General features: G+C 45.0%; 1 long non-coding RNA gene, 1 other non-coding gene and 1 pseudogene across 2 annotated transcripts; 2 read left to right on the forward strand and 1 right to left on the reverse strand.

Moving 5' to 3' along the window:
• The first annotated feature begins 12,209 nt into the window (after positions 1 to 12,209).
• On the forward strand, positions 12,210 to 12,395 carry LOC111753748 (small nucleolar RNA SNORA2/SNORA34 family; annotated as a pseudogene).
• Positions 12,396 to 17,983: 5,588 nt separating this feature from the next.
• On the reverse strand, positions 17,984 to 27,386 carry LOC106025081 (uncharacterized). Its single transcript, XR_001198672.3, has 3 exons — positions 26,454 to 27,386; positions 24,278 to 24,581; positions 17,984 to 18,878 (listed from the first exon to the last, which is right to left on the reverse strand). It is a non-coding gene; the product is annotated as an uncharacterized LOC106025081 (long non-coding RNA).
• A 33,997-nt stretch (positions 27,387 to 61,383) lies between these two features.
• LOC111753721 (small nucleolar RNA SNORA2/SNORA34 family) lies at positions 61,384 to 61,520 on the forward strand. The gene has a single exon (XR_002788515.1). It is a non-coding gene; the product is annotated as a small nucleolar RNA SNORA2/SNORA34 family (small nucleolar RNA).
• Positions 61,521 to 72,089: the final 10,569 nt, after the last annotated feature.

A 72,089-nucleotide genomic window follows, 5' to 3' on the forward strand; every position in this document is an offset into this window, starting at 1 on the left:
ATTCCAGATGTGGGCCTTCTCCATCAGACTCCCGGCCTTGACCAGGCTGGCACCACTGTACTATGAACTTGGTCCCCATGAGGCTGGATTTTGATTTTGCTTATGTTACGTTTCCCTTCTTGAGATAGGTAAATCTTTTGGGTCAGTAGAAATCAAGTAATTGGATATTTTGTTCTCTTTTTTTCCTGTTATCTACCAGTAAGAAAAAATACCTTTTGATTTTCATCTTTTTCTAAGCATATAAAGTATACGGGGAGGAGACCACATCCATGCCTTTTTAATGCCTGGTTATCTGACAGTACTGCGATACCTAGGCGAGGCAGGACTATAAGCAAAGGAAGTTCTTATAAGTCCTCCACTTCTCACACTAGTTCTGTCTGTGTCTGCCTCAGTCTGCCTCGGCATCTGTCTCTTCCTCCCCCCCCCATCCTTTTCCCTCTCCCCCTCTCCCTCCCCTCTCCCTTTCTCCTCTCATCCCTCCCCTAACTGGTTCTCGCCCTGCTGGGCACAGTGCCAGCAGCTCCTGTGCCTGTGGTTGATTTTTGGCTGGATACAGAATTAGGTCTCTATGTTTCTGAATATGGTAATTGAAAATTTAATTTTTTTCTTCCTCATTATCAGTTTTCATCAGAGTTCAAACTACCTAAGATACCATGTTTTTAGAGAGTTTCCTAAAGGTTGACTTGTAAGCGAATTGAAAGTGCCTTCTCAGTCAGTGCTATATTCAGTATCATCCTCCGCAGAAGAGCCAACTGAGAGAACATGAAGTTTGGTTTCTAGATTATGAGCGTCTCGCTTTAGGAAGGCAGCTGGACTCCCAGTGCCATGTAGGATGGAGTCTGAGGTTCACCAAAGACGTATGTTTCTCATTACCTGTTGAGTTTAGCTGATGTGGTCTGACTTCTGGGTTTCACTGGATTATGAATATCCCAAAGTGCTTCTCTCCTCTGGTGTTATCTGATTATCCATTTTGAGTTGTTGAAGTCTCATGCATTCCTGTTCAAGTGCACTGTCCCTGTAAGTTCCAAGTCACAGTGAAATGGCCCCATACCCCAGTGAAGCAAGCAGTCTCCAGGTCCAGACTCCCAGACCTAATGAGATTTCTGTCCCAGGTTCATATTTGACAGCTTCTTAGTTACTTTTCTCATTGCTGAGACAGAATACCAGGTACCCAGTGTGAAGGAAGGAGAGGTTTATTTAGCTAACAGTTTGTAGAACTTTCTGTCCATAATCAGCTGGCTCCAAGGCTGGGTGGCATGGCAGACAAGTATTGTAGAAGAGTAACATTCATGGTGGACAGAAGATAGCAAAACAAGCAAGAAACAAGAGAAGCCTCTTTTTTTGTCCCTTTAGGTTATATCCAGGCTACCAGGATTAGGGCAGAGCCAAACCAGTCAGTGGACTGATTTAATGATTACCCTCACGTCATTCCTCAATCCTAGCATGGCACCATGAATCAGTCACACAGTGGATTTCACTGCATCTGAAAAAGTCCTAGCTGTGACTACATGAGATTTGGGAAGACAGCTAGACACAAGCCATAACACTAGCTCATGGCAGCTCGGTGACTACACAGCTAAGGAAGCTCTGATTTGAAATTTAGGTCTTGTTATGGTTTGTATTCAGAGGCACCCCACCAGCCTCACGCAGTCATGGACATGGCTGAATCTAGTGTTTATGACCGGCTCATTAATGTGCTGGGTTTGGAAGTATGAGTGCTGTACTTGCCGAGGGGCAGGTAGCTGACATACAATGTAAGGGCAGGAAGGAAGCATCTCCCCATCCTTTTGCCCTGCTTGCTTTTTCCATTTGCAGCCACCATGAATGGGTGCCCCTCAGCCAGGTGAGTATAGACTGAAACCTCCAAAAAACTGTAAGCAATAAACCTCTTCTTCCCTAATTTTGAGAATTAGGTGTTTTGTTTCAGCAATGAGAGAAAAGTAACAAATACAGAATTGGTACCAGAGGAGTGGGGTCATTGCTGTGACTATACCTGATCATTTGGTTCAAAACCCTTTGGGACTGGCTCATGCAAAGAGTTTGGAAACATTCAGAGGTGTCGCCTGAATGCATAGAGTTGGCACAATTGAGGTTTGTTTTGCATGGGAGATTCTGGTCAGAGCTCAGGAGACCAAAACCTGCAGATAAAGACCAGGCTCAGGAGATTTTTGCTGGGCAGGACTGCACTGGTGGTTGAACTCCACAGATATGTGTTACAGTTTGACAGAAATCTGTCTGCATTTTTTTTTTTTTTTGTCTTTTTCATTTTTATCAGTACTGGGGATCAAACCCACAACTGCCTGCTTGCAAGGCAGGTACTTATGCCGCTGAGCTAAATCCCCAGCCCCAATTTGTCTGCATTTTGCTTGTGTCCAGAGACACTGCCTGACACTAAAATTAAAGGCAGCACACTGATTAAGGTGGTGGCATGATATTGTTGGGGGCTTTTAACCAGATTTATGTTGCAAATCAAGAGCAAAGAGCCCACCAGGATGATTCAAAAAGTTGTGAGTTTGACCAGAAAGCTGTGGACTACAAAGATAGAGCTGAGACCTCAATTGCTGAGAAGGAACAGAGAAACTGCAGGTATCATGGGAAGAGGTATCGAGTCTCCATCCTTTAGAGCCTCAGAATTGCAAAAGTAGAAGACTTTGTGTTGGGAGCCGCGTCTGTGATAGCTCGCCTTGCGCGGCGGACGTGCGGCCTGTGGTAAAGAGCAAAGCCTGAGGTAGATTACCCCTCCCATCGAGCACGTTAGTTTCCTGCTTACCACGTAAGCAACCCGCTCAACAATATAGTCTGCCTGGCAACTGATGATGTTAGCCAATCAGCTTGCCTTGCTTACTTTAACATGATTGGACACTGTACCCGTATATATACCGGTGCCACCCCTGGGCGGAAGAAGAAGCCAGGTAGAAGCCCGGAAGTAGAAGCCCAGAAGGAGCCGCGGAGAGCGGACCGGTAGAGGCTTCGGAGCGAAGCCCGGAAGGAGCCGCGGGGAGCGGACCAGAGGAGGCTTCGGCTGGGAGCGATCCCAGGGCAGGCTGTACGGAGAAGGAAAATAAAAAAAAAGGTTGTCCACTGCCAGACTTTGTCGTGTGTCCTTCCTGCCGGCCGGGAGCGGACATCGACATTTGGAGGCCCGCACGGGGACTGATCACCCCCGAGACGTGGAAGTGGACAACGCTCCAGTACAGAGCTGCGAGACAGGTGAGTTGGGGATAAGCCTGGGCTCTGGGTGGCGCGCACCTACAGGGCTTTTAGACTCCCCTCAGGCTCACGAGTAAGTGGCGGATTCCTTGGGCCTCACGCGGTGAGTAACATATTAAAAAATGGGAAACATGCTAGGTAGTAATATTAAGAGCGAGGGTGGTTGTGGAGAAAGCTCTCAAGAGCTTACAAAAGTACGCAGGGTATTTGAGCAGGCCCAGTCGGGGAGCTCCCGAGAGGGGCCCGTCAAGGGGAACAAAGATGCTAAGGAGGAGGACGGGGCTCTAGCCTCGGAGTCGTCTGACTCCGAGGACGAGGGAAAGTTGAATGGCAAGGAGGCCAAAGAGACCAGCTGTCAGGAGCCTAAGTCGCTCGATAAGGAGTCGTAGGGTTCTTTACCTTGGGGGCTGTTCCCGGAGGCGATCCCTCGCCACGAGGCGGCCGCCTGGGAGCTCCCTCCCCTTTCGCCAGAACAGGAAGTGATGCACGGGCCCCCATTTTCCGCCCAATCACGGCCGCTGTCTTATGCTCCGCCACCGGCGGGTCGGTATTTTTACAGGCGGCTTTGGCAGGGGGGACGCTTGTCTCATGAGGTACATCCACCTGGGATAGATAGTGGCCCCTACGGGATATTTCCTGTACAAGTAGCTATGGGCCAGGGACGCAATGCATGGGAGCCTTTTGAGATAAAGCAGATTAGAGAACTTAAAAATGCAGTTACAACCTTTGGGCCGACTGCGCCTTACACCATTGCCATGCTGGAGAACCTGTCTTCTGGGCCCCTCACCCCCGCGGACTGGATTCAGCTGGCAAAGGCGTGTCTGCCCTCGGGCAGTTACCTGGATTGGCGAGCCTGGTACGCAGAGTTCTCTGCAGAGCAGGCTGAGAGAAACGCCAATCGGGGAAACCGGGGGTGGAACAAGGAAATGCTTATGGGAGAAGGTCGGCACGCTGATGACCAGACCCAGTTCCCCGGCGCTGTCTATGAACAAATCAATGCCATAGGGCTCCGCGCCTGGAAACAGGTAAGTGGTGCCGGAACTGCCTCCTTGTGTCTTTCAAAAATAATTCAGGGTACCACAGAGCCATTTGTTGACTTTGTGGCCCGAATGCAAGATGCTGCCGATAAGATATTTCCTGATCCGGGAGTGGCTCAACCGCTGGTAAGACAGCTGATTTTTGAGCAATGTACAAAGGAGTGCAAGGCAGCGATAGCTCCTCATAAGAACAAGGACCTCAACGCCTGGATTAGGATATGCAGAGAGATAGGGGGGCCGCTCTCCAACTCGGGAGTGGCTGCTCTCCTGGCCGCGGCTGTACAGCAGAGGGGACCTCGCGGGTTAGAAGGGGAATGTAAGGCTAAAGGGTGTTTTGCCTGCGGGGAGCCAGGACACATTAAACGTCATTGCCCAAACAATGCAGATGCTAGGCCTCGCCCTAGGAATGAAGAACCATATGTTTGTGGGCGATGCAAAAAGGGATCACACAAAGCTGAGGAGTGTAGGTCGGTCTTTGATGCTCAGGGCAACCGTATTTGTGGACAAGATGCTAGAGAGCCAAAAAACGGCCAGAGGGGGCCCCCTTCACAGGCGGGCCCCCGCCCCAGAGACAGGACAGCTCAGGGTGGCAGCCTTCAACAAGGGCCACCCCTGGATCAGCAGGTGTGGACCTCAGTGTCGCCTCCAGACTTATACAGAAGGTCACCATTAGGACGGATGGCGTTAGGACCCTAAATGACATGCAAAAACTATTGGGAGACATTAATTGGATTAGGCCATATTTACATATACCAAATTCAGATCTCAAACCCCTGTTCGACCTTCTGAAGGGAGACCCAGATATAGCCTCCCACAGGAGGCTCACTCCTGAGGCAAGAGCTGCCTTACAGAGAGTGGAAAAAGCCTTAGGTGGGGCTACCTTACACAGAATTGAACCAGGGCGACCCTTTGATGTCTGTTTGCTACAGACTAGTCTACAGCCTACAGCGGTGATTTGGCAGAAAGGACCACTACTGTGGATACACCCTAAGGTCTCACCTGCAAAAGTCATAGAGCATTACCCGGAGGCAGTCGCTTCATTGGCTCTTGAAGCGCATGATAGAGCTGTCCAACATTTTGGCTCAGGACCACAAGCCATCCGAGTACCCTATACCGCCAGCCAGATCAAGACCCTGGCTGCCTGCATAGATACCTGGGCCATTCTGAGATGTGTTTTCCATGGGGATATAAACAATCAATACCCTAAAGACCCTATCTTGTCATTTGTCACTCAGCACCCTATAATTTTTCCAAAGGTTACTGCCTCTGAGCCATTAGTCCCAGCAACTACAATATACACAGATGGCTCCAAGACGGGGATAGGCGCCTATGTGATCCTAGGCAAGCCCCCGGTTACCATACAATTTAAACCAGATCAGCCTCAGGTGGTAGAACTGCAGATCGTTAAAATGATTCTTGAACGGTTCTCAGAAGCCATTAACATTGTCTCCGATTCTAGGTATGTGGTCAGTGCTATGCAAGTGCTTGAGACTGCCAATTTAATTAGATCCACTTCCACAGTGGCTGGACTGTTCCTGTCTATCCAGACATTGCTTCAGAACAGACACCATAAGGTCTTCACCACCCACATAAGAACACATACATCCCTGCCGGGGCCCATGGCACAGGGGAATGCGGCTGCTGACACTGCCACTCGCCCGTTATGGATTTTTACCTTACTAACACCAATCGAGCGAGCCCGTGCCTTCCATGATAAGTTTCATGTTAATGCCAGGACACTAGCAAACCATTTCCATGTTTCTAGAGCAGATGCACGAGATATCGTGCGACTATGTGACTCCTGTGCCACATACAAACCTGCCATACCGATGGGAGTAAACCCTCGAGGTTTGATCCCTGGTGATGTTTGGCAGATGGACATCACACATATACAGGAGTTTGGGACTCTTAAATATGTTCATGTTTCCACAGACACCTGTTCTCACGTCATATTTGCAACAGCAGAAACAGGTAAAAAAGTGTCTAATGTGATCAATCATTGCCTGGCAGCTTGGGCCGCATGGGGCAAACCAAAAATATTAAAAACTGATAATGGACCAGCCTATATAGGCAAAGCCTTCAATGAGTTCTGCAAAATGATGGAGGTTCAATTAAAACATGGTATCCCATACAATCCCCAAGGTCAAGGAATCATTGAGAGGGCTCATAGAAGCCTCAAAGAAATTTTACAAAAACAAAAAGGGGGAGTAGGCCAAGGCCTGGCCCCAAAGGCACGATTATCCATGGCACTATTCACACACAATTTTTTAAATTTAAATAATGATAATCGCTCCCCAGCTGTGGAGCACTGCAACCCTTCCCCCAACCATAAAGGGTGGGTGAAGTGGAAAGATGTCCTGACAGGACAATGGATGGGCCCGGATCCAGTGGTCAGCTGGAACCGAGGCGCGGTTTGTGTTTTCCCACAGGAACCGGGACGAGAACCACTGTGGGTACCGGAGAGACTGACACGGGCGACAAAGCCCTCGACTGAAGATCAGACCTGCCCTACCGGAGATCCATCACAGACCAACCAACAAGATGAATAGAAATAGCGGTAGCCCGAAATGGACAAGAAGATCCTCAGGCATATGCATGGCTCGCTCGCCTAGCCTACGACCGAGTCTAGGGACGGTGAGCTTCCCACACTCCTCCTCTAAAAAATTATGACATAGCTGGGTAGGAGAGTCAATGACGGGTAAGAGCGTACTCCCCCGGTGCGACTCAACCTAAGCCAGGCCCTACCCCATCCTGCACGTAAGCCGCTGGACTGTTAGATGCTGCCCAGGTCTAAATTTCTCTCCGAGGGGATTTCTTTACGGAGAGGAAATGAGTGCAAGCTTGTGTGCATCCAGGTTCCGTCCAGTTTGTGCCTGGCCCTAGAAAAAGGACGAGGGCCTCAGGGCCTTGGCAGACCATGGCATGGCCAACCAGGGTCTAAGCCAAGGACCTACGGTGGGCCTACACATAGGGCATAAGCCTCTGCACCCAGTCCAGGAAGGGCTACGATGCGCACATTCATAAAAAATAAAATAGGGGGAGATGTTGGGAGCCGCGTCTGTGATAGCTCGCCTTGCGCGGCGGACGTGCGGCCTGTGGTAAAGAGCAAAGCCTGAGGTAGATTACCCCTCCCATCGAGCACGTTAGTTTCCTGCTTACCGCGTAAGCAACCCGCTCAACAATATAGTCTGCCTGGCAACTGATGATGTTAGCCAATCAGCTTGCCTTGCTTACTTTAACATGATTGGACACTGTACCCGTATATATACCGGTGCCACCCCTGGGCGGAAGAAGAAGCCAGGTAGAAGCCCGGAAGTAGAAGCCCAGAAGGAGCCGCGGAGAGCGGACCGGTAGAGGCTTCGGAGCGAAGCCCGGAAGGAGCCGCGGGGAGCGGACCAGAGGAGGCTTCGGCTGGGAGCGATCCCAGGGCAGGCTGTACGGAGAAGGAAAATTAAAAAAAAGGTTGTCCACTGCCAGACTTTGTCGTGTGTCCTTCCTGCCGGCCGGGAGCGGACATCGACAACTTTGGTTGGTGAAGAAAGCTGTAGAGTATCATGTTCCAGTGTGGCGGTGGAGGCCCCACAAGGTTCCAGAATGACGGCAGCATAGAGAATGTATTCCTTACAATCAGCTTCAGAGTGCCCAGTGATGTAGGCACATGACCCCTACAGCCAAGAGAGAAGAAAGTCTGGTTAGTGCTCCAGCTGGCAGCAGACCTTGGCAGCATCCATGTGGCACTGGTTTTTAGGCACATGGAGAATGCATGAGTTCTGAGGTTGAAAAGGCTTCCACCCCAATTTCAGAGGGCCTGAGCAGCCAGGCAGTGTGCCTCTGAGAGGGCAGGGAATGAAGCTATGAGTGTGAAGTCAAACGTACAGTGGAGAACACAGAAGTTTTAAGAAAACAAGTACTGTGGCTCATCTAAGGAAACCTGCAAGAACTAGCAGAGTGGGCCTAAACAGAGAAGCCCTGAGACCTAAAACCACCAGAAGTGCCATGGGGGTAGAGTCACCCAAGCTCTTTGGAGCTTACGATTTGCCACAGATTGCTTCAGATGCTGGATGTGCAACTACAGGGCTTAACATTTGTCATGCTGGATTTTGGGCTTGCTTTGGTTCCAATGCTTTGTATCCCCCTGTTTGTATTTTTTGGAATGGGAATGTTTATCTTGTGCCATTGCATGTTGGAATTGTTTAATTTTATTTTCATTTATTTAGGGAATGGCAGCTAAGAGTTTGTTTTACATCCAGGAGGAGACGTGGGACTTAGACTTTTCAGTAGTGCTGACACTGTTAGGACTTTGGCAACTCTTGGAGATAGACTGAATATCTTTTGTATAAAGTATGTACATGAGTCTTTGGGGTCAGAAGTGGAATGTTGTGGTTTGTGTTTGGATGGCCACCCAAGCCTCATGTAGTCATGGATGTGGCTGAATCTAGTGTTTATGACTGGCTCATTGTCTAGCACTGGGATGGGTGATATGAGTGCTGCACCTGCCCAGGGGTAGGTAGCCAATGTACAATGTAAGGGGTAGGAAGGAGGCATGCTTCCACCCCCTTGCCTTTTTTTTTTTTTGCCCTGTTTGCTTTTTCCATTTGGAACTACCGTGAAAAGTTGCCCCTCAGCCATGCCACCCTGCTTTAGAGCCAGCTGATTATGAACTGAAACCTCCAAAAAACTGTAAGAAGTAAACCTATTCTTCCCTAATTCTGGGCATCAGATATTTTATCTCAGCAACAAGAGAAAAATAACTGAGAGAGATCTTTTATAAGTATGCTGGGCCTAGAAAAATCTGTGCTATAGTTTGAAAATATCTACTTGAATAGCAGGACTACAACTGGTTAGGGTGAAATTAGTCATTAATTGCAAGCCACTAACAAAATATCAAGGATTTGCCCTTTATCTGGACTTTATTTAGGTATGATTAAAAACCTTTTGGGGTTGGAGGCATAGTTCAGTGATAGGGCACTTGGCTGGAATATACAGTGCCCAACATCAAAAAGCAACAAACTTAAAAAATTATTCCTTACAAAGATTTAAGCAGTAAATTCTAATAAAACCTAAGATTGTTCTAAATTTTACATGATGATTTGGCATCTCTTGCCATTAAAGAGACTTCAAAGAGAATGTCTTAAACTCTTCACACAAATTTTCACTTGAAAAAAGCCCCTTACCATTTCATCAGTTAGAGACTGATGGTGGTGGCTTAAACACATAGGGGTTTAGTCTCATATGTAAAGATTCAGTTACTGGGCATGGTCCTGCATACTTATAATCCCGTCATTGAGAAGCTAAGGCAGGAGGATCACAAGTTTGAGCTCAGCTTGGGCAATTTCATAACTTATCAAGATCTTGTCTTAGAAAATAGAAGTGTAGCTCTGTGTAAAGGCCCTGGGTTCATCTCAGTACCAAAAAAAGAAATCAAGGCTATGGCGTCTCTGTGTACAATAGGAACCCCTTCTCTTCTTGTCCTCCCCATTCTCCATGTGTGTGACAGAGGCTAGCACTCTAGCCCATCCTTCCAATAGGTAGCAAGAAGCAAAGGACCAAAATGCGCTGTTCCAGCTGTGTTTCTCCCTTCTGAGGAACTCTGTTAGGGCTCCCACTGAATAATTACAAGGAGGCATGTGGTTCCATAGAAGGCAGCAAACTATAGTCTTCTAGTTCATTATCATTAGTTCATTGCCACACTAAGTAAAAACAAAATTTTCTCATCAAGGAAGAACATAGGCAGCTGGCAGTCCCTGCTAAGTCCACAGTGCAAAGGACCTGTGGTTCTCACCTTGCAGGTGATCACTTTGGGAAACTGATTTATTTTTACTAAATTCATAAGAGACTTATTTGCAAATGAGAATGTCATCCATTTATTATGAGAAATTCCTGGATGCTTTGCTACAGTGTAGAAAGTGAAGTTAATTCAGACTGTGGAATTAGGCAGAGGGGTTGGGGATGCTTTCTATGATTGTGACAAAAGATGGTTAGGAATAAACCCTCCAAGCTGTATTATTCCTGATGTGTAATCTAAAATCCCTTTACATTAAAAAAAATTCTTACCACTTTTTTCCTAGACTTTATGTACTGTTAATGAATCATTACTATAGTCAAGTTAAAAGGTATTATTCTGGGGGCTGGGGATTTAGCTCAGCGGCATAAGTGCCTGCCTTGGAAGCGCGCGGTCATGAGTTCGATCCCTGGTACCAATTAAAAAAAAAAAAAAAAAAGGGATTATTCCTTCCCATACAGTAGAACTTCCCAAAATAATTTTCTATGGAGATAGAAATGTCCCATATCTGTTCTGTCTAGTCCAGTAGCCACTTGCTTGAGTGGCTACAAAATATGTGAACTGAGGTTAGTCTGACTATGGAAATGAATGTTTAATTATTTTAAATTTAAATATGCATGTCGAGTAGCAGTGTTGGATAGCACAACTCTATAATGTAAACTCAATGAAATCGCTCACTTCAGGGGTTTTGTTTGATTTTTTAGTAGTAGTGCTGGGGAATGAACCTAGGGCCTTTGCCCTGAGCTACATGCCCAGGCATCACCCTGCACCTTTTTTCAGATAGTGTCTTGCTAAGTCACCAACTTGCAAAGGCCGGGCTCAAACTTGAGATCCACCTGCTTCAGTCTCCCCGACTCTGGGAGTCACAGGAGTGGACAACCACACTCAGCCAGAGATGTTAATTTGCTAATTCTAATATAATTTAGCAGGGAGGCACAACTCACTAGTTGTTTTGAGACAGCCTAAGGTGACCTTGAACTCAAGACCCTCTTGTATCAACTTACTGAATGCTGGAATGGTGGGTATGTGCCACCATACCCACCTATCTAATGCCTTCTTAATTAATTGATTCAGTTTATATCCAAATCTGGTATCACCATGCTTTTCAGTTGAGGGTTAAGAGAACAGCCTTATTAAAAATGAAATATCAGACAGGCAATACCAGGTACACGCCTGTAACATAAGCACTGAGGAGGCTGAAGCAGGAGTACTGACAGTACAAGAGTACCAGGTAAGCTTGAGCTACACAAGCTTGAGATGCTGTCTCAAGAACAAACAAACGAACAAAACCTTGGGCTGAGAATAGTGTACATGCCCGTAACCCCAGGACTCTGCTAGGCTGAGGCAAGAGGATCCCAGGTTCAGAGGGCTGGGGATATGGTCCAGAGTGAAGACCTTGGGTCCATTTCCTTGCAAAACACACACACTTCTAGTAAATGATTGTTAAGGTGATCAGTGTGTATAGACTGCCAGAAATGTGATCATCCTGACCCTTTCTGAATAGGAAATTATTCACTAGCCAGGTTTTAGAGGCTGAGCAAACTGAGGGCTGAAACAGATGCTACTGATTAATTTAGTATGGAAATAAAAGGCATAGAGATGGTTCAAATTGTCACCTTCTCCATAGACCATCTATAATCACCATTTAAAGCTACATTCTGGGGCTGGGGATTTAGCTCAGCGGCATAAGCGCCTGCCTTGCAGGCAGTGTGAATTCGATCCCCGGTACCAGGTAAAAAGGAAAAAGACAAAAAAAGAAAGAAAAACGAAAACAGAAAATTATATTCTCTGGCCTTCTCTACTCTCCTTTTTTCTAATTTTTCTTTGCACCATGTATCATCAAACAACACGCTTCCCCTTAGGTTTTATTGAGTCTCCCTTCAAGACAACATGAGTACTGTGGAAATAGAGATTGTCTTTTTGTTCACAGCTGTGTCCCTGGGGGCTGGAACAGTGGCTGGTATGCAGCCAGTAAATAACTATGAGTGAGTAAACTTCAGACCAAAACCAAGAACAGCAATATTGGGTGAGCACTGTATTATAGCACAGAAACCCTCTGAAGTAGTCATATTTGTATAACTAGAATTCTTTCAGGACCTGTAACTTAGGGTTTTTTTGCAATGCTTTGTCTGAAAAATAAAGATGGAAGAACATTAGCTTGTGTCCAGAGATGCTGTCTACTGGCCCTGAATCAAGGCTGGCAGCTTCCTGATGCTGTTGGTTTCAAGCAAGAGCCTAAAGAGATGTTTTTCTTTTCTTTTCTTTTAACCTCAAGATGAGGATTAAAAAGAGATGTTTTTCTATGGTCTAGTGGCCATTTCAGAACTTGGGCAGTGAAATCGTCAATTCATTAGAAAGAAACAGCTTTTAGGCTTGGTGGCTCATGCCTGGAATCCCAGGACTTAGGAGGCTGAGGCAGGAGGATTGTTGCGAGTTTGAGACCAGCCTGGTCTACAAAGTGAGCTCAAGGCAGCCTGAACTGCATAGCAAGACACTGCCTCAAAAAGACAAAAGAAACAAAAAGAAAAAGAAAAGAAAGAAACAGCTTAAAGCAACCTCTCCTCACCCTGTTGAGTAGCTGTGAGCATGGCAGGCTCCAGTAGCCCAGGATGGGAGCCAGTGTCATTTACTGGGACCTGCGCCATGCTGAGACCTGGAGTGCTGGGAAACGAAGCAGTCTCTCACCCCTGCCTGTTTTGTTTTGTTTAACTTCAATATACATGAAAGTATGGACAGCTATTTTGAAGAGAACAAGAGACTCTACGACAGCCATTAGTGACTTCCCTATTGTCTGGTTTTGAAGACCTAAAACACCTCCCTCATTCAGTTCGGATCAGTTTTATGTTGTTTTGTATGAATTCTCTGTATGCGAAGACATGGACAACTATTTGGAAGAACACAAGAGACAATATGATAGACAGTGAAGATCTCAGGTCATTTAGCTTTGAAATTTGTGTCTCTTACATTGCTTTCTTATGTCCTATTTTGTTTTGTTTACTTTTACCCCCTTTAAAATAAAAGTAAAAAAAAAAAAGCTGCTGTCTAGATGTCTATATGGAGAAGAGCTTTTCCACTGGAGAGAGAAAAGTCCTCTCAGAAACATTTTTAAGTAAAAAAAGCAAAGTGTACAACAGCATGACCTGTAGTAGACACAGTCACACATAAAAACTATATTAATCCCATCACTGGAAGACTGAGGCCAATATGGTTACATGGCAAGACCCAATCTAAAAAAAACTAGCCAAACAAGCAAACAGAATGGGCACGTGTGCATGTGCACACACACACAAAACCTCAATCATAAGAAAATATATTCCTGTAGATACGTACATATTGGCAAGAGCCCACAGGAGAGCCTTGAAGGGCTGGTGACAGTAACTCCAGGAGGTAGCTGGGCTGGGAGGAAACTTGTGGATGAGGAACTTTAGCACTAATTGAAGTACCTGAATATTTACCCCAATGTTTGCATATTTAATTTCTAATAAACATTTTTCTCATAGAGACAAACATAATGTAAGTACAGGATAGGGAAGTACTCATGTGTTATGTGTAGACAATTTATAAGAAAAACACTGGAGAAATAAGCATATATACCTGAGAAAAGCTATGGGAGTTCTATCTAAATTGTGTGGCTAGGAGCTAATGGGTCTTCTGAGGCCAGTCTGGCTACACTTTACAAACTGCACATGTGTGTTGTGTGCACATATGTGTGGGTGAGTTAATGTGATTTTGATCTGAAAAACTGACCTGTGAATTCTTGTGCTAAAAGGGGCCGCCAGGACTTCTTAGGCAGTTGTGAAGGGAGTGGTGTATGCTTCCCGCCTCTCTGCAGGAGGGCAATAGCTTATCTTCTGCTGCCACTCTTTCAAATAAAGAGCACACTGGCATGGGCATTACAGATAACGTAAATTGAAAGCTTGTAAATTTCTTTTTCTTTACTCTCTGCCCTGCCCGAAAAATTATTGGTAGCAGCTCTTAAAAAGGTCTGTGTAGCACAGTCTCCTTCAGAAATTACTGAGGTGGGGGCTGAGGTCCCAAGTTCAATTCCTGGTACCGCACCCGAACCCTGTGGCCAAACATGCAAAGGAGACAGCAGGACAAGGCAGGAGCAGACATGCAAACTAAGTGTCATCAAGTCCTGTACCGCTGGGCTCCAGCTAGCAACCAGAATGAAGGGGGATAGCATTAGCTGTAAGATTCACCATCATACTGGGGACATAGCTTAGGGTACAGTGCCTGCCTAGCAAGCTTAAGATCGTGAGTTCAATTCTTGGTACAAAAACAAAAACAAAACAAACAAACAAAAAAATCATTTTTAAGTAAATGTAAATATTCTAGAGGAAAAAATCTTTTTTTTTTTTTTTTTGGTATCTGATAATGAGACACTCTTAAGTGTTGCCTATGGCCTCTAATCCTGTGATTATTTCAAGAAAACAAGCACTCCAGAAAATGACCTGAAATAGACAAAATATCCTTCCAGCAACCTGTGCAGATACTGTTTCTGTAATATGCATGTCTGCTGGGCTCTCTGTCCCCAGGAAACCCAGAGAAGGCCAGCACAGAACCTCAGAGAAAACCCAAAACCTTGCCCGTTTCCACCCGTGTTTACATTCACCTAGTCACGGAGGGCAGTCAGGAAGAAGGTGTGTTGATGGATGGCAGCGCGGCAGCAGCTGGGGGCTGACCTCTGGGTGTCGTTCGGAAGGTGTCTCTCCTGTGACTTCTCAGGAGCCTCCCAAGCAGCCCGCTGCTGCTGTCCTCCCGGCTTCCTCCTCAGCCCCTCCTGGTCTTCCCAGCAGGCAGGTGAGGGTGGGGACAAAACCCAAGAGAAACTGACATACTCCCTCCCAAATGCCAAACCACTCATTTTCTTCCATGCGGGCAGCTTAACCATCTCTTTTTTCTGTCCTCAAGGCTTTTACTTCTATTATGAGATGACTTTTTTTTAAATTGGGAATTGAACCCAGGACTTTCACACTGAGCTACCTCCCCGGCCTTTGTAAAGGTCTTGCTAAACTGTCAAGTTCCCCGGGCTGGACTTTAACCCTATCCTCCTGCCTTAGTCTGCCAAAGTGCTGGGATTGCAGTCATGTGCCACCACACCTGGCTTAAAAAAAAAGTGATCTTCTAAAATACTTGCCCCAGGGCAACTGGGTCTCAAAAGGGACATTTTTTTTTACTATCAGAATTAAGGCTGAAAGTATAACCCAGTGGTAGAGTGCTTTCCCTGCATGATCAATGCCTGGGTTTGAGCCTCAACACCCCCCACCCTCACCAAAAAACAAACCCTGGTAGAACTGATTTTCTTAATTAGATCGTTCAAAAGTATAAATGCAGCAATCACTGTGAGGCAGTTCTGCAAACTGCTAGATGTGCAATGGGAATAAAGACACGCCTTGCCCTGAAGCAAATGCGAAACTGACAGGAGACGCAACACACTAATAGCAGCAGATGTGACAGATAAGCTTTGACAGGGCTCCCCTGTCAGAGTGCGGCCGCAGCACCCACCCCAGCACACATCCATTCTTTCCTTTACAGGACGTTAATGGTTTCCAAAAGCAACTTCTAGGCTGTACTTCTCAGCAGTGATCTAGCAGGGCTAAGAGCCACTTGACTTTGTCACCTGGGTTGTGAAGTAATTAAGAAAATGAGGGCCAGGTGTGTTGCTACAGATCCATGATCCCAGCACACTGGAGGCTGAGGAAAGAGGACTGCAGATTGCCTGGGCAACTTAGCGACTTAGCAAGACTCTGGCTCAAAATTAAAAATATATAAAATTTTTAAAAAAGCAATAAACAGAAGGGACAAAGGCCAGGGTGGGGGCCAGGGATTTAGCTCAGCGGCATAAGCGCCTGCCTTGCAAGTAGGCGGTCAAGCAGGCAGTCCTGAGTTCGATCCCTGGTACGGATAAAAAAAAAAAAAAGGCCAGGGTGGAAGTGATTCTTCTTGCTAGCAAGTGATTTCTTAATACTTTATATTAATTAATGCCTATTTGGAGCAGACAGCTTATAAACCTTGTACTGGACAGAGTGCTAGGCTCACTTTCCAGAGGGGAGAAAGGAGAGCAAGGGGTCAGGCTGTGGTTATCTGCTTTACCCTTTGCAGTTCCCACTGGGTAAGAAGGAAGGGAAAGGCCATGGCCGGAGGCTCCCAGAAGTCTGTTCTGTGATCTCTTACAGAATCTTGTGCTCAGCCTGTGAGAAGCCCTGGGTCTAATCTCTAGAACCAAACAAACCAAAAGACACTTAACCGGCAATTTAAATTGAGCTTAAATAAAAATACTGGTGAGGTGAAAAGGACATCAGCGGTACTCATCCCAGGGCCCTGTGGTCACTGAGGAGACGGTGACTGTGTAGCATATGTTGGCAGTGGGGGGATGACAAATGCTTTTGTTCCTGGGACCGAATCTGTTCCAGGTGGCCACAAACCTGCTCACTGACAGGCTGGTGGCAGAAGCTGGGAGGAAGCAGGGGTGAGCTATTGGGATTGGGCATGAGTGATTTCGGTCAGACCTGTGGTGCTTGTCTTTTTTGATACATTTGTGTTGCAGTTGCTTAGAGATCTTTGTTTGGTTGTTGAAGGAAATGACCATTCAGAGAACATAGATCTTTTCCTCGATGCATTGGGGAAAGTGGAGGAGTTATTATGACTTGCTCTGTGGGAGCTCAGCTGTTTACTGGCCACATGACTCATGCAGCTGTATGAGCCTCAGTTTTCTCACCTGGAAATTGGGTGTAACTTTTCAGGCTGGTATTGAGGAGTGGTAACATCAAGCACATAAAACAATAGATGGGCATGATGACTGTAGCCTGTAATTCCTGCACTCTGGAAGTCTGAGGCAAGAGGATCTCAAGTTTGAGGTCAGCCTGAGTAAGTTAGCAGGAAAGACCTTATTTTAAAATTTTAAATGAGGGTGGGGACTAAAGATGTAGTTCAGTGGTAGACTGCCCCTGGGTTTGCTCCCCAGTACCAGAAAAAATTAACAGAATTTCTTTGGGCAGGGTTGACAAAGAGGTTCTGGAAATGGGTTGTAATGATGGTTGCTACTGAATTGTACACTTAGCCGCTTAAAATGGTAAAATTTGTGTTATATTTAATACAATAAAAAAAAATCAAAGTGGCTACCACAGTGCCAGCCCATCTCTGTACCTATCTCTGTGATTCCTTCTCTGTCCTGTGAGTGAAGCTGCATCATGGAATCCTCCAGTTTGTTCTGTGGAGTATTATACACGTAGAAAAGCATGTGTACCATCTTCCAGGTGCCCTCTACGCTTGTCTGTACAGCAACACCCCGAGTGTCCTGAGCTACACATTCTCAGGATTCTCCCTCTACACTGCCAATGTTAGTGGTTCCTTCAGGAAAATGGGTTTTTGTTTATTGTGTGGTACTGAGGATTAAACCCAGAGGGCCTTTGACTAAAATGCTCAAAAAAACTAAAATAGTTAAAAAGATAGTTATTAGCAGTACTGGCATTCTATGCTGGGTTCCTTACCTAGCACCAACCACAGTTATAGATTAACTGACCATGTGCCTGTGCTGTTCTGTATGTCTTCACCTTAGTAACCTGTTTGCTGTGTCAACCATTGTTCCCTTTGTGAGAGACAAATGTTCCTGGAATTGGCAAACCAAGGGCTTTGAATTGGCTAACCACCCACTGTGAAATGCCTCTGACCATAGCAAAGGGGAACAAAGGCCCACCTTGTTTCTGTTTCTCATTGCTATGTACTTAAGTGGTGAGTGAGCTAATCATAAGTGAACTATAAAAATCTGTCAAAATTCTAACCCAGTTGCACAGCTTTGCAAACTCCATCTGCACTGTGCCATTGGATACCAGCTTAAATAAAAGTGCTTCTTTTTAAAAGACGTCTTGCCCCCTTCTTGACAACAGACATCATGGGGTTGGTTTTTTTTTTTTGGGGGGGGGTACAACATGCACAAAGATACATCTCTAGATCTCTTTATTATTTTTAATTTTGAGACAGGGTCTTGCTAAGACACTAAAGTGCTCAAACTGAGCTTGAACTTTCAGTCTTCCTGCCTTAGCCTCCCAGAATGCTGGGATCATAGCATGTGCCACTGATGGAATTGTGGTGTGACTGAAAAGATAAGAAGTATGAAGTATAAATGACCTTTATTTTAAAAATGCGGGGAGAGACCCCCGACCCTCTGGGGTCTGGCAATCTCTCTGTTGGACATGTGGTGTGGGGATATACATGTAGCTTAGGTTTGGGGTGGTGCCTGAGGGGCATTAGTAATTCATTTCGCACCACAGGTAAATTCCTAGGGGTGGGGATGATAGAGCCCCCTGGTTCCACCTCCAAGGCTTTACACCAGCTACAGTGTCCCAACTGGGCCAAAGTCCTTCCACCACCATGCCCCATTTACAGTGCTTTTGTAGAGCACTAATCTACTGCAGAATGGAATGGAGAGAGCAGCAGACAATATTTGTGTGGTCAAGGAGTATCACTTTCTTACAAGGAGTTTGGCCAGTAGAGGAATTTTGAGAGGCTTCACATTTCCAAAGCATTTTTTGTCCAAGGAGCTCAAATGGCAGTGCTGTCCTAATACTCTTAGGGAACAAGAACCATGGTTTCCTTTCTAAGCGGCCTTTCTAGGTTTAGGAATCAAGGGTGGTAGCTACAGCAAGTCCATTAGGTGGGCATTTCTTTGAGGAAATCAGGAATCTGAGTAAACACCAGGTTCAGCCCCATCTTGAATCCATTCACTGGGATGTGAGAAGCTGGCAGCTGCAGCTGTCATTAGGTCCCATCAGGAGGACCCGACAGTGGGTGCTGCTGAGCCATTCCCAGGCCAGTGACTCAGTGGCAGTCCCCAGGTCACATTCCTCCTGTGGTCAAGAACAAGCAAATTGATGGGTCAGGTTTAAATTTTCTTTATAATTAATAAGTAGAAAGGATTACAATTCTAATTCTAGCTAGGTGTGGTAGCCCATGACTATAATCCCAGCTTTTGGAAGGCTGAGACAGGAGGATTGTCATGAATTTGAGATCAGCCTGCACTACACAGTGAGTTCAAGACCAGCCTGAATTACAGAGTTGTACCTTGTACCCACCCCTCCAAAAATTGTTTTTCCAGTTCTCCCTGCCAGTATGCATTTAATCCTAGCACCCTAATTAGAAATGGATAGTTCTCTGAAGCGGAATCTGTACAGTAGAAGGGATTTTAAAAAAATTTTTAAACCAGGCATGGTGATACACACTTGTAATCCCAGCCTTTGGGAGGCTGAGGCAGGAGGATCACTGTAAATTCAAGGCCAGCCTGAAGTACACAGCAAGGCCCGATCTCAAAAGAAATGAAACAAAACAAAACCACTTGCTTGGAAATTCTTTTAAAGTTTAAATATTAAAAGTGTCCTGCACAAACAAAACAAAAGAATCAGATAAAAATTTAAAAGTATAAAATACTTACATAAGTTCCCACACTGTCAGGGTACAGCCTCGTGATTTTTTACAAACTAAACTCATGCAAACAGCATGCAGGACCTATGAACAAATTACTACCTGCACCCCAGCGACCTCGCTTTTTGCTCCTAGAAGGAATGTTGAGAAGTTATTTTATGTATTTATAAGTAGACTATCCCTAGACCACTGTCCATTTTTATTTTATTTCCTTCTATAAATGGAAACCCCACACTTACAATATTGGGAAGATGCATTAATACTATTGAGGTACATGCTTTCTGTGGCAGTGAAACCTGTCCTGTCTTTGTTCGCTCGGCTCCCCTCCCCCTCCTCTCCTTTCTCCTCGTGTTCATCTCAGTCCCCTGCACACACTGCTGTTGGCTGTCACCTTGGGATGAGGGATACTTGTGCCTCGAGCCACTGAGCTCATCCTGTCTTTCTGTATGGACTCCAAGCCAAAGGCAAAAAAGCTGTCTCTTAACAAAAGGTTTCCTACTAATTCTTATTTTTTGGTGATACTGAGGTTTGAACCCAGGGCCTGCTAGGAAAACACTATACCACTAAGCTAGATCCTCACTCCATGCCATTTTGTTACAGGTAGCTGAGCTAGTTAGAAATATTATAGGCAGTCAGACAGGGCTAGGCCCTTAAGAACTTGGCACAGAGTTCTGGTGACCTTGGGGAGACCACACCTCTGGCTGTGGGCCAGATCTCAGGACAGAAGGCAAAACAAACGCAACCACACCTTTAAATATAATCCTTAGGGATTAAGTCTGGATCACTTTCAGAGACCAAGAGTCACCATCCCAACCCCCTATAGGAAGGGAATGCCTGCTTTCTAGGTGACTCGGTTGCCCCTTTGTCCCTGATTTGGTCAATTTTACCTGAATAATTAAACTTATTGGTTAACCATAGCTCTGTCCCACCTCATGCCCATCTGCCCTGCAAGTTCCCAATTTTCCCCAACTTTAGACCCACCTCACCTCATGACTTTATTCCATAAAAATCCCTACAAAAGACAATCCCTGGCGACCCAGTCGAGACCCCTTCTGTCTCTTTCCCAGACAAAAGCTTTCTTTCTCACAATAAATATTTCTGCTTTTAACCTCCGTTGTTCCTAAAATTCATTCTTTTATTTTAGAGAACACCAACTTGGGAGTTTCATTTCCCTGTATCAATTTCTCTGAAGAGATGGAGGTCTTCTTATGGTTGCTCAGACTGGTCAGAGATCTTGGGTGTAAGAGATTCTTCTGCCTTAGCCTCTGAGTAACCTGATAATGGCCAGAATTAGAAGCTCAGGCTAGTCTTAAAAAGATGTACTTCTCAGAGCTGGGCCTGGTGGCTCACGCCTATAATCCCAGCACTCGGGAGGCTGAGGTGGGAGGATCGTTTTGAGTTCGAGACCAGCCTGGACTACAAAGTGAGCTCAAGGCCAGCCTGAACTACATAGAGAGACCCCGTCTCAAAAAAGACAAAAAAACAAACAAACAAAAAAAGATGTGCTTCTCCCTGGAAACTAAATTAAAGTTAGTAGTAGAGGAAACTCTAAATGTGGTTTTCTTTTTTCCTTCAGTGTGGGGATTGGAATCTGGTGCCTTGTGCATCCTAGGAAATTACTCCACCTGGGAGCCCTGTCACCAGCTGAGTGGAGGGGAATCTGAAGCACAAAATGACTGACTTTGAGTTCACAGGGTCCAATGTGATGTGGTTCTGGAATTGATGCCCTTCACAGTTCTCAATTTTATTTTGACATCCTCTACCACTTTGAGAATCTGGCCAAAGTCATAGGCCTGCCCCAGAAGCACACATTTTTCTGTGGCCTTTCTGATCCTGTCCATGAATTCTAGGGCACGAGCTCCTGCACTAACATATTTTTCAGGTTACATTTATGCTTGAATGGTGGGCTGTTCACCATAGAACAAGCAAAGGGCCTCTCAGGTTGTCTCAGATCTGCTCAAGCTTAGAGCCCGAGCTCCAAGTCCAGTTGTAGCTGAGATGAGCCCACTCCCACTCCCAGGGAGGCACAGCACCACACTGGGCATGCAGACTTGACCCAAGCCAGAGTGGGCTCCAGGAGGCTGAGAACAGATGGCTGTGTCCTTCTCTCCTCTTGTTCTCTCGGCTTGGCACATTCAGCTTTGGTTCTTAAACTGAATCAAGGAGCCCTTTATTTTTTCATTGTCTCGGCCTTTCTACTCGTGTCAAATCCCGAGGCGGTGGAGTGTGCCCTCATGCATCCCTCCGCTTTCCAGAAACCACACTCAGGGGGCTGAGTGGGCTTTGCTGACGTGGTGCAGGTCTTACATGCACAGCTGCAGGGTCGTTCCAGGAAACCTGTGCTCTTCTATGGTGAAAGCCTGTGACTTAAGACTACAGCTCAGTGGCATTAAGTACATTCATAATACTGTGGGACCATCACCACTCCCCATTTTTAGAAACTTTGTACCAATTAAATATTAACTTTTCATTGTCCCTTTGCTCCCTTTCTTTCTGTGGGCATCCTCCCCACTCCCTACCATGCCCAACCTCACAAGCCCTTGGCAAGGTGAAGAATGACTGAGGAGGTGGTTCTGCCTGGGAGGGAGGTGGCACTTCCCCTGACGATCCCCAGAGCCTTTTTTGGCCTTCCTGCTCCTGGACTCTGCCCTCCCCCACCCCTGCCTTTGCAGGACACAGGACACGTTCACTTGGAGCGCTGGGAGCAGGGGCCTTTGTCAGTGACCATGAGAGATGGCCTTGCATAGGCCAGTGACGATGACACAAGTGGTAAAAATAATTTACCTTGATCAGAATAAGAAAAGATGAGAGTTTATTCAAATCGATACTCTATCAAGAGAGATCATGGGAACTTGAATTTCCAAGACAGGCATCTGTCAAGGAAAGAAGCATTGTTTTTTATAATACTGGGCCCAAAGACATTGAGTTACATCCCAAGCCCCTTTATTTTTGATACCGGCTCTCACTAAGTCATTAAATTACCCAGGCTGGATGCAACCTTGTCCCCCTCCCAAGTGCTGGGATTATAGGCCAGTGCCACCATGCCTGGTGAGTTGGTGACTCTAGATGTAGGGAAAGGTCTCAGTCCGCAAATGGAGATACTTAGAAATGCATTTTCCAAGGCATCCTGTTCCCTGTCAACTTTCCAGGAACTGATACATTGTAACTAAAGTTGTACATCAAAGGTGTAGACCTGGGGTGGCAAATCTACGGCACTCATGTTATTTTTCTTTTAAACAAAAGATATATGGCACTCATGTTATTTGTTTTTCTTTTAAAACAAAAGATACTATGCTGGGTGTGGGCATCTCCCTGGCCACCTCCTCCCCACCCCCAGGCCAACTCTTCCCAACAGCCTGCAGCCTCCCAGCAACTTCACAGTGTGTGAGGATGTTTCCTCTAGGTGGGGCAGGTGCTGCCGGGAGGCCGCAGGCGAGAACAGCACAGAACAGTCCGCTGAGGAAACATGCTCTCCTCCTGGCTACTTCTCATCTGTTTGCCAAATCCTCACTGTTCTGGCTCTGCTGCTTCGCCTTCCTTACCTGGAGCCCTGCTGGAAATCCAGCTATTCCTCCCCACTGTGCTTTTGTTGTTTTCGTGATGCTTGAGATTGAAGCCAGAGTCCTCTCACTGAGTTATATCCATAGCCGTTTTTTTTTTTTTTGGGGGGGGGGACAGAGACTTGCTAAATACTAAACTGTCCAGCCTGTGACTGTCCTGCCTCAGTTTCCCTGAGTGCTGTAGTACAGGTGTGTGTCCTGCCTCAGTTTCCCTGAGTGCTGCGGTACAGGTGTGTATCACCATGCCCAATTCCTACTGTATTTTCAAAAGATCTGAGATGACTCATATGCTTATTACCCTTTAAGAAGTCCAATTCTAAAACAAAATTGACTTTTTTAGTTAGGAAGGTAGTAGTCCTTTTACCTTAATGTTAGAACTTCCCCAGCGTGGTGGATTAACTAATGGTCAGCTTGTTGCATACAGCTGAACTGAGTGACCTTGGTGCTGGGTGCGGAAGGCCACCTGAGGATTGTTGTCAACAGCATAAAAAGAGAACTGGCGAGAAAGATGGTGTTGTTGATTCTCCTGGAGAAGCTTATCATGATGGCTTTCCTGATAGGAACTCAGCTGTTCTCACTATCAGAGACGTTTGGGTCCTCGCTACTGTTAAAGGCAGCTGAGCCAGTTACAAATATTACAGGCAGTCAGACAGGCCTAGGCCCTCGAGGAAGCTGGCACAGAGGACCAGGTGTCTGATGACCTTGGAGGGGACACACACTTCTTGCTGGGTCTGATCTCAAGACAGAAGGCAAAACAAATGCAACCACACCATTAAGTATAATCCTCAGCGCTTAAGTCTGGATCACCTTGAAGTCAGGAGTCACCATTCCAACCCTAGGGAAGAGTCACTGTTCCTTAAGCATGCCGGCTTTCTACATGGCTCACTCCCCCATTTGTCCCCAATGTAATCAATTTTACTTGAACTATTGATCTTATTGGCTAACTATAGTTGTGTCCCACCTTACGCCCATCGGCTTTGGGAGTTCCCAGTCTTCCCCTGCCTTAAACCCAAGGTTTCACTCTATAAAAGTCCCTGGAAAAGACAGAGTCCTTGGCAACCCACTCGGGACCCTCTCTCTGTCTCTCCTCAGGCAGAAGCTTTTCTTCTTTCAAATATATTCTACTCTTCACCTCTGTTGTTCCTAAAATTCATTCTTTGACTTTAGAGAACATAAACTCGCAGACATAGTAGGTTGGGAGTCTCGTTCCCCTGTATCACAACCACTGAGTATGACTGAGGTTCTCTAGGGGCAGCTCTGATCCTTACCTTGAACAACCCTTTCTGGCTCCAGTGCAGATCGCTCAGCCTGTTGGCACTGACCCTTCATCCTGCTGACACAGACTTTTTAGCTTCCACTACAGGCCTTTGGGCTTTCCCAGTGCAGATCCTTGATACAGACTTAAAGAGAGACATTGTTGTGGGCTCTAGGCCTTCAGCTGGACTCATCACCGTGGGCTCTAGATCAACAGCTGGACTTGTGCAAGACATTGCTGTGGGATCTAGGCCCTCAACAGGGTTCTTCTTCGGGTCTCTGGTGTGTGGACAGATCTTCTGCAATCTGTATTTGACTCTGGGAGAATATTATAAAATAATCCTATAAATTATGTCTTGTGTTAAATCCTTTTCCTACTAAACCCTGACTACAACACCCAGTGACTCAGCTACCCAAATTTCTGAACAGCTAGGCTGGAAGCTAAGGACCATTCTTAATAGATTGTCTCTTCCCTATCCTGGCAAATTGGCACATCCTGTAGTCCCACTAATTTGGGATGCTGAGGCAAGACGGTCACAAGTTTCAGGTCAACTTGACAGTTTAGTGACTGTTTCAATTTAGAAAAAGGTTAGGAATGGTAGCTCAGTGTAAAGGACCTGGAAACTGGTTTTAATCCCCAGTACCATAAAACGAAACATTCTTTCCTGTGCTTGCTGAACTATAGGGTAAGGATTTATCTTTCCTTTCTCTCTGCCATGCAGACCCAAATACTCTGAAACACTTATGTCAGCAGCTTTCAAGAAAAACAGCTTAAACTAGCATAATAATTATATTCATTGATGATGACATTCTTGTTGATTCTCATTTATTATAGGATGATGGGGACAAAATTATTGCTAGAATCTTAATGCTAAGTGGGCAGACAATACATTAGACAATGATAAAGGAGAAATACAATTTCCCACGTGCTCGATGTCAAATTGCTGAATTCGTTGTCCTATGTCATCGAGGAATGAAGTCACAAAGCAAAGGAAGAAGTTATGAGAGTTTTATTGAAAATACGAAGAAAAGAATAGCTCTTGGATTTCCAGGTGGGCTCCCAAATGGGTGGCCACGAAAAGCCTTTGTCAGCAAAATCACAATGGGTCAAACTATCACCAACCTGTAAGATTACAAGTACAGCCACCTAGTTAACACTGATCCAGTAGGGACTAGGCCATAGCAAGGGTACACAAAAGAACAAAGGCAAATTTGGGGAAGGGACGAGTCTAGACGCTCTGCTCACCCACCTGCCAGGGATGGCTAGCTGGATTTCTGGACCAGGTGGTGTTAATTACAGTATAATCTCAAGTTACTGCTTATCCCTTAGGGAGGCACGTAGGTCTGGCCACTGAATCTTGAGGCCTTCTTCAGCTGCACCTCCCATCACAAGTTCAGTGTTTGTATCTTTGGGCTGACTTCCTTGGGAGCCATGTCCCTCTCTGTCCATTAATTTCTATCTGCTTTAGCTGCCTATAATGAGAAGTGGGTACAATCAGAGGCAGTTCCACTAAGTGCCTCAACTGAGAACTCTGTGCCCCTGGGAATTTCTCTTTGTTCCCAACTAGTTCTGTGTCAGATTTTTGTTTCTGGCTTCAAATCAGCTCCAGAGAGAGGCCATCTTTGACCATCCTTCCTAAATCAGGGCCCTTGAAAACCTGTTTCCTTTATCGCACTCAACACCATTTTTACATATACTTATGTGTTTCATAACTGTCACTCCCAGGTGAGAATGCCTTGTCTTGGTTTTACTAACAAGAGTGCTTGGTATTTTATTTACTAGGCACACAAGAAATACTGTGAAGCTCAGTGTTGGAGCACTTGCATGCAAGGGCTTGGCTTCAATCTTCAGGACCATAAAATAATAATAAAAGCAAAAAAAATTGTGGAAAAATTGAATGAGTAAGTGAATAAATGCAAGTCAACTTGTAGGGAATCAATTCTCTGGTGACTCGGAATATGCCTTATATGTACCTGCCACCCCCAACATATTTTGCTAGTACTATTCTAATTAAAAGCAATTCTTTCTTTTTCTTTTTCATTATATATCCCGGGGGTTGAACCCTGCCCATTGTGTACATTAAGCAGGCACCCTACCGCTGAGCTACACCCCCAGCCAAAAGCAGTTCTTAATTTATCTGTATGTTTTTGAGTGCGGCATTTTTCAGTCAGTGCATTCTCAGTACTCACCCCCACACTCACATCGCTACAGGGATCTGCATCGCATCGCGCACTTTCACAAAGACTGAGCTGCAGTACCTGACACCTTTATGGTCTCTCCGCCGCGTTTAGGTTTCTAGGCGCGTCTGCAGAGGGCGCTGCCCAGACCCGCCGCCCGGCGCGGGGCGCAGGCGCACAGCGGGCGGCGCCCGGAAGTGGAGTGACGCACCTGACGGCACGTCGGCGATTGCCGGGCGCTTCCCGCTGCGGGGGCTCCAGCCCGGAAAGCCGAGGCTTCTGAGAAAAGGCGGGTTGCCGGGGTGGGCGCATCGCTCGAAGGTTCTGGCTCACCCGGAACCGGGCGGGCGCTGGGGCCTCTTCCCGAGACAGTCTCCGCTGATTTTGACGGTCTGGAGGCCCGGGACCGTTGGGGCCTCCCCTCGGGCGAGTGGGGAGCCCGGCGAGCTGGCGCCCCGGCGCCCCTCCCAGCCCTGCGGTTCTCCCCCGCGTGGCTGTCGGTGTATCCTGCCGCCCGCGCCAGGGTGGCGTCAGCGCGGCGAGGTCGTGCCTGCCGCGCGCGGTTCCGAGTGAAGCTGCTGGCGTCACAGTTCCGAGCTGCTCGGGCCGGCCGGGCGCGGGGCGCACGTCTGTAACCCGGCACGAGCGAGGCTGTGGAACTTAGCGAGTTCGAGACCAGCCTAGACTGCATAGTGAATTCCAGGCTAGCCTGAACTGCATGACGAAACTCTGTCTCAGAAATACAAACACAGGGCTGGGGATTTAGCTCAGTGGCACAAGTACCTGCCTTGCAAGCAGGCGGTCGTGAATTCGATCCCCGGTACTGATAAAAGAAATAGAAACATAAGGGCAGAGGAAGGTTTCCTGGGCCATCAGTTGGTCTGTGCATCCCCGTGGAGGAAGACCCCTGCCCGTCTGGCCCTCCAGGAGCTGTGACTGTTTAGGTCAGCAGCTTCTGCCTGTCTAGGTCCTTAGCTTTGCCTGTAGGAGGCAGGCAAGAACTGCAGGAGGTGGAAGTTTCTAATTAGAGATTTAACCCAGCAACTAGTGGGTGCGTTACATGCTTTGCTTTTCTTGCAGATCTTTGTTTTTTGTGGTTGCTGGGAATCGAACCTTCTACCTGTTAGGCAAGTGCTGTGCTGTTGAGCTATATCCCCAGACCCCCACTCAATTTTTCTCTCTCCCTTCTCCCTTCTCTGGTGGTACTGGGGATTAAACCCAGGGATTAAACACACTAAGATACATCCCCAATCCATTAAAGAGACTCTGTGTGTGTGTGTGTGTGTGTGTGTGTGTGTGTGTGTGTGAGTGACACAAGGACTTAATAAGTCACTAAATTGTCCACACTGGGCCGGAACTTGTGATCTTTCTGCCTCAGCCTGAGATTACAGGTGGGAGATACCACACCTGGCTTTGTTTTTCTTTCTTTCTTTCTTTTTTGTCTTTTTTCTTTTTATCGGTACCGGGGATCGAACTCACGACTGCCTGCTTGCAAGGCACGCACTTATGCAGCTGAGCTAAATCCCCAGCCCCTCTTTCTTTCTTGAGACAGATTATCAATTTGAAGTCTAAATTGCCTCTAATTTGTGATCCTCCTGCCTCTCCCTCGCAAGTGTTAGAGTTACGGAGTGCGCACCAGTCCTACCTTCTCCCACTATTATTTCTTAAATGAGGACACCAATTTAGGAAGGTTGAGACTGATTGGCATGAAGCTATCGGACTGTACCTAGAAAGGATTGGTGATGAATCTGTTTGAGTCCTGTTCTTGTCCTTTAGATGAAATAAAGATGGCTTTCTTGAAAAAATCAGTGATTATTGTGCTCATTTGGGGGCAGGATGTCCACTTTTACTGCTTTATCAAGCGGATCAGACTTAAGCGGAATAACAGTAACAGACACATCATCGTGTAACCCTCACCTTATCCTATCCATTGGTTCATGCATCAGTAGTTAGTAAGACTTTAAAGGGCACCAGGGATACTGTAGTGAGCAGAGAGGCATCCTGGGGGAAAGAGTGACAGTCACAGTGATACAGGTAAACAAGATAACTTTGAAGAGTTGTATTAGTTACCTTTCTGTTGCTGGGACAAAATAGCTGACATATACAAGTCAGAGGAGAAGAGGTGTATTTAACTCTTAGTGGTAGGGGTTTCAGTCCATGGTTGGTGGCTCCTAGGCAGAGACAGCATGGTAGGAAGGGCGTGGCAGAGAAAAGCTTCTCAACTCATGGAAGGCGGGAAGCACATTCGGCTGTGAACTCATCAACAGATTAATCCATTGCTCCATGATGGAATCATTTCCTCAAAGTCTCACTTCTGAACCCATAAACCTTTTAGTGGTCATTTTTAAATTTTTATTTATTTTCTGGAGTACCTGGGATCAAACTCACGACCTCAAGCTTGCCAGGCAGGCGCTTATAAACTGAGCTAAATCCCCGGCCCTTAGTGGTCATTTTTGAGCCAAATTATACAAGAGTAGTAAGAACTTTGAGAAATCTAGAATACATTGATGTGATAGATTTTGTTTGGTGAGAAGGACCTGAGACTGTTTCACCAAGCAGATGACACTTGAGCAAATAATGTTACTGGACAATGAGAAAGCATGGACTGCACCAAGATCTTTCTGGGCTGAAAGGCCAAGAAAGTAAGTTTGGTGTGTCCAAAGGAACCGGAAGGAGGCTGTACCACTGGCACAGCGAGAAAGCAAAGCTCTGAATGTGCCGTTGAGATGGGAAGCAGCTGGGGTTGCAGCTGGATGCAGGGCGAGCAGATCCAGGCTGGTCAAGCCTGCCGGTCTGGGAATGCCCAGGCTTTACCCTGCCATACACAGCTACTTCCCCCTGCCCGGGAATATAAAACAGAGGCAGCAGGACCCTGGTGACAGTGGGGGGAAATAACCGGGGCTTTGTGGGTGGGCACTATTTAGCTCATTTCACACCCAAGGCACTGAGGCAGGGCAGGCCGAATCATGCTTCATCTGTTTCCTCCTGTCCCTCTACTCCCTGGCCTCCTCCTCCTCTCGGGGCCCTCTAAGCATCCAGCCAACCCTGCCCTCCCTGGTCTCAGGCATCCCCTCTCTTGCCAGCCTCTCAGCTCTGTGCTGACCTTTCCTTGCAGCTCTGCCTTGGGTTTCTATTCCTGCTGAACGTGGGGCACAGCTTCCTTTTGTGTAAGTCTATGGCTACTTCATGCCTGGGCTATTCTTCAGTTTAGGTGACATCATCCAGCTTCCCAGCTGACTGTGGGCTTCTGTTTCCCCTTGGAAGAGTTCCCAAGGGCCAGTGAAGAATCCTGAACAGTGTATCTAGTGACCAAAGTAAACTGGGTTATGTTTCATTCTGGATTTTACAAATATGTATCTTCAGCATTTGGGTTCTTAGGGAAAGAAAAGCAGCCCTCCAACCCCAGAATTTAGCTGAATGGTCATTTCCTTCACACATCTTTGTAGACCGTCTCTGGAAAAGCATCCAATTAGGTTTACACTGCTCATTCATAGATTACGTAGGGTCTTAGCACTGCCAGCCTTGGGGACTGTTATTAGGTCTTTACCCTTTACAGAGTGGCAGGGGAATAGCTGTGCCAGACCGTCTGGAGCAGTCTTCATGTGTACTGCCCCCTTTGCTCTATATAACCAACCTGTGGCGCAGGTGGCATGTGTCACGAAGATAGGAGGGGCTCCTTGTATGTTGTTTTTGAAAAAGGAAAGCCATTTGTTCAAGGTCACACAGTTATTTCCTGGAAAAATTGAGCCTAATCCAGGCATTTTGACTGTTCTTAATGGCCCTGGAATCTTAATCCTTTGGACTTTTAGAATGAGTGAATTCAGGATTTGGCTATTTTACAAACTAGTCCATTGATTTCTTAGTAAGATTGACACAGTAAATTGTGTAACCACTGGGGACTGGAACTTCTCAGGTAGAGAGCCTAATGTTTGATACATTGTGTTAACTGGAGAAGTTTAAAGGTTTCAGCAGGAAGCCAAGGTCCTCACTTTGTAAACATCCTCAGCCTATGCAAGAGGAGGTCACAGAGGTGGTGTGAGAGCCACAGCTCCCGGCCCCCTTACCCTATAGGGGAGGAAAAGAGGCTCGTTCTGCCTCCCTCCACTTTTGCTCTGGCTGCTTTTTTGTCTTGTGCTACCTTGAAGAGTTGCCCCTCTGCCATGCTGCCCTTCTTTGGAGGCAGCTGATTATAGACTGAAATCTCCAGGAGTTGTGAGCTAAATCAACCTTTCCTTAATTTGGGGCATCAGGTATTTTGTTGCAGCAAGGAGAAAAAAGTAACCAAGACAAGAAGTCCTGCTTCTCTGCCAACTCTGAACTTCCTGGGAGGCTAAAGGGAAGTGAGCAGGAGTGGTTGGTGAGTGATAAATAGTCTCCTCTAAACATCCTGAACAGAGTTCACTTCTGGTGACTGACCTCCTGTAGAGCATAATTCTAACCTGTGTGTATGTGTGGGTGGTGTTTGCAGAGGAGCTACTTGAAACACTGTGAGTGCAAAAAAAAGTTTTTTTGAAACATTATGGAAAAAAGTCATTGCTAGGAATAAGGAATAAGGAGTTTTCTCCATTTAAAGTTTTCTAAGCCAAGGACATGGCATTAGGAATGCTGGAAGGAAAAAAGACAAGTGACACTGAAAAAGTAATTGAAGCTATAATGGTTGAAAATGTGCAAAATTTGGTGAGGGACATGTATTACACAAAACACTGCGTGACACTCTAGAATACATACAAAACAAACGACGCCCAGGCACATCGTGGTGCTGTGGTGTAGATGGGTTTTATTCCTAGAGGGTCCTGTGTTGGGGGGTTCTTCCTCAGTGTGAGTACAGAGGGAGGCCGGGCACTGCAGGAGGCCGGGCCTGGTGGGAGGGAGGTCAGCAGTTCTCCGGAGCATCATCCTTGGCAGGGACGGAGGTTGCTCTCCTGGAACCCTGAATTAGCTCTTTGGTTATTATAAAGAGAACAAGACTGCCCCTCCCCACTCTGGCTTCCTGTCTCTCCATGTGGTTTCTTCTTACCTGTTCCCACTATTAGGCCTTCACTGGAGCCAAGCAGATACTGATGATACCATGCCCTTGAACCCACAGAACAATAGTCTAAATAAACCCCTTTTGAAAGTCAAATACTCCAAGCTGCCTACCATGTGTGAGGCCCTGGATTCCTTCCTCAGCACTGTGAAAATTTAAGTAAATTAAAAAATGCTCAGGTTCTGGTATTTTATTATAGTAACAAAAATGGACTAATACACTAGTAAAATTCTTAAAAGACCAGAAGTAAAGAAAAAAATTGAAAGTTGTCAGGGCAATATGTTACTTTATATATTGGAAAACAATCATTTGAGAGTTTATTTATTTATTGGGGAAACATCCAGAACACAGTGGAAGGACACTCTTTGTCTTTATCACTTCCTTGTCACTGAATCGAAATACTTGACACCAACAATTTATAGGAAGAGAGGTTTATTTTGGCTCATAGGCTTTAGAAGATTTCATTCCATAGTGAGCTGGCTTCAAAGCGGAAAGGACACGGTGGAAGGGTTTGATAGTGGAAAGCTGCTTACAATCATGGTGGCCAGAAAAAAGAGAGGAGGACCCAGGAAAGGACATGGACCCTTCCAGGTCATACTCCCTACACCTACTTCTTCCAAGAAGACCCCACCTCCCAATGGCAAATTGAGTCACATTTACCATATTTGGATGGCTTCTATGTAGGTATTCCCGAAGCCTCATGCGGTCGGTCATAGGTGGCGAGTGTTGATGGTGGGTGGATTAGGGTCTGTGACGCTGGGATTAAGTGTTTAGAAGACTACAAGGGCATCTCTCCTGAAATGCAGAACAATTGCTGCAACATTAGTTAGATCTTATTTCATACTGATAGGTACAGAGCTGGCTATGGTATTTCCTTTTTTATTCAGTTGACTGTAAGCAATGCAAATAAGGCCAGCTGAAGTACTGATATGGGAATCTCTAAGGCCCATGACAGTCTCCTGTTTCCTCGCATAGTGCTCTCTGTGAAACATCTGAGTGCAGTGACATGGCAGAGCCATCCAGCTCCAGGAATGTCAGCTGGGTACGGACCTCAAAGTAAGAGGCTATGACTCCCTAAGGCACAAGACTTTACATATCAGAAAGTGAAGCAACAGCTTCCTAAAACAATTCAAATACTACCTTAATTGAATTATGCAGACTGATCCTTCTGCACGTCATTCTCCCTGCATTTTACAAAGATGCCTTTCTCCCCACCCGGCTAACTAGCTTACATTATTCACATAATTCCCAGCATCCTCTCTGTTATGCATCCTCAAACCACTCCCTTCTTCACAACATAATAAATTCTGGAAGAGTCCTTGGATCAGGTCCTTTGTTCACGTGTCCTCACTTGGATTGGGTTTAGGACCCCTTGGCTGCCCTTAACTTTGAATATGTCTTGGTATGTTTATTCTTACTGTGGGTTGCACTGGAAATGGTAGATTCGATTTAACTTGCCAGGATTCCAATAATGTTTTCTTTAATGACTGCCATAGATAGGTTTTGTTGTTATCTGTTTGTTTAAGGTGTGGTGCTGGCTTTGTGTGTGCTAGTGAGCTGCTCTACCACTGAGCAATACTCTGACTCCTCTAGCTGTGATTTATTTATTTAAAAATTTTTTTTCTTTTTATCAGTACCAGGGATTGAACTCACGACTGCATGCTTGCAAGGCAGGCGCTTATGCCACTGAGCTAAATCCCCAGCCCCTTGGCTGTGATTTTTTAATAATGGCTCAATTATATATATATTTTATATTTACATATTTTATATATGTTCTTTCTACTGTCTACCTTTTTGCATTGTATTGATTTGATTCTTTTGCTGGAGGCACCTTCTGAAGAGACCTCTTCTGCAACGTTGCTTTCCCAGTGCCTGAGGGCTCCCTAATGGGAAAGTGTGCCCTGTCCTAATGGAAATTTTATAGCAAGAAATTTAAAAAATCAGTTAGGAGCTTGTTGCTGTATTGAGGCAAGATATGCTCATCCTACATGTCATGTAATTGATAAACTAGTCACCCTTGACCATCTGGGTCCAGCTGCCTCTCATAGATAGCCTGTTTCAGGACAGCCTGTCCCAGTCCAGCTGCAAGGACTGTATTTTCCAACTTAAGAATATAGCCTATTTTTCTAATATATTTCAAGGACTTTCTACTCTGGACAAAATATTCCTGTCAAGGACATACTGGTCTCTACCCACCCTGCTCAGCATCCCCTTTCCCAGAATATCCCCACCTCGTAATAAACAATGCCCTTTAGTTACTTCTGCCTGACAATGTGTGACTTAATTCCAATTATATGCTAACCTGCTCTCAGCTTTTTTACTCCCTGCTTACATAACGTACAGAAGTTTCTATTTCACTCTCAGTCAGGGCTGGTGATTTGGAACCGATTCCCCTCAGTCCGCTAGTGTAATAAATCATCGCCTTCCAAAATCCTGGGTGTGAAATGCTTTCCTTTCAGTTCAGTACCAGGCTTCTGCAACAGTCCTATTGTGCTCTCAGACCTTAGGATTCCCTGACACTACAAAAGCCCCTGCTGTCATTTCCTTCATGACAGCACAGCTGGGAGAAACTGAGTGTGCAGTTTTACACTTTTGTTTGTTTGTTTGTTTGAGATTGCCTGGCCTTGAACTCACTATGTAGCCAAGCCTACCTTTGAACTACAGCAATCGTCCTGCCTCAGCCTCTTGAGTGCTGAGATCACAGTTGTGTGCCACTAGTCTTGGCTATTTCACTTTTTAGTTCACCGCTAGAGCTTTCCTCCAGCAGCCTGGTGTCAGGTGATAAGGGTGCTCAAGTGAGCAGATGCAGTGGTGTCTGAAGGAGCACACAGTCCACGGTGGGAGAGCAAAGGTTACTCCATGCACAGACATAACAAGGCAGTGAGACAAGAGATAATGAAAAGACCATTTGAAATGACTCCAAACACAGTAGTGTTGTAACTTGTCACATTTTGTTTATTTTTCTTTTTTAGTACTAGGAATCAAACTCAGGACCTTGCACCTGCTAGTCAGAACTGTGCCACAGAGCGACACCCCTGGTCCACTTGTCACATTTTAGATTTGGATCTCAGATGCCTCCCCAAAGTGTCAGGTCATCATAAGGACAGTTTTGGGAACATGGTTGGAGAATGACTATGGAGGACCTGGCCAAGATTCCCAGTGTCCCAAATGAGTGTACAGCAAAGGCTTAAAGTAAATTAGACAAGTGGCATGATTTTAGGGTTCCAGAAGGATCAAAGCCCTCTGCAGAGTTTGATACTTTGGGTACTAATGTTAGGGCCAACGCCGCAGGGAAAACTCTTTACTGCTCTGTTTTGATAGCTCTGGGAAGTTAGGGAGTCAACCCTTTTATTCCCCGCTCTGGGGAGTTAGGGAGTTAACCCTTTCATTCCCCGCTCTGGGGAGTTAGGGAGTTAACCCTTTCATTCCCCGCTCTGGGGAGTTAGGGAGTTAACCCTTTCATTCCCCGCTCTGGGGAGTTAGGGAGTTAACCCTTTCATTCCCCGCTCTGGGGAGGGGGTTGTAGCAGGGGGGTCGACTCTCACACTCCCCCCTTTTATTTTTCCAATGACTTTTAATCCTAAAGGTCCTGTATAGGTAAGGGGTCATATTGTTGGCGTAGCACCATAACTTTTACCTGAGAGATCTGAGCCCTCACAAATTGGGTTACTCGGTTAATGAGGCAAGGGGCTATAGCCATGACTATAATGAATCCGGCCAGGGGTCCCAGTAAAGGGAGAACACAGGGCAGGATTGATTCCCAGAAGGAAAACATTTTGGCTTCACTTGAAGGGGGCTCTCGAGATTTGATTCTCTCTCTCAGCTTTTCCATTGCGTCTTTTACAATCCCAGTATGATCAGTGTAGAAACAACATTCTTCTCTAAGTGCAGCGCAGAGACCGCCTTCTTTTAAAAATAGAAGATCTAAGCCTCTTCTGTTCTGTAACACTACTTCAGATAGAGACGAGAGAGATTGTTGTAACGCAGTTATAGAAGTTTCTAAGGCCTGTAAATCTTGGTTTACTACTGCAAGAAGCTGTTGGCGAGACTGATGCCCAGTAATGAGGGCTGCTGTGCCAGTTCCTATCCCCCCCGCCACACCTATCCCCAATAGGACTGCTAGGGTCAGGGAGACAGGTTCTCGTTTATATCGACCTCCCATGAGGGGGAGTGTGTTAGGGGGGAGATATTTAATGCGTGGCATAAGGTCTATAAGGATGCAGGAGCTGCTGTCTGCAAGGAGGACGTTAGTGGAGACACAAGGAGTGAGCCCATTGGTACATAGCCAAAAGGCTCCAGTAGGAGGGACGAGGTACTGATCTTTGGGAAAGGAATTAGTGTGTGTGAGGCAAAGATGTTGCAAGCTTGTTGGCCAGTTATCAACTGCTCCTATACAAGTTCCTTGACCAGCGAGGCCAGGAAGGGGGAGAGTGTGGTATACTTGATTCCAATCGCATTGGCCGGGGTTGGGGGTTAGTGTATAAGAGTCATTTAGAGCGGTTCCCTCATAATACGGGGGATTAGGACTTAGACATAGCCAACAGGATTGGGGGAGATCAGGTCGGGTATGATTTAAAGCCATGTATGCTCCTTTAATCAAACTGAGTAGGTTAGAATGTGAATATTGAGGGACAGGTACGTGATCTGTCTGGAGTAGCGGAGCTTGAGAAACTGTTATGGCTGAGGGACTTACTATGGTTGTTTGAACAGTAGTAACAGGATCTATAGTAGGCTGATTATATTTTGGCTTTAGAGTAAAGTTTGGGCCTATGGGCACAAATGGGGCCTGCAGGGGAACCTTTTTTATGAGAATAAGGCTTCCCCTGTCTTTACCTGGCTCATAGACTCGAAGTCCCCAGGTGCGTCCTGTCAGCCAACCTGGGTCCTCAGGAGTGGTGACAGTGATATTTAGAACCTGACAGGATCTCTGACCAGCCGGTGGGTAGTTATCTAGGCTGCATCCCGGCGGCCCCCATGTCATTTTAAGGTGTTTATCGGGGAAGGCGGGTTGCCACCCTGTTGCAGCGGTTTCACAGCCCCAATAAGCACAAAAATATTCTCCTGGGGAATTACAATATGATCTACTCCCGGTTGGTGCGGGACAAAGATAAAAATGACTTTGTTTGGGACATTGGAGCCCTGGAAAGAACCAACAGGGTGTGGGCGCAAACCATGGACTTCCTGATCCTTCCCAGGTGCTACCCACACGTGAGTCCCCCCATCGTATTAACGACCATTTCCAGGGGCGATGGGGGCTAGCTACAGTGGGGATTATTAATATAAGTAATCCCATTAGAGCCCGGAGGGTTAAAGTCTGGGGTCCCATACGGGTCATCTTAGAGGGACACATAAGGGTAGTACTCTGAATAATCTCAGGGGGTCCTTCGGCGCAACTTTAGCTTCAGGGGGTTATCAGACCGTTTGAGTTCCCAGGAGCCGTCCACTGGTGCCGAGGCAGGCTTTAGGTGTGACGCGTGGATCCAAGAGGCGACTCCGTCAACCTTTACCGCTGTAGGAGTAGTCAATAGGACCTGATACGGTCCTTTCCAGCGAGGCTGTAGAGTCTCTTGTTGGTGGCGCCGGACGAACACAAAGTCTCCCACCTGGTACGGATGTGGCGCGGGGAACTCACTGGGAGCATAGGCCGAGGCTAGCTGCGTCCACACGTCCCTCTGCAGGTTGTCAAGGGCGATGAGCCTGTCAGACAGGGAGGTTGGCAACAAGGCAGCATGCTCAGTTAAGGGAGTGAGATCTCGAATGGGGGGTGGAGTGCCAAAAAGGACTTCGAAGGGAGTAAGGTTAGGGGGTTTGGTGGACGGGGTGTTTCGCGCGCGAAAAAGGGCATACGGCAGGAGCATCGTCCAGTCTTTTAAGCCAGTCTCATGAGCCAATTTAGTGAGGGTCTCTTTAATAGTTCTATTCATTCTCTCTACCTGTCCTGAACTTTGGGGTCTATAAGCACAATGTAATTTCCAATCAATCCCCAATATGTTGGCCAGTCCCTGACTTACCTTAGCCACAAACGCCGGTCCATTATCAGACCCTATTACCTTTGGCAATCCGAACCGGGGAAATATTTCTTCCATCAATTTTTTTGTTACCACGGCAGCGGTTTCCTTTTTGGTAGGAAAAGCCTCAGTCCATCCAGAAAAGGTGTCTACAAAAACTAGCAGATATTTTAGTCCGCATCGGGCAGGCTTAACTTCTGTAAAGTCCACTTCCCAGTATTGTCCAGGTCTGGTGCCGCGTAGCCTTTTGCCGGGGGCCAGCTTGGCAGGGTAGGCATTGGTCAATTGACATGCCTCACAATTAGCCACCACCCGATTGGCGACCTGACGTATGGCAGTGGGGGATGCCCCTGGGAAGTCTTGGCGTTGGGCCAGTAGGCTTAGCTTTTTAGCTCCCAAATGAGTGAGCCGGTGGGCCTGTTGTATGTAAGCAGTCAAATCAGGTGTTTTAGGGGTTTGGTTAATCTGAGCTTTCTCCTTTTGAGGAGAATCTTTGACATCAGTCACCAACATCTGTGAGTCTCCCATGGCTGCAGATTTTGCTGCCTGATCGGCCAGGTTGTTTCCCCTTGTGACGGGATCAGTCCCTTTCTGGTGGCTGTTACAGTGTATTATCGCCACCTTCTGGGGCAACATAACTGCAGCGAGCAACTGGAGGATTTCCTGTTTGTGTTTTATTTCTTTTCCTGCGGAGGTCAGAAGCCCCCGCTGGCGGTATATGGCCCCGTGGATGTGGGCCGTTGCAAAAGCATATCGGCTATCCGTGTAAATGTTCGCTCGCTTTCCTTTAGCGAGCTCTAGAGCCTTAGTCAAAGCAATCAGTTCGGCCTTTTGGGCCGAGGACCCGTCCTCTAGTCTGGCTGTCCATATAACATTGGAATAATCAGTCACAGCCGCCCCCGCATACCGCTTACCTTGAATCAAAAAGCTACTCCCGTCAGTGAAGTAGGTCACCTCTGCATTGGGTAGGGGGCAATCCAATAAGTCCGGTCGTACTCCGGCCTCTTCCGCCAAGACGTCCTGGCAGGTATGGAGGACGGGTTCCGAAGCTTCTTCCGGCAGCAGGGTCGCCGGGTTGAGAGTCACCGGGGGTCCAAAAGTTATCTTGTCCTTGTTGAGCAAGAGGCTCTGATAATGAGTAACTCTGGCATTTGAGAGCCACCTGTCTGGAGGCTGGCGGATGATGCTTTCTAGCGTGTGCGGGGCAATGATTGTTATTTTCTGTCCCAAAGTCAATTTGTCAGCGTCTTTAATGAGCAAGGCAGCTGCTGCGATGGCCTTTAGGCAGGGTGGCCACCCGCTTGCCACAGTGTCCAGTCTTTTTGAGAGGTAAGCCACCGGACGCCTCCATGGCCCAAAGGCCTGGGTCAGCACTCCTCTCGCTATTCCTTTTTTTTCTTCCATGAAGAGAGTAAAGGGCTTATCCACATTAGGAAGAGCCAGGGCCGGAGCGGACAGGAGAGCCCGCTTGATGGCATCAAAGGCCTGCTGGTGATCTTTTTTCCAGATAAAGGGAGATCCCCCCTTCAGTAACGGATATAGGGGAGCTGCCAAAGTTGCGAATCCGGGGATCCATAACCGGCAGAACCCCGCAGTGCCCAGGAACTCTCGTAATTGTTTTTGACTCTTTGGAGGGGGAATCTGGACCACAGTCTGTTTTCTGGCCTCAGTGAGCCACCTTTGTCCCCCTTTTAAGGAGTAGCCCAGAAAAATTACCTCTCGCTTACAAATTTGAGCCTTTTTTGCTGATGCCCTATACCCCAGGATAGCCAACTCACGTAAAAGGTCCTGAGTTCCGCTTGTGCAGTCACCCTCAGAGTCCGCAGCCAGCAGCAAGTCATCTACATATTGAAGAAGGGTGAGGCTTGGGTGTTGAGCCCGAAAGGGGGCTAAATCCTTACGTAGGGCTTCATCAAAGATGGTTGGGCTGTTTTTGAAGCCCTGTGGGAGGCGCGTCCAGGTTAGTTGTCCGGCGGACCCAGTCTCAGGGTCCGTCCATTCAAATGCAAATAAGGGCTGGCTATCTTTGTGTAAAGGCAAACAGAAAAAGGCATCCTTTAAATCCAGAACAGTATACCAAGTCCTTGACGGATTTAACCCGCTGAGGAGATTATAGGAATTGGGTACGGTGGGGTGAATGTCTTCTACCCTGCTATTGACCTCCCTTAGGTCCTGTACCGGTCTGTAGTCATTCGTCCCGGGCTTTTTGACCGGGAGTAACGGAGTATTCCATGCAGACCGACAAGGAGTTAATACCCCTTGGTCTAAAAGTCTCTGTATGTGCACCTTAATCCCTAGGTGAGCTTCTCTATTAATGGGATATTGCTTGACCCGAATAGGGGAGGCAGTGGTTTTTAAAGTAACCACTACAGGCGGTTGCTGGCTTGCCAGCCCAAGTCCAGCCGTCTCGGCCCAGGATTCTTTAAAATCAGTTAGCCAGGCTGGGGCGATAGGCTGGGGATCCTGGTGGTCGTAGAGCCTATATTCATCTTCCAGTTTTAGAGATAACACCGTAACCATAGGTTGCCCAACCTTTGGGTTACGGAATGTTACTTGAGGTCCTTGGGGCTCAAAGGAAATCTTTGCCCCCAGTTTGGTTAATAAGTCCCGTCCCAGGAGGGGAGCAGGACATTCGGGAATAACCAGAAAGGAGTGTTTTACTTTTCCCTTGCCTAAGTCAACTGTGCGCTCAGTGGTCCACGAGCGATATTTGCTCCCGTTAGCCCCTTGAACTAATGATTTCTTAGTTGAAAGGGCCCCTAAGGGGGCTTGTAAGGCCGAATAAACAGCTCCCGTATCGACCTCGAATTCCACGGGAGTCCCCTCCACTTTAAACATTACCCTGAGCTCGGGGAGGGGATCCGAGCTCCGAAGTCCCTAGTCTTCTTCATCTAGGGCGAGCATGGGGGCTCGGGATCGCTGTGAGGACTGTCTTTCTCGTTCTTCTTTGGCCCGTTTCTTTTTTAACTTTTCACAGTCTTTGATCAGGTGTCCTTTTTCCTTACAATATGCACATTGATCAGGGTCTAATGGAGGGCGAGTGGGCTTTCCCTTTCCTGGCTCAGGTTTTCCCTGAATAACTGTGGCCAACATCTTAGTTAATTCCTTGTTTCGTCTTTTGTCCCTAGCTAACTCTTTCTCTTCCTCTGTCTCCCGCTTATAGTAGACCTTTTCAGCTTCCTTAACAAGATCCCTCAGAGTCAGGTCTTGGAGACCATCTAGCCTTTGGAGCTTACGTCTTATATCAGGGGCCGATTGTCCTATAAAGGCCATAGCTATCGAGCCTTTTCGGCCTTCCTCCTCAGGGTTAAAAGGCGTATATCGCTGGTAAGCTTCCATCAGGCGTTCTAGAAAAACTGAGGGAGTCTCAGTAGGTCCTTGGGTAACTTCTCTTACCTTGGCCAGATTAGTGGGGCGCCTTGCGGCCGCCCGGAGACCTGCCATTAGAGTCTGGTGATAGATAGAAAGATGCTGCCTACCAGCAGGTGAGTTGGGGTCCCAGTTGGGGCGCTTTAAGGGGAAGAAGTCATCGATCCGGTCTGGTCTCTGGGTGGGTCTGCCATCCTCTCCGGGAACAGCTTTCCGGGCTTCCAGGAGGATGCGGTCTCTTTCCTCGGTGGTGAACAGGACCCCTAGGAGCTGTTGACAGTCGTCCCATGTGGGTTGGTGGGAGAACATAACAGAATCCATTAGACCTGTTAGCTTAGAAGGATCATCAGAAAAAGGAGGGTTATTGTTTTTCCAGTTATAGAGATCTGAGGTAGAAAAAGGCCAGTACTGTAAAGCGGGCATCTGCCCTCCATCTGTCCCATCGTCTATCATGGGCCCATAGGGACGGAGAGGGAGGGCAACGACTGGATCCTCAGGCCGTAGCTTGCTCCGAGTGTTCTGGGCTGGGCCCGTGGGCCCCGGAGGTGTGGGCTCGGGGCAAGCCATCGCAGGGAGTGGGGGATATAGAGGGGACGTGGGTACCGGAGGAGAAGAGGAATTTAGCTCAGGTGAAGAGGGGGCTGACGGAGAAGCAGCACTCGATTCGGACGAGGAGGCTGGAGGAGAGAGTGGGTACGGGGGAGGTTGAGTCGGCTGAGAAGGAGGAGGCTGGTCATAGTCGAGTAAGGGTAGATCAGGCTGAGACTCGGGCAGGACCGGAGCCGAAGTGGGAGGTCCTTTCAGAGCTAAAAGCTTTGGTACAGATGAGTCAGAAGGGGGAAGAAAGGATTTTACCCATAATGGGGGTTCCTCCCTGAGGTCCTGCCATACCAGGATGTAAGCGACTTGATCAGGGTGCCCCCTTCGTCCGGGGCGGAAGATGACGTCCTTAACTGCTAGAATGAGGGGCAGATGAAAAGTCCCCTCTGGTGGCCACCCCACAGAGAAAGCAGGCCACTCAGTCGAGCAGAAATCCTGCCACTTACTCTTCTTGACCTGCAAGGAGAGATCGTGAGCCCTCTTCCGCACCTCCGACCAATGGTCGAGGGTGAGGGACAATGGGGATGAGGTCGACTGTCCCATGACGTTCTATTGTCACAGAGCGGTTAACGCAAGCGCGGTACAACAAATAACCTAACACAGCACCCACGACACACAAAACAATCAGGCCGGCCACTTCATTCACATGCATACGCATCAGTTTCACTCCAAATGAGACACCTTACAGGGTGTCTCCAGATTGGCCCGGGCGGACCACAGACTGGGAATCGAAATCCCCCAGATGAGTCACCTCAAAGGGTGTCTCCAGATTGGCCCAGACGGACCACAGATTGGGAATCGAAATCCCCCAGATCGATAGGGAGACCCTATCGCAGACGGTGAACCACGGAAACCGTGTGGGGCGTCCCCCAGTCACCAGGGAACAGAGTACGAAACAGATAACAAAAATTGCCCCTAGATCGGAGCCGTATGGCTCGGGGCGTAAACACCGGTGGTATGAAAAGCGACCAGTCGTACTCACCCGTAGAGCCGTTGGGGTCACCTCCCGTGAGACGTGCTAATCTCGCTGGGGCCTCCAAGATGTTAGGGCCAACGCCGCAGGGAAAGAGACCCCAAGGACTCAGCTCTTGGTGAGGAAAAGAAAGTTTATTTCCATGCGCATGGGGTCCCTCAGGCAAACGTGTGCGGAGGGGCCCCGAGGGGAATTTGTGCAGGGTTTTTAAAGGTACACGCAGGAGGCAAGCAAGTTTACAGAAGCAAATCGCATTGGTTAATTTTGAGCGGCGCAGGACCTGGCTAATGCTGATTTGAGGGTCTGGGGCTGAGTAACCATGGAGACCGAGGGTCTTGGGTTGACCTTAGAGTGCCAGGTGCTCCCTGGTCCTGTTTATACAGTACATTCTTTTGCTTATCTCTATCTTTACAAAGAACAGAACATCTAGTGGCTAATGACTAGCAGAGACATTCCTTTTGGCCCCGCTCTGACTATCTCCTGGGAAAAGGTTTAGGGAGTGAAGCACTCTTTACTGCTCTGTTTTGATAGCTCTGGGAAGTTAGGGAGTCAACCCTTTTATTCCCCGCTCTGGGGAGTTAGGGAGTTAACCCTTTCATTCCCCGCTCTGGGGAGTTAGGGAGTTAACCCTTTCATTCCCCGCTCTGGGGAGTTAGGGAGTTAACCCTTTCATTCCCCGCTCTGGGGAGTTAGGGAGTTAACCCTTTCATTCCCCGCTCTGGGGAGGGGGTTGTAGCAGGGGGGTCGACTCTCACACTAAGACAAGGAATGTCTCTGGGTGGCCCTTATATATTTAGTTTTCAAACATGGAAGGGGTTAGAGTAGAAAATGCAGGAAACTGAACAGACCTTGGGAGTGGTTCAAGAACTTTTCCAAGTAACAGATTATGTTTACTTTAGGTGAACTATCGTAACCTAATTTAGGAGAAGTGTCTTAGGAGAAGATCTCCATGTTGCACTGCACTACAGGAGTGAGATGCCTGCAGCTGTGGAGTTGGGGCCAGGTGTCCTCAGCTGTGACCTTGTCTTGCCCTTTGAGGCATCTCTTTGTTCTCAGGTCAGCCATGCCCCAGCCATGCTGCAGCCTTGCATGTGTGTTCAGTTTCCAGTTTCAATGACGCCCAACAAACGACGGCACTCATTTTATCAATGGATCAATCAATGGGTCTTAGCTGAATGGGCTTTTAGGAGGTGGGGCCTAGCTGGCAGAAGTAACCGTGGGTGGGCCTTTGAAGCATGTATCTATCTCCCAAAAAGAGAGCTCCCTGGCTGTCTTTTTGCTTCCTGGCAGCCTTGGGTTCAGCAGCTTTTTCTCCAGGCCCTTCTGCCATGTTGTTGTGCCCTGGAGCCGGCCGACCACAGACTGAAGATTCTGAGAGCATGAGCTAAAATGAACCTTTTCTTCTCTAGGTTGTACATGTCAGGTATTTTGTCCTAAGAGCAGAACGGGGTTGAATACATTTCCCAGCATAGTCCTTCCACACTTCCTGCTACTGAACCTGTGGATTCGGATAAAAAAAATATCTGGGCACACTAAAGAAATTTTAAACCAAGAGAGCATTGGGTAGTATTAGTTTAAAGAATAAAATGCCTACATGAGATTTCCCCAGCTACTTACCTGGCCTTGTTTATGCATGTTGGCCCTCTTGCTACTCTTGAGACAACCTAACCGTGCTTGGTTCAGGGCCAGTGCATTTCCAGGTGCCCTTGTTTCCGTACTGGTCTGTATTGTTCTCTTTGCTCCTATCCCGGCGTGTTTTAGAAGCTTGTGCTCTCATTTCTTTCAGTATCCTCTCAGACATGCGTTTTGCTTTCTTTTTTGACAAAGTCTTGCTATAGTGCAGGCTGACCTTAAGTTTGTTAGATGGCACAAAGTGGCCTTGAATTCACAATCTTCCTGCATTAGCCTCTAGAGTGCTGGAATTATGGGCGTCTGTCACAATTTCTAACTCAGATCGCCTTCCCTGGCCATTCCACCCCACACCCCATTTACACAGGACCATCCCACCCCTCCATGGTGCCACCCTTATCATCCTCCATTCTATTGTATTCTGTTCTATTCTGTTCTTATATTCTCTCTCTCTCTCTCTCTGTCTCTCTCTGTCTCTCTCTGTCTCTCTCTCTCTCTCTCTCTGTCTCTCTCTCTCTCTCTCTCTCTCTTTTTCTGGCACGTGCGCGCTCTCTCTCCCAGGCTGATTTTGAACTCCTGGGCTCAAGAGAGGGTAAGTTTAAGAGGAAAAGGACTTCGATGTACTTATCGCTGCTTGCACTGTACCTACCACAGTAGCTGGCAAATATGCATTGACTGAGTGAATATTCTAACAACGTACGTTTTTAAATGGATGCTTTAGGGTTTCATCATATTTTTTCCCATTCTACACAGTTAAATTAGTTTAAGTCACAAACCAGACTTTATGAGAATAAAATATTAAGAAAATGAGACCTAGGTAATCTGCTGAACTATATTCAGTTTCTTTCCTCCATGTCTGGTGAATTTCCTGTGAGTCATAAAGTAAGGTTATAAAGGACATTAAGTGTGAAACTGGTTGTATTAAACTCTAAATTATAATTCAAAACCAAGGAAGTTGTTCTTTTAGAACCAGATGGCTATAGTCAGCACAAACGGAAGCACAGATTGCTAAAATAAAGAATGGAATCAGGTTGTTTGACCTCCAGAATCTTCTCTATGTTGTTTCATTTACATCAAAAAATGAAGTTTAGTTTCACACAGCAGCTAAAAAAGAATTCAAATGGGTAAGCAGCAGCTTTCAGTGTCCTAAGCTCAGCTCAGAGCCCACACAGTGGACTTCTGGCTCACTTCTGTGGTACAGGCAAATCACGGGTCAGTCCGGAATCAGCAGGAGCAAACAGACTCCATCTACCTATGACAGAAGTGGCAGAGACACCTTGTAAAGTGGCCTGATGAAGCCCAAGAGAGAAATGATTGGAGCAGTTACTACAAATAATCTAGCAAGAAGTTAGCTGGAACGAAGAAATGGGGGAGGCACCAGAGAAAGTGCTCAGAGTGCCAAGACTGGGAAGAACATGAAGCACAAATTTGACAGACTGCTCTCCCTTCACGAAAGCTGAAACCTAGAAGGCTGAAGACAAAGACAAAGGTTTGCTCAAGAGGCTCTGTAGGGCCTGCTAGAGCACAAGGATTTTGCTTGGGAGGTGGCAGCGAGCCACGAAATGTTGAAAGATAAACAGCTTTTCATTTTGAAAGACCTCCTAGGATGTGGAGGAGAGTAATCCAGGCAGATGGAGAGGGGGGAGACCAGAGGGTCCAGGTGGGCTATGCCAGGATAAGATGTTGGTCTGATGGAAGGACATATGAAAAGGGGATAAAGTGAATCGGGGCAGATAATATTGAGAAAGATTTGAGAGAACTTGGCAAAGCCATTGAGGAAGAAGATGAGTTAAAGAATACATGAGCTCTGAATTGGACAATGTGAGGAACAGAATTGAAGGGGTGATGCCAGGTTGAGATTTGGGGTTTCTGTTAGAGTTTTCTGGTGCAATGGAGAAAAATGAAAGAAGAAAAGAACATATTTATTGAGGATGTGGAAAGGAGCACCCAGCCTGTGGCAGCTGGATTATCTCCTTCCCCCAAGACAAATACGGTGGAAGGTTTTATAACCTCTGGCCAGAAATGGTACTTGGAATGGGCATTGCTGGTGTGTGAGGAACTGGTTGGAATGTTCTTCACAACAAACGGGGAAGGGAGTTGCAATTAAGGCTGAAGAGGAAGGAGAAGTGGTAAGCATTCCTGCTTTGGCCTTCTACCATGTTAGACCACCGCCATAATTGTACATTACTTTATATTAAGCAAAACTCTTTCATTCCCATCTTTCTATTGTTAGGGAAGGGTGAAGAGTCTCTCTTATTACCTCCTGCTGGATGGGGGTGATGTGTTGGGGTTTAGGGGGCTGACAGGATGACAGTTGATGCCTATGTAGAAACTGGTACCAGGTGTTTCAGCCAGGACAAGGAGTTTATTGTTGGTAAATGTTTGCATCCTAGACAGGAAAAATAAAAAGACAAGGTGCTCTGAGGGGGCAGGTCACTATCATAATTAAAGGACCCAGGAGAAGTAGAAGGGAAGGTGCCCATGATCCAATTGTGTCATTCCAGGGCCATGGTGAGGAAGAATCTGAAAAATAAGCATGGAGTTGGGAGGGGTGAAGTTACGGTAGGCAATTATCCCCCATGTGAAAGGGTAAGTTAAAGTGGAGGTAGGACTTGTGCTTGGTCCAAGAGTTGAGCTGGAGAGAAGAGAAGCATGAGCAATGTAAGGCCTGACAGTTGAATCATGTTTGGTAAATTATAGACTAGGGGTGGGGAGGGCTGTGGCTGTGGGGCTTTGGTGAGACAGAAACGGGTAGGAGACAGGAGATGTGATGACCATCAGGATGTTTAGAGTTAGGGGAGTTAGGGTTGGGGTGCACCACTTAGCTTGATGTGGAGCCAGGATGGCAGTCCAGTGAGCTTGACTGCCATTGGAGTTGTGAGGAAGACTGGGTAGGGCCCTTCAATGTGGTTGTAGTTCTGTGGATTTAGAAGATTTAAGATAAAGTAGGTCTCCTGGGGATATGGGAAGATCTGTTTGGTCACATTAGAGGCTGGGGAAGACAGAGTTTGGTATGTTGTTGTAAGAAGTGTCAGAGGAAGGAGAGGATAGGGATGTAGCCAGCAAGAGGAGGAAGACTTTGGGAGGTAGGAAGATTGTGGAATAGGTCGGCTATACAGGAGTTTAAAAAGGCTTAGAAAAGTCAGAGCCAGGGAAGTGCTCTGAGCTTGGCTAAAGAATGAGCACTATCCCTGACCCTTGAGGGAGCACTGTCTCAGTAAGTTGTTGAGACCTAAGAGTGTCTGGGTTAGTCTATATAAATGCAAAGAAATCCTGAAGGGGTGTAGGGAGGTGATAGAAAGCATCTTTAAGATCCAGAACTGTGAAGTGAGTGGTGGAGGGAGGAATATGAGAGAGCACAGTATAAAGGTTTGGCACCACTGGGTGAACTGGGGTAACAGTATCATTGATTACCTAAGGTCTTCTACCAGATGATAGGACCCATTAGGCTGGAGTAGTAGGAGAATGGGAGTATTGTAGGGTGATGAGTAGGTTTGAGGAAACCATTGTCTAAAAGATGCTTGATTATAGGTTTAAGCCCCTATAGATGTTTGAGAACTACAGGGTAGTGGGGAATGCATGAAAAGACTGAAGGATCTCTGAGACTAATTAAAACAGATCTAGCATGGGCAGCACAGGTGAGATTGGAGGTGTCCTAAAGTATGGGATCAACAAGGGAAGAAGGGAGAGGAGGGGATGGATTTGCAGCACACTGTGATGGTGTTTGGTGGACAAAAGCTGTGGGGAGGGAGAAGATAAAGAAGAGGTTAAGCTTTTGGAGCAGATCTCTACCTGAAAGTGGTGTGGGACATGTTGGTATTACCAGAAAGTTATGAGTGAAGAAGAGAGTTTGGAACCTGCATGGAATTGGCCCTGCTGGGTATATTGGCAGCCAATACTTACTACAGAGATGGAGGATTTAATATAATGGCCTGAAAACTCAGGAAGAACACTGTATGTGGCTTCTGTGTCTACAAGTACAGAGAGTGCCTTATCTGAGACCATCAGCGAGATTTGGGGCTCTGAGAAGGATACTTTAAAGGGGGTAGTGGGCCCCAAGTCCAATCAATCTTCAGCAGCAAGTCCAAGTAGATTAGCCAGCAATGAATCTGGTAGTGAAGAGATCTCCTGTGAGGGAAAGGATTTAGAGGATGGCTTACCTGCTCTCTGGCAGCTGGGACAGTCACTCTTCCGATGGTCCTTGAGATTGTAGAAGGAGCATTCTCTTGCCCATCATCCTTTTTGTTGCATTTGAAGCATGGTCTGGGAGGGGCTTGGGCAGCTCCACCTTGTCTTGGTTTACCTGTCTTGGGAGCCCCAAGTGCCACTGCTAAAAGATCAGACTGATACTTAGCAAGTTTCTTTTTTGTGCCTTTTTCCTCCTTTTGAGTTTTATCTCTGTTGTTGAAAACACAAAAAGCCATATTAAGAAGGTCTCCCTGTGGGGTCTGAGGGCCAAGTTTAGCCTTTTGTCTTGGGATCTTGCCCACAGTGGGAGGTATCTGTCTCTTCCAAGGTCACAAGACATCAGGTTCTCTGTGTTGGCTCCTTTGAGGCTGTAGCCCTGTCTGCCTATAGTATTTCAGCTCCCCTTTGAAGAAGTAACCCAAACTGCCATGAGGGGTAATGGGTGTGACCAATCTGGCTTCTTCAGGCGGAAGGAGGTTGACGTCAAATGGCAGTCAGAGATACTCTGCAGAGATTTAACTAGTGGTCCTCAGTAGTAAATTTTCATCTTGGGTAGGTGTATAGCTTTAAGTCTAGAGAAGACAAAGGCAAAGAATAAATTAAGTATGCAGGGGCTAACTAATAGAATCAACAGGATATTTATGAATATAATTTTTGTAATCCCATAAAAAAGTTAGAAATAAGGTCCAGGGAATTTTAGAAATTGACATGTCATTGATTTGTCATACACACATTTAGTTTTTACAATTGTGTAAGTACTTACTGTGCTGTTAGAACATCTAATGTCATCTGGTTTTGAAGGATGTCCTGTTTTACTAATTTTACCTTTTTTATTTAGGAGAGAGATCATCTCCAGTGTCATTTAAGTTGAGTATAGTTAATTATTGCCCCAATACGCATCATATAATCTTTTTCTGGAAAAGATCTGGTGGATCTCAGTAAAAGAAATCTAAAAGAAATTTATAATTATCTTACTTTTAGTTGTTAAACATCCAAAAGAAAAGACTGATAACAGTACAGTGTAGTAGAGGCAGTAAGCTTAACATTAAACATTAACATAGAACAATAAATGGAAATGCTATTTTCTATTAACCATGGGTGTTTTAACATTCGAGCACTGAAGAAATTTGTGACATTGTTTTGACTGCTCAATATTTAAGTATAACATATACATTACATAAATTTTTGTTTAAAAATTATGATTTGACTGATGACCTCATGTTGGTTTGACTTGAATCTCTTGGCTGGAACACAAGAAAAAGGCAGATGTCTGGATCTGAAAAAGAATGTTCATCATAATAAACAATTCCAATTTTATATTTGAAGATGTGAATATACCCTAAGGTCAGCAACAATGAAGGCTGTGGAGATTATTGGGGCCTCTGACTAATGAATAAGAACTGGTTAAAGTTATCAGGTGGCCATTTTCTTATTCATCAGTTGAACTCTTATCCAATCTCTCCTCACCCGAAGGGATTTTGTTTAACCAGCTTTAGCATCAATTTGACCAGCTGGCAACCTACGTGAAAGTATGCTTTTTAAATCTATAACCCAAATAAACCTTGATTAAATGATCTGAAAATGCAAAAGAAAAAGGAAACAAGATTGTTGAGCTCAAATAAAAAGGAGCAGCTGATTACAGAGGAGACAAATGGACAAACATGGAAGACAATTTGTACAGTATAAACAGACTGGACAGACAACGGACATACAGATTGACAAATATCTTACAAAATCAAAGTGCACTCAAATATATTTGGCCCATTTGAACTATAGTAAATTGGCTACTGCCAACCTTTTTGTAGGTTAATTAATAGAGATCTTTTGAATAAGGATAGCAGAAAAGGAACCTAATATATGGTTACTCTGAGATGGATTGGTGAGGGGAAAAAGGAACATGAATATGAACTAATCCCTCAGGACCAGCCTGTTCCTGAAGTTGGAATAGGAACTGAGGCTGAGAAGGCTGTGGAGTGGGAGGTGTAGATGGCCACCAAGCTGCCAACCTTCCAGCAGGCATCTGTGGGCAATTACCAGGTGATCATCACAAAATGGCTGCTTGTTACCATACAACAGGGAATCAAAAGATGGCGACTGGCCATCATGTGACCTGCAACAAGATGGTTGCTGCTTATTATATATATATATATATATATATATATGAGGAGAGACCATAACATGGCTGCCATTTATCCTGTGACCTGTTGCAAGATGGCGGTGCACTGTCACATGGTGGAGTGCCGTAAGATGGTGGCTGACCTCCATGTGAATTGCAGCAAGATAGCTGCTGAGGAGAGATCCAGGCCATGTTGGAACTTAGGACTCTGGGAAGCCAAGCCAGCACCTCCAAAAAAAAAAAAAAATCAATGTATATTATATGCAAGTTGCAGTACACCAAAATGTAATCCACTATTCTGTGCAATTTACATGAATTCATAAAATCATTCCCAGATTCTTAAAAAAAAAAAAAAAAAAAGATGGCTGCTGAGGACCGTGTGGCATGGTCCTCAGTTGAATGGCATGGTCATGACAGTTGAATACTGTCATGGTTTATGTCGGTGGCCCCCATGCCTCATGCATTTGCATTACGCATTTGTGATTGGTTTATTGTCTAGCCCTTGGATTGATGGTGTCAGTGCTATACCTGCCTAGGGGTGGAGCCAGCATGTAATGTAATGGCGGGAAGACGGTGTGTCTCTCTCTTGCTGGTTTCTGCCTTCCTGTTTGCAGCTGCCATGAACTGCGGCCCTGCCCTGCCACCCTGCCTCGGAGCCAACTAAGTACAGACTGAAACCTCCAAAAACTGTAAGAAATAAACCTGTCCTTTCCCAATTTTGGGCATCAGGTATTTTGTTTCAGCGATGAGTAAAAAGTAACTAAGACAAATACCAAGTGACCCGCTAGGTGGCTGAAACATACGAGACCAAGTATGGTGAGCCAGTGGGGAAAGTGGTGACATAGGAGTAGGGGACAAAGAAGAATAGCCTCCAGCGGAATAGATGGCTCAGGTGGAGGTCGAGAAATCTGACTGGGGAGAGAAACTGAGGGAAGAATTAGAAGCCACTGGGGGGTGCGGGAGGGGGAGAGGATGACGCAAGGGCACAGAAACCTCTGGCTGAGAAAGATGCCTGGTTTGGTCTTGGAGATATGGGGCAGGAGCAGGAAAGACAGGAGATGCATCATCTAAGGGGTCTGGTGGGGAGGAAGGGAGAGTTCCTGGTGGAGCGGAGTGAGCCAGAGCATTTGGGCCATCATACAAGACAGAATGAGAGAAGGACACATCCTCAAAGTGCAAAAGGCCTAGAAATGAGGGCTTTCTGCCATCTTGCTGCCACTGTGACAAAAGTGTAAATAAAGATCAGCTTTTTGGTTTTTATAGCCTTCTTGAGACCAAGAGCACCAAGGTTATGAACCAGGCACCCCAGAGGTGTGTTTTTTGGGGGACAGGAAATGGTCCCCATTACTGAATTATAAGTGGGCTGAGAGAACAACTTTGCCTCGGGATGTAAGAACTTTAGTGCTCCCCTCCCCCAGAAACGTGGAAGCTGTCCTGGATCACACCCATCAAAATAGGTCATCACCTGTTTTGAAAGTGTGACATGGAAGGTCCCGACACCCGTTCTCATTGGCCGTCACAGAAAAGTGTAGGGCGGGGTCCCAGAGAACAAGAAGGTAACAGTTTTGCCTTGGGCTGCTCTGCCCAAGGACTGTGAAAACTGCTATCACTTGTCCAGGGATGGCAGCGGATAGGTTTTCTCACACAAACTTGCAAATTTTAGGAACCAGAAACAGAAAACCCTGCATGGCAGCTCACCTGTGATGAATGAGGAGGGTCAGAGTTGCATGTGGATTCGCAACAGCAAATAAACAGATCCCGGAGGAAGGAAAGGTGGTTTGTAGGCAGGGCAGCTTGAACTGGGAGGGACTCCCAGGAGCTAACTTGCTGTGCCATCCGAGTCTCAAGGCACCAAAATGTTAGAGTTTTCTGATGCAATAAAGGAGCAGAATATAATAAAAAGTAAAAGTGGCCTTTTTATTTAAAGGATGGGGAGAGGAGCCCACAACCAGCAAGGGTTTGGCTTTCTCCCCTGACCAGATATGGGGGTGTGGGATGTATGTGACCTTAGATGAAGGTGGTGCTTGGAGCAGGCTTTGATGACATGTGAGGAGCTGATTGGAATTTTCTTCATGCACCCTGGGAAAGGAAGGAGGAAGCTGTAACTGGGGAAGGAGGAGGAAGTGGCCATCAGGGTAAGCATCCCTGATTTGGCTTTTACCATGTTGAACTGCTGCCATAATGCCGTGTAATTTATTCTAGGGCAAAACTCTTTCGGATCTCATTGTGCAGTTCAGGCTGGCCTTGGACTCACTTTGTAGCTCAGGCTTGTCTCAGACTTGCAAATGATTCTCTCGCTCAGCCTCCCAAGTTCTGGGATTATAGGGGTATGCCACCATGCCCAGCTTTAAGAACCCTGATGTTTAGCAGAGCCATTCTAAGCTCTCTAAAATAAAGTTAGTTGCTTTTGCTTTCTGGTCAAGAAAAGGCCTTAGATGTGTTGGAACCTGGCATGATATGTGGGATAAAGGTCAGGGCCAAGCTTGGGGCGCATTATGAAAGCTGCATGCAGTGGGGAAGCCTCCTGTGGAGCTGGCCCCTTTCCAACTTTGCAGACCAATAACCACAGGCCTGTGCCAGCTGTGACTCACTCCTAAGTGCTTTGGTTCTAATTAGGGAGTCAGCGGTCCTGCTGGACTGAGGTGGGTCTTCCTGTTACAATCAGGACAGCAGGAGCTTCAGGTGTATAGGAATGGACAGCCATGTGAATAGACCTCATTCCTCCCACCACTGCACCTGGTTGGATGGTACCCCCAGGGCTCATAGGACCTGTCTTGTCTTTGAGAAGGCTGATGGAGAGAGGGCTAGGGCAGCAGAGCATTAAGGGAGCTCAATCTTGTAGAGGCAGGGGAAACTTAAAATTCATCCAGACTCATGACTGTACAGCGTTATCTAGCCTATTTGTGACAGAGCTGGCTCTCATCTTTTCCATGTTTTCCTGTCTTTTGTAGAAATGTTTTGTCACTCAAGTCCTAATGTGGTGTGCTACAAACTGTCCAAGATAATCTTGCCAACACAAATTAGGTACTTTGTAGTAGAAATTTATTTCCCACAGTTTTGGAGTTTGGAAGTACAATATCAATGTGCATGCAGATTCTGTGTCTGGTGAGGTCTCCTGTCTATTTCCAAAGATGGTACCTTGGTTCAGCATTTTCTGGAGAGAAATGAATGCTGTCTTCACATAGTGGGAGACATGGAGAGGCCAGGGGGAATAGAGAACATCCTTTAATATCTATCGGGAAAGCAATAATCCCATTCAGAGGTGAGCGCTCCTGACTTAATCACCATTCCAAAGGGCATAAGCCTCTCACACTGGGGATTTGAGTTGCCACATGAACTCTTGGGAAGCGGAGGAACATTCAGTCCTAAGCAGTTCTTTTGGTCTGTAATATCTTCTCCGCTCCCTCCTTAGCATTAAGGCACTACTCTCTCAGCAATGTAGGCTGTAGCAAGTGATAAAGTCTAAAGTTGGAGACATTTATTGTATCACAGCATTTCCATTGCGGAGACTAGTTGCCTCATGGACACAAATTAAAGGAGAAAATGTTTTTGTTGTTTTGAGACAGCATTTCACTATGTAGTGCAGACTGGGCTTGAACTCACTTATGTAGCTCAGGCTGGCTTCAAACACATGGTGATCCTCTTGCCCAGCCTCCCAAGTACTAGGATTTCAGGAGTATGCCACCATGCCCAGCTAAAATGTTTATTTTGCTCACATTTAAAGCGGTTTAAGTCCATGATAGGCTCCCTCCAAGACAGGAACATCATGACAAAAGGGAATGGTGAGAGAAAGTTGCTCAGTCTATGGCAGCCAGGGCAGAAAGACGATGAACCGGAACAAGAGATATATCCCACCAAGACACCCCCAGGGCCCCACCTCTTCCAGATAGCTTAATAACCAATGAAGCTATGAACTTAGTGAAAGACTTGTGCCCTAGAATAAATTACAGAACATTAGGGTGGACTAACAGCAAGCCAAGGTAAAACAACACCCTGATGACCACTTCCTCCTCTTTCCCCCTTCAGCCCGAATTACAACTTCCTCCTTCCTTTCCCCATGTGTGCTAAGAGAATTCCAATCAGCTCCTCGCCCGTCATCAATGCCCACTCCAAAGTGCCTCTCAGCTCCCTGTATCTGGTCAGAGGAGATAGCCCAGCTCCCACAAGTTTTGGGCTTCTCTCTGTGTTCTCAGTAATGGCCACTTTCTCTTTCCTTCTGCTTCTCTATTGCACCAGAAAACTCTTAACACTCTTCAGTGGTGAGAGTGAGAGTTAGTGCCCTCACTCTCCCACTGATGAGATTAGTGCCCTCACGATCCAGTCACCTTCCAAAAGCCCACTTCTGAACATGAAACTTTGGGGGGTATTTTAGATCTAAACCATAACATTCATTGTGGACAAATCTTGAGGGAGATGAGGTTCTTGTAGTATTCTCACAGGAAATCCAGGACCAGAGAGCAGTTCTCAGCTGAATCTGGTGCATTTCCAGATTGGCTTTACTGACTTTCATTTAGCTAACATTAATTAATGTGATGGAGTCACACTTGAAAAGCTATCTTCCCACCAAAAACAATTTAGTATAGATTGAAAGAAGGCAATAAACACCACACACAAATTACTTTGTGAAATCCTATTTAGTTTATTTCACTTTGTGAAGAAGAGGTTTGCTTTGGCTCATTGTTCTGGTGAAAGATCTAAAAGGCTGCGTCTGGGGAAGTCCTTCATGATGGCAGAGTACACACGATGCTCAACCATTGCATGACAAGAGGCAGGGATCACATGCGTGTCCTCTTTGGTTTTTATCTCTCCATGGACTTTGACTAAAGGAAACTTATTTAGGGGAAAGGGTCATCCTGTTTTATTTGTACAGGGTTTTTTTTTTTTAATTTGGGACATAGATACTGTGTCAAAGTATGTGGTGATTATCCAAACTAGATCAATAAGCCAAAGCCAAGGTCTTAGTATCACTTTTTTACATAAGTAGGTGAAAGGGTAGCAGTGGTAATGCATGTACTCATAGCTCTGGCTGGAGAATTTTCTCTAAACCATTGAAAAATCCATATTTAGGGCAGGAGTTCCTGGTCATAAATAGCTCTGTCCATTAAAACCCTTTCGTGGTGGTCATAGGACAACTTTGGTAACTGTCCACTCTCGGAGGAATGCTTGTCCCTGTGACCCAAGCCATTGAGTAAACACTGGCTTTGACTGTCAAGAAGGATGTGATAAAGACAAGCCCAACACAACGCTGCTATCAGCTCCAGATTTAGCACAGGTTGAACTATATCTGCTGCTTGAGTGTCCTCTGCAGAGGAATTTGTTAGTTAGCCAGCATTTGTTGAGGGGCTGATCTATGTAGAGCTCTGAAATATGAGCTTGTCAGGCCATAGAGATACTGAGCATTTGGGATAGATGTTGGTATGGATGACTGTATTTCTCTGAGAAGAATATTCTGAGAATCTTACTTGTATGATATACATACTACCCCCTTCACAATCCTTTTGTTTTTCTCTAACCTATAATGTTATGATTTTTTGATAGCTTTCTTGTGGTATAATTAATGTACAAAAACTATACTTAATTAATGGATACAATTTAATGAGTTTGGACATAATAGATATAGCTGTGATACCACTGCCACAATCAAGGTAACAAATAATATCCACCATTTCAACAGTGCTGAATAGAGGAGGAGCTACTTTGGAGCTACTTGGAGAAAGCAACTAAAAGGCACAGGCAATTGAATGAAAGGAAGGGAAATACATCCTGATGCCAAAGTCAACCTGAAATAAAAAACTTGTAGATGAAGCAAAACACAGACATAGGACTTAATAAAATGGAGATCCAGGCTACAGGGCTACTGGTGGTGGGTGTCTCCCCTGAGGACAGAGAGGACTGCCATGCTGGGAAGTTTAAAATAATAACAACAACCACCACCTAGATAGACTGAAATGGTGCAGCTAACTCAAGCCACACAGGACAGACTTGGGATATAAGGCCCTCTGCCTCTTTCTGCCCCCCAGAGGATGCTGCAGACTGACAGCAAACTTCGTCAGCACACACAGGGGCCAGCGACCAGGGAAGAGTTCCCTCCCCAGTGGGCCTCCGGGTGGTTATTCTTTTCGTCATGCACTAGGGTGGCTAACCTCTAGGGGATCAAAGCCAGACCTAGTGGCAGGGCCTAACCTGTGCCCTGCACGTCCTCCTGGGACAAGGTTAGGGATGGCAGTGATTAAGGTAGTGAATGGAACAGCATAAACCCTCCTGTTCCATTACCAGTGTCTTGAAAGAGGAAATTTTTAGCAGCCTTCTGCCATGGTGGAGCAAGGAATGGGAGGTTGGCAGTCCCTTCACGGGAGAGGAGATCAAAGTGGGACTCAGCAGCCTGGGGCTCTCTCTGTGGCAGTGGCAGGAGCAAAGAGTCAGCCTCAAACACCCCACCACACCCCACTCTGCAACAAGTGGCGTGAGAGGACAGAGACAAGCTAGTGAAGTGGAACAGAGGAGGCTGTGCAAGGACCAGGAGGTCAGCTGTATGTGGAACTGGGAGCAACCTTGGGCTCTTTCTCTCTGAGGACAACGCAGCAACTGAGAGAGAGATGCAAAGACAAACAGGAGAAGGAGTGGGTGGGCCACCCAGGGATAGCCCTAGACCTCACATCCAGAGGCCAAGATCAACCCTACACCCAGCACTGACCATCCTGCAGGTGTGGGGGCGTGGTTACCCAACACAGATCTGGGCTCTGCCTTGGACACTACCATGGAACTGTGGAGGACCAGAGGAAATTTATTATTGTTCTTGCTCTTTGTTTCTTTCAGTTTCTTTTTTCTGTCTGGTTCTCTCTTTCTTGTTTGCTTGCTTGCTTGTTTTGCTCATCTCCGTCCTCTCTTTTCTCAGTTTTCTTGATCTTTTTTTGATATTTCCAAGTAAGTGAACATTCCTCTAGTTTTCCTGGTTTACTTCAATGTTCTTTTGCTTTTTCCTTCATTGTTACTCTAATTTCTGTTTCCCAAAGCTTGAGTGATCATCCTTGGATCTCCACCTTTGCTTGTATTTCTCTTCATTTATCTTTCTGCTTTGTCTCTCATCCTTCTTAATCCCCCTCCCCAAAGGGCAAAATCATCAACCAAGGGTAAACTCACTACACGTAAGTTCTTGGTGTAGGATGAATTTTGTTATATACCTTTGCATCTTGCTCCAGATATAGGGGAATGAAACTCCCAACCTACTAGATGTCTGGCATAAGTTCATGTTCTCTAAAATCAATGAATGAATTTTAGAAACAACAGAGGTTAAGAGCAAAATATATTTATTGAGAAAGTATATTTATTGGTCCCAAGTGGGTTGCCGAGGACTCTGTCTTTTTGGGAGAACTTTTATAGAGTAAAACCACAAGGTGAGAGAGGTCCAAGGCGTGGGAAAAATGGGAGCTCAGAAGGTGGGTGTAACGTGGAACAGAACTGTGGTCAACCAATAAGATTAGTTGCTCTGGTAAAACTGATTAAATCAGGAACAAATGGGGAAGCAAGTCCAATAGCAAGTAGGCATGCAGGGGGCGCCTGATTTCCTCAGGGTGATAGAGAACTATTTAGGCTATTAATCCTTAGGATGTGGGTGTATTTGCTTGATCTTTTGTCTGGAGAGCTGTCCCATAGCAGGAGGTGTGTGTCTCCTCCAAGGTCATAAGACATTTGTCTGTGCCGGTTCCATCAAGGGCCTAGCTGCCTGTACTATTTCTATCTAACTCAGCTGCCTGTAACACTCCTATAGGTAAAGGTACCAAATTAATAGTTATCAGAGTCTGTCATTTTTTGGCTGTGTTACTGCTATTGTACTACTTTAGGCAGAGTTTCATACATGTTGTAAGCAGTTGTTCTTTCTTGTATTACAACACTGTGATTGTTTGGTGTCATACCCATAACCGTAATCCAGTACTGAGGACTGGGTGCTGAGCTAAATAGATACCACTATTCATCCCTAATAAATTGGGAAGGTAGGACCTTGGAACAGATACAAAGACTAAGAGATAGCTACACGTAGAAGACATCTCTGAAGAATGGACATTTCCTAGGGAAGCCTTCATACTATGACAAAGTGATCTACCATATGCAATTTGCAAACATTGACACAGGGAAAAATTAAAGTTAAAAAAAAAAGAGAAAACAACAAAACACAGAATCAAAATGTCACACCAGACTTTCAGACCACCCGAGATAAGTACGGGGATCAATGAATAGAAGAAATTAAAAGCCATGCACCTGAACATGCTGAAGTGATGGCAGCAGAAGTAAAACAAAATGAACGAGGGCAGAGAGAAAATCAGGTTAGAGAAACTCAGAGTGAAAAAAGAGATGGTGATCAAAATGAAGGAGCTGCTCCATGAATCGAGGGCAGATACTGATTAAAAACAATAAAGGAGGTTAGGAAAATGGATGGAAATCACGAATGCCTAACATAGGAAAGAAATGAAATACATGAGATAGAGTCAAACAGATATCCAGGAGATTAAAAATTTCATTGAAAATATATGCAATGATCTGTCACTTGTGTGTGTGTGTGGTTGCACCAATGCTGGTGGCCTTTTGTGAATCCTTCCCTAAGAAGAGCCTGTGTTTGTGCTTCTGATTCTAGCCACACTGGCCACATGCATCCTACCAGCATGTCACATACTTTCCCATGCAGGTTCTTTGTATTTATTAATTCCTTTATCTGGAAAGTACTTCCCTGCCTCTTCTTGTAGCTTCTGCTTCCTCCCTTTCAGGTCTCCATCTTTTTTTTTTTTTTTTTTGTCTTTTTTGAGACGGGGTCTCACTATGCAGTTCAGGCTGGCCTTGAGCTCACTTTGTAGCCCAGGCTGGTTGCCATCTCACAATGATCCTCCTGCCTCAGCCTCCCAAGTGCTGGGATTACAGGCATGAGCCACCACGCCTGGCTTAGGAATACCTTTCATGGTACTTGATTTGTTTGCTTCATTATTTGTTTTTGAGATAGAGTCTTGCTAAATTGCCCAGTGTGACCTCACATTTGAGATGTTCCTGCCTCAGCCTTCTGGGTGCTGGGATTAGAAGTGTATATCACCACACCCAGCTTCATCAATACTGTGTTTGTAGTACCCTCAGAGATCATTTCGACAGTTACTAGATGATGCAAAGAAGAGTACCATAAGATTGACTGAAGTCAGTGGTAAAGCAGGAGACAGCACAAATGTCATAAAAACCTGTTCAGAAGTAATGGCAGAAAACTTCTCTGGCAGTGAAAAAGAATCTGACATACAGATAAACGAGGCAGACAGAAGTCCAGTTACCCATGATAAAAAAAAAATATCTGCAGCTAGGCATGTATTAGTCAAAATTCCAGAAATTCAGCACAAGAATAGAATGTTAAAAGTTGTTAGAGAAAAGAAACAAATCACCTATAAAAAGTTCATCAGAATCACAGCAGACTTCTCAACAACACCTTTGAGTGAAGGAAAGCTTGGAGTGAGGTATTTCAAGCCCCTAAAAGAAAACAACCTCCAACCCAGATTGATGTATCCCACAAACCTCCTTTCAAAATGATAAAGAAATGAAGTACTTAGATGACAATGAACACCTGAGGAAATTCATGACCACCTAACTACACTCTGAAATATTTTGAAGGAAATTCTAGAAAGAGATAACAAGGATTACAACTCCATGAACCCCAACAGAAGGAATCCACCAGCCAAAGCAAGCAATTAAGTGAGGTGGAGGGGGAACAACAACAGGAACAAGTTAATATTAGTCAGTTATAACCATCAGTGTTATTATCTCAATTCACTAATTAAAAGAAAAGACTGGTAAGATGGATCAAGAAACAAATCCAACAATATGCTGTATACAAGATAAATATTTAACTCAAAATTAAAGTCAAAGGATGGAAAATCAAAGGATGGAAAACAGTACTTCATGTGATAGGAACCCAGAAAAAAAGTAGGGATAGCTATTTTAGTTGTGGGCAAAGTAAACTTTAAATCAAGGCTGATCAAAAGAGACAAACAAGGTCACCACATATGTATTAAGGGAGAACTACAAGAGGAAGAGAAAACAATCATAAATATATATGCACCAAATACCAGACCACCCCAACTATATAAAAAAATTAATGGATATGAAAGATCAAATAAGCACTAATACAATTATCATGGAGAAACTTAACACCTGATTGTCACAAATGGATCAACTACACAAAAAATTAACAAAGAAATATCAGAACTGAACTAACCCTGTGAACAAATGGACTTAGTACTTGCACATAGGACAGACTCCAAAATATACCACATACTGGCTTATAGAACATGCTTAAGTAAATAGAAAAGAATTGAAGTTATCAGGGCTGGGGATTTAGCTCAGCAGCATAAACACCTGCCTTGCAAGCAGGCAGTTGTGAGTTCAATCCCTGGTACCGATAAAAATGAAAAAAGATAAAAAAAAAATAAGAATTGAAGTTATCCTGTGAATATTATCAGGTCATAGTGCAATGAAATTGGAAAACAATGGCAAAAGAAACCACAGAAACTCCACAAACACATGCAAATTAAATAACAACCTCCTGAAGAAACAATGTTCAGATTTGGAGTTGAAGAAGAAATTACACGATAATGTCAGTACAACATGCTGGAACTTATGGAATGCAATGAAAGCAGTCCTACGAGGGAAATGTATAGCAATGAATTATGACAGCAGGAAATCAGCATGAGCTCAAATAAGCAACCTAATATTGAACCTCAATGTTCTGGAAAAACAATAAGCAACCTAATATTGAACCTCAATGTTCTGGAAAAACAAGAACAAATCAAGCCCAAAGCTCAAACAAGGGAGGAAATTATGCAGATCAGAGCAAAAATTAATGGAATAGAGACTAAGAAAATAATATGAAGAATCAATGAATTGAAGAGTTGGTTCTTTTTTTCTGTACCAGGGATTGAACTCATGACCTTGTGCTTGCCAGGCAAGGACTTACACTGCTGAGCTAAATCCCCAGCCTTTAAGAGCTGGTTCTTTGAAAGATGAAATACCTGGCCCTGAATCAAGGCTGGCAGCTTCCTGATGCTGTTGGTTTCAAGCAGGAACCTAAAGAGATGTCTTTCTATGGTCTCTTGGCCATTTCAGAACTTGGGCAGAGAAATGGTCAATTAATTAGAAAGAAACAGCTTGAAGCAACACCCTCCTCCCCTGGTGTGAACAGCTGTGAGCGTGGCAGGCTGCAGTGGCCCAGGATGGGAGTCACATTATCCTGGGACCTGGAGCACCAGGAAACCAAGCAACCCCTCACCCCTGCCTGTTTTGTTTTGTTGAACTTCAATATACATGAAAGTATGGACAGCTATTTTGAAGAGAACAAGAGACTCTATGATAGCCATTAATGACTTCCCTATTATCTGGTTTTGAAGACCTAAAATGCCTTCCTCATTCTGTTTTATACTATGTTGTTTTGTATGAATTCTCTGTATGTGAAGACATAGACAACTATTTGGAAAAAAGCAAAAGACAATATGATAGATAGGGAAGATCTCAGGTCGTCTAGCTTTGAAATTTATATCTCTTACATTGCTTTCTTATGTCCTATTTTGTTCTGTTTTGTTGTATTTAATTTTACCACCTTTAAAATAAAAATAAAAATTAAAAAAGAAAGAAAATAAAACTGATAAACCCTTAGCTAACTTTAAAAAAAAAGGAAATAAAATACTGCTTTTTTTTTTGTCCTGGGGATCAAACTCATGACCTTGCACTTGCCAGGCAGGTGCTCACACCCCTGAGCTAAATCCCTGGCACTGGAACCTGTATACTAAATAATGGAAAATGCAGAAGAAATGGACAGGTTCCTAGATACACGTACACGTGAAATACCAAAATTGAATCAAGAAGCTATAAAAACTCTAAATAAACCAATATCTGTCAATGAAATTTAAAATGTAATTAAAACTTTCCAACAAAAAGAAGCCCGGGTCCTAATGGATTCACTATTGAATTCTACAAGAATTGCTCCTCAAACTTTAATGAAATTGAAAGTGAAGTAATACTGTCATTCCTAGAAGCAAGAATACTATGATACCAAAACTAAAAAAGGATCCAATCAATAAAGAGAACTATAAGTCAATCTCCCTAATGAACATAGTCACAAAAATTCTCAATAAAGTGCTGGCAAACAAGCATTAGAGAAAAGAGCCTCTCTGAGAGCCACTGTCCAGGAGCTAGAATATAGGTAGCATCATGGGGAAGACAAGAGGAAGGAAGTGGGTCCCCTGGACCCAGGAAGAATCTGAAGTGCAAATTGGGGCCCACAGAGAGAGTAAAAAAGAAAAGCTTCAGGAAAGGAGGAGGCAGTATCCGGGGCAGCACCTTCACCCTGAAATGGGACTCACTGTGTGAGGCGAGCTGTTCAAATCTAGGGATGCAAGGTCACAGTGACGGTGATGGCTGTGACCCTGTATTCTCAGAGAGATGTGGAGGGGAGCGGAGCAGTGCACCTGGAGGGCTGCATGGGTTGGCCTTGAGTACAGAGGACTCAGTCCTCCTATGGGAGACAGTGATTAGCCAGGAGCCATTTTGCAGCCAGGCTGATAAGTCCAGAACCGGAACTGCTGCCCGTTTCCTCTAGCAGCTCCTAGGACTGCTTGGACTACGGTGAGCGAGCTCAGTGAGTCAGGTCTCGGGAGATTATCCACTTCCCTGCCAGAAAGCTGCTGCTGACTTGCTAGGATAATCGGCATGAATCAGGACTCCCTCCACAGGTGTCTACTAGTGAGCCCAGGGAGAATCCTGGAAGTGGACTGCTGGTTTTTCTTTTACTTTTTTCTTGTCTGTCTCCTTCATTCACTCATTCACTCGTCTTTATATGAGTGTGAAGACGATTCCTAACCTCTTTGTGGATGTGGCTCTGTTCTTCCTTTTATCTCTTCCATCTCTCTTTTCTTTCCGTCTTCTGCTCCAGTTTCCCAAAGTTGATGTGATCCCCTTTGTCTTGCAACCTTACTTCTAATCTCTTTCTTTTATTCCACTCCTTGATTTTCTTCTTAATCCTCAAGGGCAAAATTTACAAACTTACATTACAGACTTATATATATTACATATATTATAGGCTCTGGTAACAGTGCCTTTTTTGGGGGAGGAGTACCAGAATTGAACTCAGAGCCTTGCACTTGTGAGGCAGGCACACAAGCAGCTGAGCTATATCCCAGCCCTATATTGTTCATAATTATCTGGTTTGTTTTACATTTTGTTGTATAATCAGAAATCTAGTTCATATGGTTAAAAGTTGCAAATTAAAGGTTAGCTCAGTTTGTTGTTTTCTAGGCTGTGTTCGATGTTACTGATACCACGATAGCCAAAATTGACATAATTGTTCTAAACAGCTATTGATCCTGGTATTGCATGACTGAAATTAACTAAGGATTGCAGAAAATATGGTCGCACAGTGCCAGAGAACCAGGAACTGGGCCAAACAAGCAACAACTTCCCATCTCCAACAAACAGAAGAGGGAAGACCTTTCAACAGACCCAAAAACCAGTTACACCTGGAAGATACCTCAGAGATGTAATCATCACTTAAGGGTCATAGGTACTACCAATAAGGCAACCTAGCATAGGCAACTTACAAGCATCACATTAGAAATTAAACTAATGAAAGAGAGAAAATAAAATGAGAAGACACTTAAGAAAAATGTAACTCCAGACATCTAGTTCACCAAAGGCAAATCCAGTGGGCAATGAGGTGGACAATCCAGAAGCCCCCACCAGGCTTCTCGGAAGTGGCAACAACAAAGCAACTGAATGAGGCTCTGGAAAAAATGAAATCAGAAATAATCTCTCAGATAACTACAGAGATGACCAAAATACACACCACATTTAGCAATGTCAGAGCAGACACAGACAAAAAAATAGAAGAGCTTAAGAAAATTGTAGAAGTTCAGCATACAAAAGAATTGGGAATCCATAAAGCAGATTCAAGCAGATATCCAGGAGATACTGGCAAACAGAATGCAGCAAATCATCAAGTATATTATACACAATGACCAAGCAGGATTCATTCCAGGGATGCAGGGATAGTTCAACGTATGAAAATCAATAATGTAATACACTGTATGAAGAGAGCAAAGACATGATCACATGATCCTCTCAATGAATGCAAAAGAACATTTGATAAATTCCAATACCCATTCATTTAAAAAACCATACAAAAAACTGGAATAGATAGTCTTTATCTCAATCTGATAAGAGCCATCTATGACAAACCAACAGCCAAAATCATACTAAATGTTACAAAACTTTTACACACTAAAATTAGGAAAAAGACAAGGATGTCCACTATCACCACTCTTATTCAATATAGTTCTGGACACTGCTAGAGCAATTAAACAAGAGAAAGAAATAGGAAAGGTAGAAGTTAAATTATCATTATTTGAGGATGATATAATACTCTTTACAAAATATCACAGAAAGACTTTTAGATTTAATAAGCAGATTCAGTAGTGTAGGTGGATACAAAGTCAACACTCTAAAATCAATAGCATTCTTTTTTACAAATTTTATTTTGAATGTAGTAAAAATACAAGAGACCAAAGCCAATCAAGACAATGTAGGGACATAGGTACTGGTACTGGTACAGAACTGGTACAGAACTTCAAAGCAGGATACTGGGATAGTAGTAATAGGTACTATAGTTTATCTTGTTATCTTCACAATAGTTGTCAAGTCGGTAGAGCAAAATCAAACCAATAACAGATCATTGTAAAACCAATTGAAGGAGAATATTGAATAGAGAAAAATAATCATTACAAAACATAACATTGAAAATAACCTTTGCCTTCAAACAGAACATAGAAGGAAATCCCCATATTTGCTATATTGCATATGGTCATCCTCCCAGGAGATGCTCAGAACTCTGTCCCGTTACTGAAGGGGGGGGGGAGTTTGATTCACAGCCCGCACACCAGTAGGCTCACGGGAACAGCTGACTGGTTGTCCTCCTGGGCAGCGCCAGGGTGCTTACCAAGAGGGCAGGCAAATTGCCTTCTTATGCAGCTGCCTAAGTCCCAACATGGCTGGGTCTTGGGTAATCACTGGTTCTGCTCCCAGCAGAGCCTATCAAGAGGGCAGCTCAATAGCATTCTTGTACACAAATAACAAACTCATTAAGAGAGAAATTAGAGAAACCATGCCTTTCATAATAGCATCAAAAAACAACAAAACAAACAAAAATGAAATACTTAGGAATCAATCTAATGAAGGAAGCAAAAGGTCTTTACATTGAAAACTACGGTACCCTAAAAAAGGAGATCAAAAAGAATAACATAAAATGGAAAAATATCCCTTGTTCTTGGGTAGGAAGAACCAAAATAGTGAAAATAGCCATACTCCCAAAATTGTTACACAGATTTAATGCAGTCCTGAAGAAAATATCAAAAGCATACCTCACAGAACTAGAAAAAACTATCCTAATATTTATTTGTAACCAGAACATATGTAGAATAGCAAAGACAATTCTGAACAACAAAGGCATGTCAGGAGGCATCACAATCCCTGTCTTTAAAGCATAATACAAAGCTACTGTGATAAAAATAGCATGATAAAAATAGCCAAAATGAATAAAATATCTAACTGGCCAAAGCCAAAAGCAAAACAAAACAAAAACAAATACACACACAAAGACCTGAGGTTCAGTGAAATATATTAGATGATGCAGAGATAACTCCAAACACACTCAACTACTTTATCTTCTGTAAAGGGATCAAACACTCTCACTAGAAGAAAGATAGCCTCTTTAGTACATTGTGCTAGAGAAACTGGCTTTCCACAGGCTGAAGATAAAATTTGATCTCACTGTGCACTAAATAAAATCAAAATGAATAAAATATCTAACTATTAAAACAGAAATACTAAATCTTCTGGAGAATAGGATAGGATAGAACTCTTGGAGACCTAGGTGAGGCAAAGTCTCTATTAAAAAAACAGATCACAGGAAACTATGACAAAGAACAATTGGTATATCATCTTATTAAAAAGATTTTGCACAGCAAAAGAAATCATCAACAGAATAAAGAGACAACCTACAGAGTGGTAAACACTTTTGCCAGCTGTTTCTCAGACATAGGACTAATATCTAGAATATATAAAGAACTAAAAAAATCAGGTCCCCCTAATTTAAAGACCCTACAAAAATGGGCATCTGAAATGAATAGACATTTCTCAGATGAAGAAGTAAAAATGGCAAATAAACATAAGAAAAAACATTCAACATTACTGGTAATTCAAGAGACACAAATTAAAACAATGCTGAGATTCCATCTTTTACCAGAAAGAATGGCTACTATCAAGAAATCACCAATAACAAATGCTGGCGAGGCTGTGGGGAAAAAAGAACCCTTCTACATTGTTAATGGGAATGTAGACTGTTGCAACCCATGTGGGAATCAGTAGGGATTCCTCAAAAAACTAAAACTAGAGGTTCCACTTAACCCAGCTATTTCCTTTCTTGGTATCTTCCTGAAACAATTGAAAACTGCAGTGATGTATGCACATTTATAGCAGCACAGTTTGTAATTGATAAACCTTGGAAACATCCCAAATGTACATGAACTGATGAATGGATGAAGATGTGTTTTTTTATACAGTGGAGTACTACTCAGCCATAAATAAGGGTAAATTTATGACATTTATTGCTGAATGAATGAACCTTAAACCATACTCAAGTAAGTAAATTGAACACACATGTATAAATATTGAATTGTTTCTCTAGTGTGAGAAACCAAAAGTATAAATAGGGACTAGAATATATAACAGATGTATGAAATAGGAAGAAAGTTCTCAGTTGGGAAAGGGAGCTAGGGAGGAGGAAGGGGGAAAGGAAGAAAGTGTAAAGAAAAAATGAGAAAAGAGGAAACATGGGAACAAAGCTTTTGTAATAAGAAGGGGATGGAGGGGTTGAAGAGAGGATGATGGGATGGGAAAAAAGAGGAATCGAGATAAGTCATGTACAGGTACAAAGCCCAAAGATGAAAGTGATCATTGTATTGAATCTCTCGAAGAGGAAAAAAAAGAAAGTGATCATTATGTATGTTTGAAACGTACCAATAAATTTAATTAATAAAAATATATCCATCGTAGTGGATTTGTAACTGGTGCAACTAGTGGTTAAAGTCCACCTGAACTGGATCGGCATAGGGCTGGGCCTGGATGGCCCACCTGAGGGAAGCTGCCAGCGTAAAAAGGAGACCTGGAGAGGAAGCAGAAGTGTGGGTTCTCCAAGTGTTGTTTGGAGCTCCTGGAGGAGCTTGTCATGCTGGCTCCCCTGATATGAACTTGGCCGTTGTCGTCGGAGAAGCTTGGGATCTTCTTGCTTAGAATGGCTGCAGTTCACTTGGGGGAGCTCTGGCCCTTACTTTGAGCATTGCTTCTTGGCTCTGGAGGGGAAGATGGGTGCCACTTAATCTCCAGGAGAAGCTTGTCATGCTGGCTTCCTGATATGTATGCAGCTGTCCTCCTTGTTGAGGAGCTGGGGACCTCATTGTTGTTGAGGATGACTGTGGTACTTTTCAGGGGAGCTCTGGTCTTTATTTTGAGTGTTGCTTCTTGGCTGCAATGCAGAACCCTCAACCTACTGGCACGGATCCTTCACTCAACTGGCACAGACTTTCTGGCTTCCACTGCTGACCTTTGGGCCTTCCCAGCACAGATCCATGGGATAGACTTGCTTGGGTCACTGTCGTGGGCTCTAGGTTTTCAGCTGAACTCATCCGGTTATTGCCATGGGATCCAGGCCCTTGGCTGGGTTTTCTAGGTCTTTAGTATCTGTGGACAGATTTTCTGCACTTTCTTTGTATTTGACTCCTTGGGTGACATTATAAATGATACTATAAATTGTGTGTCCTGTGTGTAAGTATTCTCCTTGCAACTCCTGACTACAACATCTACCATCTCCAAAAGTTTCTCTGTGTCTTTTGTATGACTTATTTTGTATATTTGTGTATAAGGATTTAAAATACTTAACATGGATCTACCATATTAATAGTTTAGGTACACAACTTTTTTGTGTGTGACAGGGTCTCACTATATAGTCCAGGCTGGCCTCGAATTCGTGGTGATCCCTCTGATTCAGCCTCCCAAGTGCTAGGATTATAGACGTGCACTACCAGGCTGGACTATAGCATTGTATCGTTAAGGATAAGCACTATGTTGTATAATAGATCTCAAGAACTTGATCATATATTAAAAAAACGTGATTGTTTTCTTTACGTCATGCTAACCAAACAGTTCATTTCCACCATCCCCTGCGCTTTGACAGTCTCCTTTCTGTTTTCTGCTCTTGTAAGTTTTATTACAGTAGATAGTTCTTATAAGAGGCATCATGTAGACTTCACCTTTCTCTAAGTGATTTATTTCAAGTAGTATAATTTCTTTCAGGTTTACTCATATAGCTATAAATCATCCTTTGGCAAGACATGGCGGCACATCCTTATAACCCCATAGTGAGTTCAGTGACAGCCTGAACTACGTAATGAGACTGTCTCAAAAACAAAAAACAAAAATCTCCTAACATGTCTGCACAGAACTGCATTGATTCGATGATAGAAGACTCAGGTCTTCATATTCTTTTTGCATGATGCTGTGTTCCCCAGGTCACGAGTATGAGCAAGAAGAGGCAAGTCCAGTCAAAATCATTCCATTTCAAGCATATCTGCATTGTTTATACAAAGGTTGGTTGGTTACCTGCATATATTCCTTTACAAAATCTACGATGATTTTTTAAAAATTTAATTAAATTTATTGGTACATTAGGCTGGGAATTTAGCTCAGTGGCATAAGAGCCTGCCTTACAAGAGCATGGTCATGAGTTTGATCACCGATACAAAAAAAATTATTGGTACAATTTAGGTATATGCGATGGTTGCATTTAACATAGGAAATTTTGATCTGTATATAACATACTTCCATTTGTCTTTTTAACCTACAATGATTTTTTAAATGTAATATTCCATAAGAAATAATGATAATGACTTAATCCTGTCATTGAATGAACAAAATATGAATTGCTCAAAATTTCCTTAGGGAAATTATAAATTTATGATACATATTTTGTTAGTTTTACTACACAGTGTTATCAGGAAAACTGAAAGCTCGTAATACCCAGTTAAAATGATAGTTTTTGTGTGGAACAAGAAATCTGAAGGTTGGAAGTTGCTGTCATTGCTTTAGTTGCTCAAAAATGTCAGTAAGACTTTGACTCTCTCTTTTGGTCCTGCCCCTCTTAGTATGTGGACTGTGTAACATGCTTGTTACTTTATGAAAATGAAAAAGGCAGCAGCTGTTGCAGGTACCTGTGTGTAATCAGCACAGGAGCATGGGGAAGGGACAGAAAGGTCCTGTGCTTGCCCTTTTGTATGCCATTGTCCTGTATCCTAGGGGAATTGGTGCCAGGAGCCCCAAGGATATCAAAATCTGAGGATGCTCAAGGCCCTTATCTAAAGTATCTTAGTATTTCCACAAAACCTGTGCACTTCCTTCTACATATTTTAAATACTCTCTAGATTACCTGAAGTACCTAATGCAATGCAAATGCTATATACGTAGTTGTTGTACTGTATTGTTTATGGAAAATGAGAAGAAAAATGTCTGCAGATTTTTAGTCAGATGAAATCATCACAGGCCAGCTACAGAGTACATTAAAGAGACACCAGGTAAGCAGGGCCCTGTAAGTGCAGGAGAGACTGAGGGTCTGTGACACAGCAGCGTGTTCCTACCCACAATCACTTCATTTGTGTGGACTCAGCATAGCAGTCAGGGCATGGCAAATGCCAAGTTTTGCCTATTGGAACTTCCTGTATATTTTTTCCAAATATTTTTTGTTCTATGTACTGAATCTGTGGAGGTGAAAACCAAAGATACTGAGGCAACAAATACAGGAGGCCAACGGGAGAAGCAAAACTTTTCAACACTACCTCTAACATTCCCCAAGAATTTCACTTTTGTCTCACTGGGTGGAACTTTGTCACTTGGCCATGCTTAATTACAGGAAGGGCTGGGAAAGAATTTGATGTTTTGCAAGTATAAATCTACCATTTTTATAAAGATAAATTTGAGGGCGGTGATCAGGAATGATCTGTCCTGCCAATAATATCAAGATAGTCATTGACAGTTCTTCATTAGAGAATCAAGGAGTGGCCAGAATCCTGTTTTTGCTGTTTCTCATGGTATTTTTTGTAAACTAGGTTCCTCTGGGTTTCCAAATGCAGGCACAGCCTCAGATCCCACCAATGATGGCCATTTGTAAGGCTCCATAGGGAAATAAAGAGGGGATATTGTTTTAGGCCACATCTTCCCTGTCATAGAAGATGTGGTCTTGGATGCTCATTCTTGATTCTTGTAGTTCCAGCACTCAGTAGCAGCTCTAGTGACACATCACAATTCTTGTTAGCTGTTATATCAGTTAGGATTTTATTAGAGAAGCAGATATAACACAAGATGTACAAATGTGTAACAGATTGCAAGATTGGCTTCCGATGGTCAGCCAGAGTCGGGTGAGGAAGAGTGCAGAGGGTGTCTGCACACTGGAGGCTGAAGGGTTCAGTCCAAGGTCTGGAGCTCACTACAGTGCTCTGTGCAAGGCCATATCAGGAGGCCGATGGGTCTGCCCCAGAGGCTGAAGAATATACCCCAGAGGCTGCAGGATCCAAGGCAGCAGCTAAAGAGTCTGCGCTAGAAGTCAGGAGATGACGTCCAAGCTGAAGGTGAAGAGTGGAGCTCCTCCAAAAAACAGAAGCCCATCTGTCCATCCTCATTTCCTTCTTACACCATCCAGGAGAGGAGCTGCCCTACGGTGGGTTCTCTGCACCTTATGGAGTAGAACTGTTGAGTCAGCTTCGTTAAGCTTCTAAACTTCTCAAGCTGACACAATCCATCAACCACTACAGTTGTCTTCCCAACTGGGCAACTGTGAATTTCTGTTTTGAGGCTCCATCATGATGGTGACTCAGATATTTTGCCTCTGACTGCTCCAGCCTTTACCTGAAGGCTTTCTCTTTACGGTTTATTTTTGATGGTGGTATTAAGGATTGAACCAAGAACCTTCCCAATTGAACTACATTCCCACCCTTTTAAAAAATATTTTAATATGATGAGATAATAAATGAGACTTTCTCATTTAATGAAAAATTGTGTAACTTTTGCAAAAAAAAATTTTACTCAGAGACAGGCTCTCACTATGTCTCTCCTAGGTTAGGCTTGAACTTGTGATCTTCCTGCCTCAGGCTATCAGAGCGCTAGAAATTCAAGTGTGCACCACAACACCTAGTTCTCTATCTGATATGAAATGTCCTGAGACCGCTTCTGTCAGACAGCCTTCACCATCTTGTTGAAGTGCCCCGTGGTAGGCAAGCCTGCAAGGCCTCGTTCAATGGTCCCCTTGATTTACTGTGATGCATCATGTCACATCCAATCATTCTTGGTTACCCTCAGACTGTGGGGCATACGCTTGCTGAGGCTTTCCAGAGGCGTCACTGACACATCGGTTAGTTTGGGGGCTCTGGTCCTAGTTTATCTGATGGTCTCTTTTTAAAATTGCAGCTGTTGTTGGTGATGAGGTTTTGTGGAAGAACTATGTAACTATACACTGAACTCATACTTGAAGGGATGCTTTGTCCAGTAGTTGAGGGTTTTATTTATCGTGTCATAGTGTCTTAATTTTTTTATGTGTGTGTCTTTTGAGACAGCACTTTGCTATGTAGTT

This window comes from Cavia porcellus, unplaced genomic scaffold, assembly GCF_034190915.1.
Source record: "Cavia porcellus strain 051 isolate PalLab524CR breed Dunkin Hartley unplaced genomic scaffold, mCavPor4.1 scaffold_21, whole genome shotgun sequence".
NCBI classification, from domain to species: Eukaryota; Metazoa; Chordata; class Mammalia; order Rodentia; family Caviidae; genus Cavia; species Cavia porcellus.